The following is a 72,089-nucleotide window of genomic DNA, read 5'->3' as shown; positions in this document are numbered from 1 at the left end:
AAACTTAGAAAAAGAAAAAACTCTATCCTTAAAAAAAACAACCCAGGAGGTTAAAGAATACTACCGATTAGCAACACTGTTTATCTTATACAAATATTCATAATACATAGTGATAATGAATGACATATACTATAGAAAAATATATAATTTATATAATAAAAAAAAAATCAATTTAAAAAGCATACACCTGCAAGAATTTTGTTTCATTTTGAATGACGCAATTTTTATTGGGGATTGTACATGTAAATAGTGAACATTATCCTCATATGTTTTCTGATTTCAATACCAATCTCATGACGTCATGCCTCATAAAAAGTAGATCGAAGCAATAGAATAAAAGATACTTCTAAATTGATCATCCGTCTCAAGCGATGTTCGAATTTCGATTTCGAACTCCTCGATGGACAACAGGAGGATAGTTTATCCAAGAAAAACTACCAAATCTTTTAAGGGAGTAGAATGACCTCCTTCCTTAGGTATAATCGCGATCATTTGCCATGAGGAGTAAATTATTTTATTTCCAGTTGAGATATCTTAAAAAATACAAAAAACCTTGGAGATGCTATTTTTGTAAATATTTCTTTTGCAATATAATTCCAGATATCTTAAAATGCAGATATCGAAATACATCCAGAGTGTCTGTAGCAGCTTTTGCCCCGCATGGAGCTCACTATCAATTCTGAGTTCGGATTCATGGACTAAAACATCTTCTTTGGATTTCAATGATTCATTAATAGTTAATAAACGTGTTTCCTAATTCACCCAGGATTTTGCCATGGCCTTCTGTACTTTGTCTGTTAAAATTGGTAGATATTAACAGTTAGCCCTGTATTTATGCCAGAATAAAAATGTGTAATTATTCATTATTGTCATAGGAACATGCAATAATATAATTATTTCAAGATGACATCAGGAAAATAGAAATTGCATTGTTTTACTAGAAAGAAAATAATCCATTGCATAAGAAATTAAATTATATATAAAACAATGTAAATATTCACAATGGATTTAATGAAATAGTTTTTTGTGTATGTAGAAATATCATTTATTCATTAATCAAAGAAATATTATTTTAATAATGGGATTATTAAAATTTATATGATTCGTTTCTATGTAAATAATTTAATTATAAGAAATTCACGTATTTTTTAAAAAACACATTCTATGAGTAAATTTATTTTACTAAATTTCCTTTAATGTAATACAAATCTTATTTGTATCAAGTTTTTGAGCATTTTGAAATATTATTTGAATGGATTTTGATGTACGTATATGGGATGTAACAATAGAAACAATACAACAAGTTTGGTTGGGAAAAAAAAGTTTTATTTTTGTTTTTTAATGATAGCACTCATTTAAAACATAGTTTTACACTGCTTTGGAAGTCATAATCTATTTAATCATTGTCCATACACAAAATAAACCGAACTTCAATATTTTAATACCAGATGATTTATATACTTTTTTGTTTCTTTTTGAATATATTTTCATTGGGTATATTTAAAGGGAAAGCTATTTTATATAAAAAGATGCAACATTTAATTGACAATTTTTTTTTTAATGAATGAGGATGATTAAATAATTAGTGATTGATTATTTTTGAAAATGTATTTCAATGGTGTTCTTTCTGAAATAAATCCAATCCTATGATTTGATTTGTACGAATTACACCAAATCTGATATCAGGAATAATAAAGTTCTGCTATCATTATTTGTAAAGTTATTTGCGTTTACAGAATTGAGCAAATTTCAAATTATGAAAATGAATTGAAAAAGAAAAGAAAAAAGATTGTTATATTAGATGTGAGAGAATTTTTTTGACTTGTATGAATCACAGGTGTTAAATTGCAATTAGTTTAATTTTATAAACTAATATAGTAACCCATTTATTTGCAATATTTATTTTTAGCGGTAAACGCACGTTACTTACTACTCCAACTCTTCAAAGTGACGATCTGTATCTCCAAGAAGACAATAAAATCTTACCCTTACAATAAAAACACACTCACTCCACTACTACGTCTACAGCTTGATTGCACTAACTATAAATCAGGAGATTTACGATAATTCGTTGAATAATATATAGCACATGGGGTGAAAAAAATTCCGAGCTTCAAACATAGATGGCGCTATTTTCATTTAAATTAACTTCATTTTCAGTTAATACCAGACCTCAAAAAATATTTTTCGAAATACCATGTGAATAGGGTGTTTATTTTGTTAATTATTGTGCTATTTGTGACACAATTTTGTTCATTCCAAAACAATGTATCAAAAGCAAGTTCCTGTTTTCATTTTACACTAGTTTTGATAGAAAAAAATTCCTTTCAAGCTAAGTAACGGCTTGAAAAGTGTTATAGTAACTCCGCTCCATAAAAACAACAATTAAACGTTGGTTTGCTGACATCAGGCGTGGTCGTAGAGACGGAACGGTGCAGAACGCAGTGGATGTCCAAATGAGGCGAAAATCCTTTTGAATGATCCGAAAGTGAAGGTGTGTGAGTTAGGTGACCTCGTATAGATATCATAAGCATGCGTTTCCTTTATATTACATAAGCATTTGTCCATGATAAAGTTGTGTTGTAAGTTTTACTACGTTTGCTCACTATGACAAAGAAAACCAACATGTTTGGACTTGTTTGAAAGTATAAAACTAGAATTCTTCGGTCTGTATGTGACAATTGATGAAATATGCATCCATTATTTCACTCCAGCATCAAAAACATCATCATTTGGGTTGACAATAACTGGTAAACCTCGTCTAAAGCGCCCAAAAGCACAACAATTGCCTCGGTATTTTGGGATGCACATGGCATAATATGCATAGACTAACTTAAGAAAGGAATTGTCATCAAAAGTGAGCCTTATATGGTACTATTATAGCGAATTAAGTACGAAATTACGGAGAAATTACCCTATTTGAAGAAAAAGAAAGGGCTATTTCACCATGATAACGCACCATGTGACAAGTCAATCAAAACAATGACCTAACAAAATAAATTATAAAACATTTATAAAAGTGTCAGTGAAACGTTAGAGGAGTGCTTGATTGATAAAGTTGCTCCTGATGGAGATTACATTGATGAATGAATCTAATTTTGAAAGATTTTGTTTCTTTGTTAATCTCTGTAATTTTCAGCCCATGGCTTATGTTTTTTGGATTAGTGGAGGTAAATTGGCCAAGAAAATATCGTATTTAAAGCTAATTTGGGCTACGAGGTGGCAGGTTTCTGTCCAGGCTGCGGCTTTTAGGACAAAATATGATAATATATGCAATACAGCTAATACAATATGTATTCCATATCTTTTTTTTTTTTACGGTTTAAATGGTATTTCCGAGTATGTTGAGTCGTATTTTCTTTAGAATTCTCTAGTTCTTTCGTATGTTCTTTACTCGCGTGCTTGCGTACTGTGTATATATTTCTATTTTGTATGTGATAGTTATTGAAGCCTATTTTAAATTTCAATATTTCATTGATCCTGGTACATCCAACTATCAAAAAAAAAAAAAAATGATACCGAAGAAAATAAACATTTTAATGGTTATGAGGGTTTGCTATATTTGAACTTGTTCAGGCATTTTTGGAATTAGGGTATGTAACACTTAAAAATAATCAATAACCTTCTGCGTTAGATTATTTTTCAAAAGGTGTAAAATCGAGGTTGACGTCATCAATTATCTGTAAATGAATTATTTTACATTAGAAATTTGGGCCACAGGCTTGGAAAAATGAGATCTGGACGGCAGCTTTAATGCTTGGGCCTAGACCAAATTCACCTCTAATTCACAACTCAATTTTGAGAAAGATCTTTCAAGGTTATTTTAGTATTGACGAGCTCCAAATATTTTTATTATATGAACATGTAACTATTATTAAGATTAATAATCCCACTTTATGATTGAAAGGTTCATATTTACTTCACATTACATGAATGCAATCCTTTCAACTGCATATTGAGTCTCCTCTCCCCTGCTTTCCTTCTTTTAAGACACCCGAAGCTCGCTCATCTTGACAGTAATTGATGCATTATATATTTTTTTGTCATAATCAGTTCGTTACCCATTGATTTATTTGAGGAAAACTCTGAATAAATTGATTTCTGTTCTTAAGACCCTCTCTTCTCTTCCTTGCAAACGATTATTGATGCGAGATAATATACATAAATAAGCTTAAAGAAGGTCGTACTCATAACTCAGTTTGATTGACATTGAGTTATGATATATTAGGTTTTACATCTATAATTTTGCAGAAAACAATATATATATATTTTTAAATAAAGGTAACATGTGTAAATGCGTATGTAAAAAGGGATTGTAATGCAATGGCGTAAAAGGAACAGTATAACAAATCCGATTTGATACAATAATGTGTTTTTTTAACCCTGGGTTAGTGAACATCCTTTTTAGAACGCAGATAGTGAACGTGGTAGAAAAAAAAGCAAAAATTAACAATATCATTTCAACAAAATTATTACAATAAAAATTCCTATATCTCAGATCTCTTGATCATTAATATAGCAGACCTTAGTGGCAATGATGGCTTCCAGGCGTCGACCAAAGGTCCTGCACACACTGCAGATATATTCCCCTGTCATGACGTCACATTGCTGGCTGGCAATGGCTTTGAGGGCCTCCGTGTTTGGATAACAAACACTGCAAGCCTTTTGGGTGCATATCAAGGGCGTTGGCATCAGGACCATAGGGGGGGAGGGAAGTGTCAAAAAGGAGTTCAAAAGAACTTAAATGACTAATTTAAAAGAATTTTGCAGCAAAGGCCATGGGTTTCTTTTATTCCTTGTGTCAAAAGTGGCCTCTCCATCCTCACAAGCCTCTAACCACTCACTTTTTTGATAGGTCTATGGACAGTCTGGTGTGAAATCCCGAGATCTATGGCATGAACTCTCATGGACTTAGAGGGATTGCCCTGGGATGCTTTCGTTATCTTCTCAGGCTCTAGTTGTTTGAACTTTTTGACAGAACATTTCTTCCCTTCCAACGTTATGGACTTGTTGACGGCGTAGACGGTGGTACTGGAGACGCCCAATAACCTTCATGTTCGTGAATGGAAATTCGTAAATCCCACTCAAGTGTCATGTTTTATTTTTTCCGATAATTTTTAATATTAAATATTATCTTAGATACTTAATCTAAATATTGACCATTAAATTAGTGTAGGGTGTGTTGTTTTTCATTCATTTAACCTGTGTGATGCTGTTTATTTTCTCCCCCTGCAAAAGTGTATAGTAACTTTCTAAAATTTTATACTCCTAGGTTTCCAGTAACCACAAAGTTGTACAGGGTCGTTCAGGTAAATCCAGACCCCTTTTAACTGCATCCTGATCAATAAGGGAAGTAAGGAGAGGTTTAAAATTTTATTTAAAAAATTAAAAATAAAACATTGAATGTGTCCACCATATTCGCCAATCATTCGCTCGATACGAGGCCTAAAGAATTTGCAGGCCTTGACCGCGTCTACATGAGAAACTGATTTCTCAGTACTTGATGATGGAGGCATTCAAGAAGTTGATTCTGTTGTTTGAATCGGGAGATAACTTCCTCTCTAACTCTCACTAAAAAAAAGAAATGGATAGGATTCATATCGGGGGAGCTAGATGGCCAGTTCTAGGGGTCCCAAATTGGCACCCTCTATTCTTTCACTAAGTTTTGGACCTTGTGAGAGGTGGCTGAGACTTGTTGAAACAATAAGTCAACACCCTGGCCTTATCTTTCATCCAAGGTATCACTTGGTCAGATAGGAATTCATAGTACCTGTCAGGACCCGAAGCCTGTTTTGTCTCACAGAAGATATACATTAGCCATTTATGTGGCCATCCATCTGTCGTTTTTGGAAGTTTTTGTATCTCTAGACAGTTCATCGTTTCTCATCCAAATAAAAGATGATTCGCTAACCATTAGACTTAAAATTGTTCAGTAATTTTCTTCCTTGGCCAGCCCTAGTGTCCTTCATTTTGTCTGTAAGGATATGTCTTTTGTATCCTCTTATGAATTCATCCTCAGGACAGTATTTATTGCTCTTGAGACTGTTGCTTATTCACTTACCACTTCCAATAAATGTGAAAATTATTGTGGAGGACTAGGCTCCAAAATTTGTCCGTCTTGTCCAGTCCCATATTAAATTACAAGGACAAAGCCTAAAGCCGTCCTATAGAATCATCAGATATATCTACGATTGGCCTAATCACAAATCAACCAATTTCATAATATTAATTTAAACTTTAATTAGTATAAATGAAAATTAATGGCAAAATATTCATATGTGTTAACAATATATGTAATATTTTACTAGTTGAATAAACTTACTATGAACTAAAAAAAAGTTATTACATATAATTAAGAATGTTTATATGAATATATAAATCATGGCCCTTCTAATAGAATTTGTGTCATTTTATACTCTGTAATTGATACATATTTTTATAAAACTACCAATTTAATGTCAAATATATAAAAATTAATAACTATTCTCTAAATTATAGTTAACCGTTTGGGACGAGAGAAATACAAAATACCAACTACCATAGGTATTTTTCTTCAAATTTTTACTTTTTGACCATTGAGGCTTAGAGTAGAAGAAAAGCAATTCTTGCCGATAATTAGTATAATAACAGATTTATAGAGTAAATCTCTCTCTCCTTCTGATGACAGTATTTAAAACCTTTGTTTGGGTAAATACATTACCTACAGGAGTACACTGAAATAGCTATCCATTCTTTCATCACTCAATATCAAGCATAGATGTTTTACTGCATAATATGTATATGTTAAATTAGGGTCAACAAAGATACTTACAAAAAATAAAAACAAGAGAGTAAAAATACAATATAAATACGAAATAATTCTTTTTAAATAATGTACACAAAGAAGAAATTGTAATCAAAAAATGTAAAAATAGAACAAATACATAACTATATATATATGAATGAACTTTTTTTTTTACTTTACGTCTAAGAACCTCAAATATATAACTTTTTTCATATAATTATGTACGTAGTAAGAAAAAGTATAAAACTTTTTTCGCACTTCATTCGCAATTTTTTTCTTTTCTTTATTTGAATAAAGAAAAAATCAATTCCATTGAAAATAAATCTTATACAAGGAAAATTGCGATTGTTTTACATTTATGTTTATATACAAGGTGGAGACTTTAAATTTGGAACAAGTTTGTACCTTAATATCTTGGTACCCCTATAATCTATGTTTATGAATGTATGCTCATCAGTTTGAGCTGACGAAATTGTTTAACAAAAATACAAAAACCTTGAAATGTCGTCGAAATACGAACACTGTGTCGCAATTATAGTGTGCTTATGGACTGGACACAAGCCCAAGGACACAAATAACTCCATATATAATGATGTTAGAGAGATTAAATTAATATAAACAGATGCGGTGTCTTGCTAGAATGATATATTGGTGCAGTTTGTTGAAATCAGGTGATTTTTTCCGAAAAAATTAACATATTAAAACTTTTATATTTTGAGAAAAGGAAATTTGTTCTCCGATCTACCTGGAGCGGAACCCTTTTGGACTACTTTATGTGGGGTGTTTGGGAGTGGCAGTACAATAAACATGCAAATAATACAGTTGACTTCTTGCCACCGTCTATTTTCGAGACAGTGGCCAACAGATGGCAGGATTAGGCAAGATTGTACGTTTTTCAAAATAAAGCCATACAAATTCTGTCAAAAAAATGTTTTATACAAAAACTATGGTGGGTTATCCTACTCCTAAAGTAGTATCTACAACTTATGTTCAGAATACTGCTACAAGTTTGACAACAAAATTAAGCTTTTCCCGATTGTGTTCTCAATAATAAAAAAAGTTTAACAAAATCACTTTTCTTCTAATATGGTTATATATATAACTATATAGTTCTAGCGCCTCTTCAAATCAAAGTTGAAGGACACTTCAAAAACATATGTATGTACTCTGTCTAAATATAAAAACTATATTCATATATTTTATAATATATACTTCAATAAAAATACTGTTAATATAGTCAGATTATTCATATGGTAGGGGGATCACGAAATGTTTAATGACATTAAGTTTCGTACACTTTTGAAAAGTTTGATACCTGATTCTAGAAATATTTGATGTTTTAAGTAACACAAATCTATTTTCCATATTTCATCATTTCAGTGATTGAATGCATTATGTGAGAAAAAAGTTTATTTTTTGCCCGTCGACATAAAAGTAAGATGGAATTATTTTTTTGAAAAAGAGTGTGTATTAGATTTGTATTCGTTGAGGAATTACAAAATCTAATTTTGTGGTCCAAAAATTCTATTTTTGTTGGCAACATTTTATATAGATATTGAACAATCAATTTGTCCCGCGAAAATTATATTTTTTATACGTAATTTTTTCTCCAACCAGTTGTCAGAATAACAAATAACCCCAGATTATGAAAGCTTGATATATTTTAAGTTATTTTATTCCTTAAAATATTCTCCAGACTTAATTAGTCTCTATACGAGGCCAAAAGCGTGAGCAGGCCTTCGCCAATTGGTTCCTTGGCAAATAATGGAACTCCTTCTTGATCCAACTTATAAGTTTGTTTTGCTGCAGGAGTTCCGTTACGTTAATTTATCGTTGGATCACGTCCGACATACAAAAATCCACCAGATTCAGATGTGGGGAGTATGGGGGCCAAAAGTGTGAGGTGTGACAGGGATCTGAATTTCCTATATCACATGTAAGGGCTCCCATTGGATACCATGTTGAGATCTCAGGTAAATACTTGAGGATCATGTATACCTTTCCAAAATCCCCTTTAGAGGCCTCAAACTCCCTCCTAACGCAGCAAATTATCTTGTCACTGAGTCCCAGAGTTCGAACAATCGATATGTTGTCCCTTCTGGTGCAAATTCTAAAGAGTGCTCCGTGCCTTTTCCAAATATTTGTGGCAACAAGTCCGTTATTTGATTCTTTTTTTCCAACTCGTACTGGTGTGAACAACATATCAGGCCAAAGTGGAGTCATAGATAGCTTGCACATCTTGCATAATTAATAAACATTATGCAACAAATTCAGGTCTTAAAACGTCTGCCTTCTAAAATCCACATTCATTATTTTTATTGGAGGCATAAAATACAAAATTACCATTAAAATTTCCAATTGCTCTAGTTTTGTACATTAAAATCACGTTTTTTTGTGTATAGTTTTGATTCACAGATATATACTTTAAAATGAAATAAGTTTATAGATGAAAATTAAAGGTAATAACGATTGATAAAAAACATTTCGAAATATGTAATATTAACTTTATAAAGTTATCTCGAACAGGTTTCCCACAAAATTTCTCAAGTCATACAAACAAATCAAATAAAATAAAAGAACTTATTTTGAAATTAATATTTTCTGCATATTTTTTTTAATTGATATTATTACAGCTTAAAATGATTGGCCTTAAAAAAATTCAATTTTGATGAATCTTTTTTAGTTTAGCTTTTCATTTTTTTATGGAACATTTAAAAAATATACAATGTATGTTTGCGTAATAATGTTTCAAAATTAAATATAATTTAGTCAAATATTGGAATAATCGCAAGGTTAAAAGAAATACAAGGTTACACAATCATGTAATCGGCCTTGCTAGAATTTTCAATATGATGTATCGTAACAACTGCTGGGCAAGATAGGCAGATTTTGACAAAATACACAACCACTCATAGTCTATGACGTCCAAAGTGACCATCTATAGTCACCTTGATGACGTCACTATTGCTAAAATTTTCAATTTAATTTATCATATTCACTCTAGGGCAAGAAAAAAAGATTTTGATAAAGTACGCGATCACTAATACACTATGACGTCACTAATAAAAGCGGGGTGGAAATCAAACATCAGTGGTGCAGGCGTTATGGTATGGCCTTGTATTTTATTAACTTTGAATAGTAATTAATATTTTAGAGACAGGAAAAGCTCAAAAATTGAATATAAATAAATCAATTAAATATTAATGATATACGTTGGATACGAAAAAAGATTAAATTGGTGTTAATCTTCCTGGTTCCAAAAATATTCATACAACCTATAGATTATTATATATTATTGGGCATGTTATTGCGTTCCAGAAATTTGGGTATTTAAACGTTTGCAATTCTATCTGGTCTGATTCCATCCACCTATAAATCTGGTTTTAATACAAATCATACAAATGGAGAGTAAGTCCGGCACAAACTTTACTACGTCAGTGTCTCATTATGCTTACTTACAATAACATACCACGTTTGATTTTAGTCAGGAACAAATACGTTGTGCACTTTTGTATATTTTCTAAAATTTAAATAGTAAAATAGACAACACTTTCACTTGCAGTACTCCATTTGTCCAAAAATTCAGAAAACAAGTTCTACCAGAATAATGAGGACCCACTTCCAATGATATCTCTTAAGTGGGCAAAATTTCCGGAGTCCTAATTTGTTAAAAAAAATAAACGAAAAATTGAGAAGAATCCAGGAAAATTGATGATTGCAATCGCTGACAGTATCAACGTAGCGTCTTGTTCAACTGACCATCCTATCATTAATGAAGAACTCTGATAAGACAGTTATGCACGTTGAATGGTGCAGCTTTCCAAACCGTCGAACAGGGAGAATATATTTACCCTAACTAATGCTTTGATCAAATAGAATCCTCCTGTATCTGGTTCTTCTCAGATGATAATAAATTCTGTCCAACCCAGAATTATAATTCGAGGAATAATAAATGTCTTACACAAAAAGTGCTTAAGGCCAAGTACCCAAAGCAAGTTATGCTTCTTTCCGTTGTTACCAGAGAAAGTCAAGTTATAACACACTTCATCTTCCATTAAGACATGAAGGTCAACACCAAGGTCTACATTAGTTTTCTGCGCAATAAAGTCTTCCCTGTATCTGTATCTTTTTTCTTCTCGATGCTTCGTTACATGTAAATAACATTATTTGTATTTCACAAGTCAAATAAATGATTTTTTTCTTTAATTTTGTAATGGGTACACTCAATTATTCAAAATTACTTTTTTGCTTTTCTTTTAGGAAAGATTAGAGTATCAAACTGATTTCTATTGTATATAATTTTTCTAATCCAGTGAGCAAATGTCAAATAAATAAAAATCAAATAAGTATAATTTTGTTGAAACAAATATCTAAATATTATAAATTTCTACATAAAACCATTGTTCAAACAAAATACGTGCAATATTCTACCAGACAATTTTCTTAACTGGCAGATTTCTTCCATGGCAATTTTCTCCAGGGAAATCTTCCACGGGCAATTTTCTCCACGGCAGTTTTACACGCACGAAATATATCATATATATATGCAGATTTTGGTGTGGCTTTTGTATAATTTTATAAAATTCTAAATGACTCCTAATTAGAAAAAGTAAATTTTTGAAATAATTTAAACAAAACGAAGACCACATGATCAAAATATGAACATATTAGTGGTCTTTTTTCCACAAAGAGTGTTGAATAGTCAAAGATATATTTGCGAAGGGAAAAGTTTCATATGACATAACGGAAATAACAAAAAATTAAAAGGTGAAGTCATTTCTGATATCATAAAGTGCAAATAATAAGTGTACACATAACAAGCTATTTGAATAAATTCAAAATAAGTAGGGATATTTTATCCAAATATGCCTAATCCAACTTTTTCTAAAAGAATATGTTCTAAATAAATGTAAGAACATCTTGAGAACAAAACTTGAGAAAAAATTTATGTTTAGATTAATAAATCTAGAAAATTCATGGGATATAAATAAGCTTATTTAATGAATAGATTAATAACATTTCTTTTTTAATAGTGTATTTGATTAGAAAATATCCAGTTAGGAAAAATAGATTAATTAATTTGCATCATTGTAGAGGAAAAACTTAATAATTGATTAATTCAACAATGTTATTATTTATAAAGCAAACCTCGATACATTTTATGGACCTACAAACTCCGTTTTACCTACATTGACCCGCGTTAAACCCTCAAATCGTTTGTCAAAAACCGCCGGAGAAATGACTTTGCTCGTTTCGTAAATATGGGTGAAAAAAACTCAGTGCATCTGCTATACATTTTCCAATTCATTACTCACGTAAGGAATGCAGCTAATGCATTGGCCAAGATGCGTACATGATTTATCCAAAAAAATCCAATTGGTTGTTCGCCACCAATCCAAGGGCTTAGGATGGATCTAAAAACGAAACAATGACGTCCAAGACTCTTTAAAAAATGTATGGCGCAATGTCTGCTAGTCAGTTGTGCCTAGAGGCTTGGAAGAGCTTCTGAAGATGCACACAAGAATTTTTTGGTGTTTTTGACGTGTGAGAAGCAACGGTGTGCTTGGTATAATCGAGGATCAGATGAAGGAATTCCTCATCAATAAGCAGCATAGAACATTTAGAACTGGCTCAAGATCCTCTTTGGATCTACCAGTTTTTTATTTATTCCGTTCTGTGTTTTTTTTATTAACTTATTTTTTGATGAGTGGTGGTAATGATTAGCTGTAGTAAGTGATGGATAAATAATAATTAAATTAAATTTTTAGACAGTTGTTGTAATGAAATAAATAATATCATTATAAAAAACAGCTTTTACACTATAAATTGTTTATTATTCTGTTTTTATTGTCATTATCTAATATTGTTTCTACTAATTGTTGAAGTTGCTTAGTATTGTCTTGAATTGTGAATTGACAAACGTATTTTTTAAAGATTTCTTTCATACACGTAATATCATGATGAATCCTCTGATTTTCATTATTGCTTTTTAATTGAAAATAACAAGAATGTAAATAGGGGAATACCTATTACGTATTTACTTTTGTGAAAAGTTATATTATGTCCTATTAAATAAATGTTTTAGATTAAATAACAGGGTCAATATTGGAGTAGAGGTTAACTTATTTATTTTATAAATGTTGGGTTCTTAAGGTATCCAAATATTCCTTTCAGTCCAAAAATAACATTTACATACTTTAGTCTGTTTTGAAAAAAAAATTAGAGATAGCTCAATACCTCTATAGTTTTAAATATTTATCATTTCATCATTCATGAGAAGTAGGAATTTGAGGGTCTGATAATCGTTTCTGACATTTGGCTTATTAGAATAATTTAATTAATATTTTTCTTCTGGAATTGAAATGAAAACATTCATGATCTCTGACTATTTGTAAGAGGAATTGTAGTTGTAACTCATTCGATATTAGTAAATCATTATTGTCTTGAATGAGTCCCATTGTATTTTCTCCTTGATCATGAACAACTTTTAGCTGCTTAATATTTAGTTATCATGAGTCTATTTATATATATCTTTTTTACTATTCTATATGTCTGAATGGGGACAACAGTATTGCCACAAAATATTGCACTATTTGTTAAAGTTTCATTAACTTTTCCATCACAAATTATTACATATTTTTATTCTTTGTAATAGAGAGTATTAAACAACCTTTTTTTACGTTATTGATAAATAAATTTCATGCCCTTTAGTACAGGGCGTTAAAACCAAAACGGCACATGCGTACAACAACGGGTTCCTTATGACTTCATTTGAAAATAAATATGGCCCCTCCTTAGCTCAGATCTTAATCTGAGGGATTATTTTGTCTGGGGTTACGTTAAACCTAAAAAAAATCAAACATACCCTGCCATCAAGCACTCTTAGATTGCGTCCACAATGGATAAAATACCAAGGAAGTACCCCATCAATGCCTGTACATCCTTGTGGGACAAGATCCAGGGTGTGATTTATGCTAGATGCAAACACATTAAATGAGCTCTTTTTCCAATACTTTTATATTCTATTCAAACCATTTTTCAAGTAAATCTACCAAAAAATGTGGTCTCACAGACAGTTTAAAGATTTTTGAAAGATGTGCTGATTTAATCTAGAAAGACTCTGCATATATTTATTTGATTTACAGCTTATCAAATAGAAATAATCGGAAAAACTTTTCTGACAAGTACCATAAATGTTTATATAGTTTGTATGAAGATCACTTTAATATTATACAAACTAATATATTAATATTCAAATGTGTACTTTATTAATCATAAGTAAAGTTCATGAGATCCTGAGGCTCAATGCTTCCAGATATAAAATTACTTGGAAGTTATGAATGTCTTGCCATGCTCTACCATCTGCAACTGTCAGTTTGAATTGAGTTCTTTTTTATATGTTGTATCAATACATTACTTTTAATTGCATGTGTATTTTTTTGATTTAGAAAATAAATATAATTAATTTCTTTTATGTCATAAGCTCTCCTATATTTGATAATAAGCAGTAGTAAACAATATCCTAATATATTGCTGATTCTGTCGTTGCCCTTGGCCTGAAATGACATCAGAGGTCATTACTTTATAAAAATGACTCTTAATAAATTTTATTTTATTTAAAAAAATACTTGGTTTAACTTTTTAAATTTAATTAAATAAACGGGGATGATGTTTTAATATGGTACATATTTTATTTTTTTCAATTTTCAAAAATAAAATTTAAACAAAAGGTTTTGGGAGGGCATTTGTAATAAAATATATTCTGAAACTTGTACTTGGCAAAACTTTTATTCAATATGTGAGCCCTCAGCTCTAATAATTACCTCAATAAGAGACCTAAACCCCTTTCATAGCTTGACCATGTCAGTACTTGTTGATGGTAGCCTCTAGAAACTGGACACTCATTTGAGAAGTAGCAATCGTCTTCTACTCCAGACTAGGCTAGATAGATTAGTTCAAGGGGCTATCGTCTGAAGAGGAGGGTGTCCAAATTTTGAGGTTCCAAAAGTCCAGTAAATTGTTTTTAAGAACTGGGTCTTAACGATTGTCACCGAACTTTTCTCGGGACCAAGGTTATCCAGAAGTTCGATGCAAGCATTTGCATTGAACTGCTCCTTCCTTTCCACGAAAATGGGAGTTCAGACTCTTCAACGCCCTAGACCATGGTTTCTGGCTGGATCATTTGCTCTGAATACATGTTTCACTGAATCTGAGATATTGTCTGGATTTTCGGTTGTGATGTAGAGGCTATTTTGTTTATTCACAGCGGTATTAACAGTGAACTTTTTTTTCATCAGAAACGACCAAACTTTTCCTGAATTTTTGTTGCCCTTCATAAAATTTGGAATCTTTTTTGCTCTTTCCAACAGTCCCAGATTACTCTGTATAAAGATAAAATGTCTTTTGATTCACCTTAGTAATTTTGGACAAATGTAAATGTCTAAAATTAGTCTCCCCCCAATTGAAGTGATTTATAATGCATTTTTGCATTCAGTAGTGTAAAATGAGAGCATTTAATTCAATTTTAATATGTTTTAAAATAGAACATATCAAACGGTTCGAATTCATTATAATAAGAAACATCAATTATTTCATTTTAATTACTCAATGCCATAATTTCATAATTAGTTATAAAGGTATTCAAGTTGAAGTAAAGGAAGACCTTAAATTATATGGAGACCATACATTTATTCTATAATATATGTATGAGGGCGAAGCCTTTGCAGGCTGAAATTTCCCGTGGCGAAACTGCACAGGGCAGACTCCCCAGAGCGAAACTACACATTGCGTAACTTCCGGTAACAAAAATAATAAAACCATTACATAATACCAACCACATACATGTATTTTTCCTCCGATATAGGTAAAAAAAGGTCACCGAGGTATGTGTCATCAAAATTGGAACTTTTTAGTCTACTTAAGAAGTACATGCAAAATTTTGAAATGTATTGGTTGAGTCGTTTGCCTATGATACAAGAAATACCAAAGACAATGGCGAAAAACTGCAAATACTAAATTCTTATATTTCCGTTAGTGAACATTGTTTTTCATGGTTTGTGAACTGGGTAAACAAGAAACCCAAAAAAAAAAAAATGTACTAAGTAACAAGATAAACAATTATAATAATTAACATGTCCTTTAATTTTTGTATCATTTTTGTAATTATTCCATCCATTTACAGTCGTACATATCAATTAAAATGTTAAAAATACTTATATATATTTAAGAAAACGAACATATATAAATAAATCATTTTTTAATAATAACTTAAAAGCATAAGTTTTGACTTTTAATATAATATAATTTGTTATTCTTAAAGTAATAATACTTCAATTTATATTTTTGACAAAAAAATTTATAAAATATTCACTTGGGGTCGGATCTACTTCCATTACCCCACAAAAAAGTTAACTTACACCATTTGGGATAATTTACTCCCGTTTTCAGACTTTCCGCTTATATGAACTTTAGGAACCAAAAGAGTATCGATAAGTTTTTGATGAGGTTATGTGTATTTATATAATAATATCTACAATGTTATAATTTTGTATATACTAAAGATTGACTTTTAAGCAAACATTACAATAAATGTACTAAATATTGATTATAAATGTCTAAATATATGAAAAAACCTAAAAAAAGATACTATCAAGATAAATAAAGAATTGGTTAAGTTCCAATTTATTGTCTAAGGAGAATAAAAAGTAATCGTAATCAAATAAAGGTTCAAAATTAATAAGAAGCTTTCATTGATCTTGGGGTGTATAATATCTGAGTTTATTAACGGAGGCTGTATTATTTATTTAATATGTTTAATATCCATTTTATTTTACTTTTATTTATAAAAAGTCTTAACTCTCATAACTCTAGGCCACTTGACCTTCCATGAAATACTTTTCAAACCGAGTTAGAGTTAGCAAATGTTGGCGCTGGACCTCAAGACCCAAGAATGGTTCCGTGAAATCTGAACGCTGTCTAATAAAATAATTGATGAAGTTGGAATGATTTAAATTAATTCAAATTTCGAAATATTAAAGCATAAATAATTAGCTGGAAAGCAAAACAAATTTGAGCTCTCTAGCTTACGTACAAGTAAAGAAAATGACGTAAAAACACGTGATCAATAAATTTCCATCACGCATTACAGCCAGTTGGGCGTCTCTTATACCACCGTATACGCCGCTGGCATGACCTAAACATTGGAAAGGAAGAAGGACTCTATCAAAAAGGCCAAAATGAACCAAGAGTTGTTCCAGAAAACACAGCCTAGGACAATCCTATCTACTTTAAGAAGTCCCATGCATGAGATCTCAGGGTTTTACTTTAAATAAAACTATAAAAAGGGGGTTGACCGATTCTTTTGAGGCCGGAGAGGCGAATTTTGACACCAGCAATGAAAGAAACTCATCTCTTCTGTTACAAGATTCTTTTGAATGAGTATTTTAGTTCTTTTGGACTCTTTTTCATACTTTTAGCCCCCTATAGTCATCTTATCAATCCTCTCAACTACACCTTTTGTGTACACTCAAGAGGAATACCGGACGTTTCCATCATCCAAACACCGAGGACTTAAAGCCATTGTCAGACAGTACTAGGACGCAATGATGGAGGACTATATCTGCAGCAGGTACCAGACCTTTCGCCGCCACCTGGAATCCATCATTGACGCTTAGGGCGGCTACATTAATGATTAAGAGAGCTCAGACACATATCTATTTATAGTATTTACTTTGTTGAAATTCTATTGTTAATGAATAAATTATACCTTGTTGAAGTGTAAAAATTCAAAATGCTCAAACTTTAATGGACCGCTCGGTATATATAATATAATACCCCTTTATATAGATATAATTCAATGTAGTATCAAGAATCTTTTTGCACATTAATACATTTCTCTGTTTGAGAAAGATAAACTTTCATTGTTCATGCTGCATTAACAATGTTGTGAAAATTAGAAGTTATCACTTAGGTATATTTGCCTTTGTAATTTGGGCTCGTTGTCACTCAGATGATTCTAAAAAAGAGGCACAAGCACAACCCTGGGAATTTAGTTATCATTTTTAATTGTGATAAGTTTGAAATAGGTTTTGTTGTACATCATTGTTCTTTTTATTTATTTATTATACTCTACAAAAGTTAGATCCATATTCATTGTTATTCTATTTTTTTTTATCGAGGTCGCCTTAATGGGGAAACTACAAGACGTATAGTTTAGTCATGATTTCAACTGTCTTGCTCAGGTAGTAAATCAATATGCCCTATGTTCTCTACACACTGGTGTTATGTCGATCTTTATTTATTCCTTTTGAATTTAGTCTTAATATCGATCCTATTGGGCCTTGATGTCAATCCTTAGGACTGTCAGACTTTGTGAGATGTCCTTAAGTGTTAGTTTTTGGAATTTTTCGTACAAATATTAATGATCAATTAACTCAAATGCGATATATTCGATTTTTACGAAGAAAATTGCACTTGTGGAACAAAAAGTATTCCTTTTTTCGTTATAATCCAATTTGAAACGAACATATGATATATATAAGTACTGATTTGATTTACTCTATTCCACAACAAAGTAATTAAAAAATAGGAAAAACTCCATGAATTAAGTTACGACGGATATATTTTTCCTTCTTTAACGACCAAAAAGTAGTTGGTGGGATAGGACTGGACTGTGTTCCTAAATAAGGAAGTTTTTAAATCATCTTAAACCTAATTATATCAACTATAACCATTTGACCCATTTTCAAATATTTAATAATTTGTTCTACTCACACTTTTGGCTTAAGGAAAACCATTTTTTTCACATTTGTTTGTGGAGTTTTGTTTGTTTCTCTCTCCAAAGTTCCCTACAGAGGAAATTCTAGAGGCTTATAATCTGACGAGAAAGGGCCACATTTCTTTGCCTCTTTACGTTTCCGAGACACTTGTCCTTAATAAACTCTGTCCGAAGGTGAATTGAGGTCCAACTGCATTTAGAAAATGCCAAGTTGTCCTTCACAGCCCTCCTGATAGTCCTTTAAGCCACGAAGAAGTGGTTTGGGAGGCATTTCATCGATTTGGTGAGATTCTCCATGATTTTCTTATCTAAGCTGGACAAGAACTCTTGATCCCTATTTAAGTTATACCCTAAACTTCTTGCTTTTTCATCATTCGTCATCTAGACCACGTTGAAAACCAGGCTCTCTGAAAACTTCACAATATCCACAGCTTCATTATCTAGAAGATTTGAGATGTGCTATCCTTTTTTTTTTTTTTGTGCTCAATTATGATGACATAATATTTATTATAATGGTTTATGTAGAAAGGATAGCTGAACCGGAATGTCGAAAGATAATACCTAAGCCTTCATATATCAATAAGAAAAAATAACATTAATTAAAAGTCAACGTTTTGCAATCAACCCCTGTTGATGTCAAATTAAACACGGGCGTTTTATTTTCTCAGCCTACTATTTTATTTTACATACATAAAAACACAAAAACAAGGCATATTGTATCAATAGTTCCAATGGACCCATTAAAGGCTTATACGCTTATTTAAAATACTTAAAACTTATTTTTGGACAAATGTAATTTCATAAATATACAAAAATAAATGTAAACTAATTTAAACTTGTTCCAAATAAGCTGCAAAAGCTCATTTCAATATTGCTTCTTTAATAAGTAATTAGGCACCAACAACAACAACAAAAAATATGTTGCACTTTCTTTGTTCTTTTGGATTAAAATCGTCTATTCCATATACAGGGTGTGCAAGCTATTTGTGCTCCAAAAATAATCTTTTTCTTTAAACACAATTTTATTTCCAACCAGTTATCAGATTAAAAAATTAAACTAGATTCTGAGAGCTTTATATATACTGACTAATTTTCTACAATAAAATTACATCTAGTCTCAATTAGAGTATCGAAAAGCGCTAGCAGGCTTTCATGACTTGGCCCTTTGGCTTGGCGTTCTATAGCGATTCATCATATTCATATTTGCCGAGTTTGGAGGCTAGATAAAGTCTTGATAATCGATACTATGACTGACAAATACTACTAGTATTAGAATGATATGAATGATTCAACTCTAAAAATAATATGAAATGTATCAAATAATATGGAACTGCAAAATTGGTTTCCCGCATTTTATTTGTACGAGTATAAAAATGATATTTTATTTGCAAAATGGACGTGTACACTTTTTCCTTTTTCTGTATAAACTACATACCTGTAAGTGATATTCTCTTAAATGTGCAAGAAGGGTACAGCAATAAATATGTCACAATCTATTATATTTTGTTTTACATTCTTAACAAAAAAAAACAAATATTGCATTGATAAAATGCCACACAAAAGTCATTTGTCAAAATTTTAGATATAAGAAATAACAATAATATAAAGGCCTTTTAAAAAAAAGGAAATTTCACATTTCAAGACTAGAACGGATGCAGTTTATTGTTATTACTTTCGTAGAATATTATTTTTTGATATAATCATTTATCATAGGTTTTACAAAATATACAAAAAAAAAAAAAGATAAGAATTCCCCAATTTTCCTTATTATTTTGAAATTATTTAAAATTGACGTATATTTCTTCGTTAATTAACAAAGGATTCCTCCTTTTTTTCTTGAATGAGAAAAAATAAACTTTCTGTAATTGTCTAGGTAGATAATGTATATTAAGAATCTACTGTTTTTTGAATTGGACGAAAAATGTCATCAGAGTAAGATTCAAGGTTTGGTGCATTTACTCATCTTCATGGGAGTTACACCCCAACAGAGGAGGCAAGACGGACGAGAATGGCTCATAAGAGCATCTACAGTATTTAGAAGATTTTAGACCACAAAAAGACCATGGAGAGATAGGAGGGCCACCGGAAAAAGGCCATCTTTCATGTAGATACTCTCAAGGAAGCCCCTTATCTGGTCACCTGAGGATTTAAAGCTCACAGCAGCGAAATATATCGACTTTTTTAAGGTTAGCTGCTCCCCTGGGCCAGGCAGATTTTCACGATGGCAAAGTTGGGTTTCAGCAAGATCGGCCACAATATAGTCCCAATGTTAATCCCTTCTACTTTCATTTCCTGCCGCACATCGAATTAGAGCCTGTAGCAACTTTCACGTGAACGTTGAAGCAATGAATACCTCGGTGCATACTGAGTGAACTGCCATGACCCTAACTTCATTCGCAATACTTGCTACTCTTTTTGCAAGAGACTTGTTACAATCTGTATGGCCAATGGCAGCCAAATAGAATTAATAAATTTAAAATTGGCTATGCATCAGAAAAGGCAACGTAATGATTTTTGTTAAATGTTTAGTCAAAGAATGGCCGGATATTTTCTTTTTCCTTCCAAAGGTTATAAGTTTCCACCCGGTAGGCCTATAATGGACATAAATATATGTAATATCTAAGTATTGTGGTGCATCAGTATAAAACAATCTTTTTATAGTTATAATTTGGGGTTTTTATATCCTATTATACACTCATCATATTCCTTCTTTTTTCAAAATGAGTGTACTAATTTTAATCTATAGAGTAGAGAGCCATACGTGCAGTACCAATTAATTACAATTTTATCCCTGTCATTTTTAAATAACAGCAGAAATAAAAAATTACATGAATTACTATGTCCTTAAGTCTAAAAATGTATATACTACAATCAAAAAGACAACGTGTATACACTCTTTACCACGCTGTTGTCAGTAATACGAAGGATGTGGAGATCTCTGTCATCTCCTTTTGAATGCCTACGACATTCGTCCTCCTCCAGTCCTGACCTCAACCTCCGATCTTTGTAGTTGGTAGGGTGTCTGAGAGAAGAATGTTTGCCGCATCTCTCATTCAAAATTGGATTCACTCCGAGCTGTTATCATGTCAGTCTGGTACGTCATGGACACTACCTTCATCATCATGAGCTGTCAATCTGTTTGATGCAAGCGTTGACTTTGATTGTTTGTGAAGGAGGACATATTCAATAAAAAATATATCTTAATACAATATTTAAACACACCACACACCGGTCTTGAGCGGTCTCTTATTTATTTCATATATATTACGTTTTTCTTTATGTAATCATGCTTGCAAGTTTTGGGTGTCCACTCCGTCGGTTACTCGCACATGTTCATCGAAGTTATGATGATATTTAAGAAATAAATTATATTGGAAAAATATCATCGATAAAACATTTGTGTAGTTTAAAACATAAAAGTTTTTAGCTACCATCCAAGGCCCCTAATTATTTTTCCTTTTTTGATGTGTAATACCATGCAAAAAAAAAAAAAAATGCTACCTATAACAATGCGAAAAAGATGTTTAATCATCCTCTAGTTTTGCCTATTTTCAGCATTAAAATAGTTTTCCTTTGAATAATACAATATTGATAATAAAGTTTGTGAGTTAAATATTTATTTTTACACTAGATAGATAAGGCTATCACTTGTGATAATCATTGGGGATGTAACTAGATATTGTGAGAAACTTCTTCATTGTATTTGTTTATAAGTTCTTGAATGTACAAAATTCCTTTTAATAACCACAAAAACAAAATTAGTAATCGTTTCATTATTATAGTGAACACTACAGACATGTGTATCATATTTGATTTCCAATCATTTCAAATAATCACTTTGTTTTACAATTGTTCAGTCATGAATGAACAACTCTAAAATAGAATCATGTATCTTTATAGTATATATATAAACATAGATTTTGCTGAGCTAATCATTCTGCTTTCACCTTTTATTGTGCAAAGATATCCAAGAAAAAAATATACATTTAAAAAATTAGATTTATCCTGTTTTCACGCCGTACTTTGATTACAGAAGTAATGATTTGAATCTGAAAACAATGAAGAATATGTCAAGTCACCTCAATCTAGTTCCTCTGATTTTGATGACTATTCTTTTGTTTTTACAAGCCTGTCGGGTAATAAAGTATTTTGTTTAATACCGTAAATCTTTTTTCTGGATGCGATATTTATAACTATTTGGTATGTTTGACATTTAATCATTTTCATAACGTAGCATCATTAAAGATAAAATCAGCTTTTGAACCCTTGATCGATAATTCTATTATTCATATTTATTGTAAAATCTACAATAGTTTAGGTGTGTTCCAAAATTAAAGATTATGAATCTTTTTTTTTCTCAGTTTGTTGAATTTCCCCTTATTAATGTCAAATATTGAGGTCAAAAAAAAAAAAATATATATATATTATGCGAAAAAACTCAATAGAGATTGCTAATGGTTTAATTATAATCAGAAGATGTATTTTTGGAAAATGTTTGGATTTATGTGAGACACTTTACTGAACTTCAATAAAAGTATGGATGATATGTAATGATTATGAAGAGCATACAAAAAAAAAAGGATAATGTATAATGAAGCAGTCAGAGGTGTGGTGAAAGATGACTTACATGTCTAGTCAAATGTCACATCAAAAGTCCCTTTTAAGTTACTAAAATTTTTTTACAACATTTAAATTTAATTTACGGAGTCTCTAAAGGATTAATATTTTCATACAAAGGTGGTCTGATAAGTTTCTGACATCAAAGTGATGACGCACCTGTAAATATAAGCTAGTTACATCTATTTGGATATGTTAACAGTTACTCATTAAAGTTTTAAACAAAAACTTAAATGAAACATCCCGTAGTGAAAATGCTGAAAAATTACCCTCAGCAATACACCATCAAGCAAGAGTTAATCCAGGAAATCCATATAACATTTATAATTCGAGAATGTGGAGCTACCTTAAAAAGGAAGATTTTAAGTATAAGTTTGTGAAACCAATAAAAAAAAATGGTAGGGTTATTTACTATGTACATCAAGTACGTCTGGGATCCTATTCTTAGTCTAAGTCAGATGTATCTTAAATATAAAATTGCTTCTGGGGCGTTCTTTACAGGGAAACCCTTTAAAGACTCACTTTCTATTTGTGTGGAATGCAACGAAACAAAAACAATTCTACATGTACTCCGAGACTACAAGCTGTTGAATAAAATTATGGAAGTTATTGTGAATGGGATTTGGGAGAGGATTGAAAGGAGTTCCTCTTCCAATGTTGCATAAAAAGCTTAAGCATTAAATAACATTTTTAGGAAACATTTTAAACTTAAACGTAAATTTAGTAGCTTTCTCCGTATACTTTAAAGGACTTTTTTATAGCATTTTATGTTTTACGATCTCTCATAAAAGCATTTGCTATTAAGCCACTATTCTCCACACGGTGTAAATATATTGTAAATTTTATAAACATATCAAAAACCACTTACAAGATTTTGTATGGATCGATTTGAAATATGCTAATAAATTTAAAAGACTTTTATGTCCCGTACATTCATTCTTTTATTTATTTTTCGAACAGTCGCGATAAACAAAGCCTATAAAGTTTGACTTATTTTATAAAATATAAAAATTATCTTTCTCCATAATAGTGATGTATTTATAATACAAATATATAAGACAAAAACGTACAAAAACGTGACAGTGCAGAGAAAAAAACAAAACAAAAACAAGTGTCACACAAAAAGAGAATTAATTAAAAATCGTTTGAGGTCAGCCTCACTTCCTTGACGAAGGCGAAAAGGTATTGTGATCCATGGAATAATAGATCTGTAATATAAGTTATGTCAAAAAAGTTCCATCTTTGGTTTTTGTAGGTAGATGGTGTTTTGAGTGGAGAGTCTCGTGTTGTGGAACATATAGCCTTTATTTAGTATCAAGGTGGGGGGGATAAGTCAATGTTTTGCTTAAAATTCGGTGTAGTGTAATCATATCCTTAATTACATGTTTATGGGACAAAGGGATGTGGCTAAGTCAGTTGATTTTGCATTCGTTGTTCTCGTTATCTCCCAATGAAAGAAAAAACGACACAAACATGGCTTGCACCTTTTCTAAGGAATCCATCCAGTAGTTTCTTGTCGGATTCCCGATCTCACATTCGTACATTAAAATCGGAGGACATAAAGTTTATATAGTTTTAACATAAATAAAGGGTCACAAGTTTTGAAACTTCTTTTAATAATTCTCAGGTTTGGATTGGCTTTCTTTATAATGTGCTGTGTATGCCTCTTAAATTTCAAATCATGAGAGATGTAGATTCCCAAGTCCAAGTAATAATCTACCACCTTAAGACTTGGGTGGTGGATGAACTCTTTTTTGGAGAAAAAGAAGCAAGACACATTTATTAATATTTATAGGGATTCTCCAAGTTACACTCCAGTTAAAAACTTTCATTATTTCATATCGAACCTATTCCGTTGCTATCAGAACCTACTCTCTTCTTTTTTATCTATGAGTAAAGAGTTTTCATATTAGAGTGAGAAGGTTTTGATTGTAGCTCTATCTCATTTTTAATCCTATTTTGTCGAATTAGGGTGGACAACATTCTTCTCATTTTTTTTTTGTAGCAAAGTAGAATCTCGACATGGAAACCGTCTGATATAATCCCAAGAATGTCGTTTTAAAGAGACACGTCATTTAATCTCCTTTTCATTTTTATCATGATGATTAATCTTATGCAAGCGCCACGGGATTTTGCTACTAACAAGCTCAGTGCACGTATTTCTTACCAGTGGCCAGGGAGTCTAAACATTGTTTGGGTGGTGGAAAGTGTCCTTCATCAAGCACTGATCCGCTCAAAGCCACTCTAAGCCACTACTGTGATGCCATGACAGAGGAATACCCCTTTAAGGGGCCCAGGCCTTCCATTGCAGGCTGGGTGACATAATTGCACCTAAGGCCGTATATATTAATTATTAAAAGAGCTCAGAGGGCAAAATTTAAAGCCTTAAGATTTTAATGGACCACTTGGTAATCAATTGTTTTTTTCAAACTCTAAATTTTATACTCATTTTTTTATTATATTAGTACACATGTCCAAAAGGTATGCTAAAAATATTATACATTTGGCGTAGTTAATTTATTTTGACGTATAAAAAGGTTTGACATCTTTTGATGTGCTTTGCGATTTTCTACTCTTTGAAAAATGTAAAAAAAATCAATTCAGTGGAAAATTATTTTTAAACTTTTGTAAAAATTGTTTATTCTTCAAAATTGATCACTTTGTTAGAAATAACTATGTTGGACAAATAAACAATCTTTTAATAGTTTTTTAAGTTGTATTTCCAAAATTGATTATTTATTTCCCTTTTTTCCCCAATAGTAAAATACAATTAATCTTTCTATCTCTTAAAAACAAATACATTGTGAATATGTGTACCAGCATAATTATATATATACATTTTAGAAAAAAATGAAAACTGAATTCGGAATAAAAATTATGGGTTCCTTTTTTATCAAAGAATTACATATTATTGTGTTATTATGTTCTTTTCACCATACATTGACCATCATAATGTTCAATTTAATACCTCGAAAATTCAAATATATTTTATTGACAGCTGTTGATTTCTCCATTTTTTCCTTTTAACAGTGTTGTGAACTTTGATGGACTGGTCAACTCGAATAAGTTTTTGCTAGTATGTGAATATCCCTTTAAGTGATTGGGGTTTCAATATCAACATTGGCCACAAGATCAATTTTTGGAAGACTTGGTCTGTTTTTGGTCTCCAATTCTCATAGCTATAATTTTAATCGTGACACCTTCAATGTCTTAGTAAAATGAAATAATATTATTATTGTTAATTCTAAGTATAATGAAAAGTATGTAAGCATTAAGTTAATATTCAACAACAGCCTAGCGACAAATAATATAAACACCAATATTGGTTACTGATATGAGGGTCGTTTGAAAAATCCGAGAAATGGAACTACTGATCCTTATCAAAGTTATGTTTAGTTAGTAGCATCTATTACAATAAAAAACACTCACTTTGAGCCAGATAAGTATGTTTATTTTGGTTTGGCATTCGTTTGAATCGAGGAAATAGAGGGGTTTTCAAACAATTGAAGATTTTTTTTTTCGTGTGTTAACTAAAAATTACTTTATGAAGGGTGAATCGCCTCGGGGGACTAAAAAAAAAGTTTAAGAAACATTATGGGAACATTGCATCTTGGATTATAACAGTTTATAAGATGTTTCAAAATTTTCAGAGTGGCCATTTTGGCAAAATTAACCACTGAACATTCTGGACTCCCTGTTAATATTACTACTCACGAAATCATTGATAAAATCCATGATATGGCGATGGATGATAGAAGAGTGAATGTACATGATGTGGGCATCTCGAGGAGGAATTCTATTTCCTTTTTTTTTTTTTAATGTTTCTTTAATTGGTTAGATGGAGTTGCTCGGGTAAAGTATAAGATAAGTGAGCATTGTATTACAATTAGTCCATCCAACCTAGAAATCTTATTGTGAAATACATATACATACATTAAATCTATCTTTCCCTAAGAATCCCCTGGGATAGAACACACATTGATTTCAAGAGAATAATAACTCCCGAGCGTGTTGCAAATATTAAGTGATGCATAATATGTGTTCGACTCGTATGTAAAAATTAAAAAAAAAGAGAAAATTAACGTGTCTGTACTGATAATTTGAAGAATGTTTCAGAGAAGATCAGCTGAGCTGTCATGCCGTTTTATTAGAGCACCTAGAAGCATCTCTGAGGGGAAATAAATAAAAACAAATTACTCCAGTGTCGAATCTTAATTCCACTCAAATTCCAACAGACACTGACTCATATAACTCCTTTGCAAAACCTCATTATTAATCTTCGTCTTTCATGAACACACGCACTAGTTATCTCTGTCAATATGAAATAGAGTTTGTGTGTGTGTCCTTTATGCATGCCATCACCTTTGATGCTAGAATACTGAAATTTTGCATGGGTACCTTTTCTCCGAACCTGTTCAGACTAAGACGAGGTGCCGATTTTTGGGGGATCAAAATAGGGGGGTTTATCCTATACCCAATACAGAAAACTCGTTTTTTGAGCTCAAGGAAACTAGAGAACTACGTTTTTTAAATTGATTCTATATCAAAAAAGTTATAGGCAAAAATAGAAATCGGTGAACATTTCAATTAGTTTTTTCAAGTGCAAAAAAATATCTTTGAATGAAATATTGTATTCGTAAATACAATAAATTTTCTTGATATTTGTTTGCATATAAATTTGACGAATAAAAATTGATGTTTAACTGAAATATTGGGAAAACAAAAATCATGTTAGGTTGTAACTACAACTAGTTAAGGTTCTTAGTATTGACGTAGTCCAAATTCCTTACTGTTTTGGCTTCCTAACCATCCATGATTTTCCTTGCGTAAATCTACCGTCTGCAGAAAACTGCCTTGGAGGAAAATTGCCACTCACGTTCAAGTGAGTGTAATATTATTGCAACATATGAGAGGGAAAGAGGGGATGTATAGCTTAGTGTCTCTTAAAATTTGGTTGAATTCTCTTCACTCTCGGATTGGCCTGTGTCCTGGGGATAGTGTGGGGTTGTTACAAGGTACTGACAATTCATCCAATACATCCAAGGAACACCTCTAAAAAAAAAAAAATAGTTCCAAGTACTTGGGTGGCGCGGGATATTTGAAGATACCCCTGGATCCTTCAAAACCACCCCCAAAGTATCACATACATACAAGGAACCCTTATGGGGTTTCAAGGGTTTGAAGCCCTCAGGATGAATTGGTGTTGGTATATAGTAATACCACATTACCCCGGACCAATCCGAGGGTGGAGGGTATTCAACCATATTTTAAGAGGCCCTAAGCCATTTATTCCTTCCTCCATACCAATCCTCTCGGTAAATTTCTTAGAAGATTGGATTGAATTTAAAATTTGCTAGGAAACTGTAGTTCAATAATATTATTCACACTTGAATGTACTCACTTGTGGAATGGAAAAAAAAATATATGTTTGCATATTTGTCCTAAATAGTACAAAACAAATTTATAAGTTTTTATTATTCATCATGAAGTTTGAAAAAAATTTGGGGAATTTTCACCAAGACAATTTCCTTCCGGGAATTTTCCTAACTGGCAATTTCCCTCCATGGAAATTTTCCCCAAGGCAGTTTTCCTAGTAACTATTTCTAAATATACATAACTTCCTAAAATTCAAGATGGCACTTCACTACTTAAAAGTTTTTGAGTTATTAACTTAGTCCTGAAGATAATTAACGAGGCTTCAAAGAATATTTTTAGATGGTTTCTTATTATGAACGAGGCTTCAAAGAATATTTTATATAGTTTCTTATTATTTATTTACCTCAACGATAAACATGAAGAAGATAGATGGAAAGGGAGTGAAAGCTGTCATATTCTTAATAGAAAATGTCATGTTTATTAATAAATTATTAATTTAGGAATAATTTATCCAGTTCCTTAACCGTCTTATAAAAAGGATTTTCACTAATGGAAGGCTAAGGAAATTGTAAAAATTTATATAGATATATAATTTACATTGGATAAATTAAAAGATTAAAAACTTATTTGTGTGCTATTCAAGCTAAAAATTAAATGCATCCCAAGGGGTATATGTACCCAAGTTTGGAAAACAATGTCTCAAAAAATTGATAGAATGACTTACTTGACACAAAATTGGACCTTGTTTACTTCTTTTTTTTTTGAAGGAAAAGGTATATAGATGCATTTTGGATTGTTATTAACATATAGATAAAGAAACCAGAAAAACAACAACAGTTGACTTTGCTCTTTTTTATTATTCTTTCTTCTTTTTTGAATAAAAGATTTCCGTAAATGAGTAATCAAGTTCCTACTCTCTCCTTGAACTTTATATCACTCTAGCACTAATAAAAAAATGAAGAAATAAAAGATTTATCAATTCTTTTTTCAAACTTTATTTTCATGTTCTATTTGTCCTAGGTCCTAGTAATATGAATCATATGAAACAGGTTTATTTGCATTATATATGAGTTTTACGGAGGTTGATTGTAATTCCATAGTTTTTATGAATAAAGTTTTTGATTTATAGAGATATAAAAATGAATAATAAATAAGGAAATGAAGATGTTAAATTATGAAAAGGTATTATTTTGTCTATTGGGTCATGAGAAGCCGTCACATATCTGTTTATAAACGTCCTTGAGATATTCGAATAAGTCATTATGGGCATATGCATTTTGGCAAAGGTATATATAATAAATTATAGCATCTAGGCTGTGTTTCAATAACTCAATTATTCGAAATAAAGCCTCAGGTAAGTTTCTAAAAGAAAATTTATATAAACTAAATGAGTAATTAAAAAAAGAGTTTTTTTTATCGTCAAACTTATCTTCTAGAATGAAGTAAAAATCCTAAAAAGGAACCTTCTTTTTATATTAAGCAAAAATGCTCTACTTTTGATGTCAAAGGGGATATGGTTTCGTCATTGGGATTTAATTGTATCCATATCTTTTGGCTTTCTTTGATATCCTGATTAATTTGAAGTAAGACTAAAAACTATCAATATTTTGAAAGAAGTTTTATTTATTAAAGTTATAAACCTTATGATATTAGGATCTTTTAGGAACCAAATCTATGTATAATAATGATTAAAAAATGAATTTAAGTAAGATAAAAGTTAATTGCAGAATGCAGATCACTTGTTTTTTTTTTTTGCAAAGTCTTTGACATATCACGGCGTTACTTAATTAATACAAAAGTGTACAGAGTATTTTGCTGTTAGTTGTGGATTTAGATGCGTTTTTAATCAATTACAATAGTTCTTGGTTTGCTAAAAAGGATATTCATCAATTATAGAATAATAATTCCATCGTTAATAAAGAATGGTCAAACTACCAGCTGATTTTGCACATATTTTTTTGCTTCTCTTGATGGAAAATTTTCTAGATACTACAGGGTGTCCACGATAAATTGGAACTATCTTAAAATTCAACCTGCTTGATAAAAAGGGAATTTGGAGTGTATTTGTTAATACGAAAAAGTTAGAAATGATATTAAACAATAACTTTATTCAACATGTCCTCCCCCAGCGGCCACTATCTTCTCCATCCTGCCCCTAAAGGATTTGCATGCCCTGATGACTTCCGTGGAATCGACAGCATTCCACTCCCTCGTAATGGAGCCCTTCAGGGCCGCGATGCTCTTGTGGCTGATCTTGCACACCTCCCTCTCCAACTTCCCCTACCAATAGTAATCACATGGATTGAGGTCGGGTGAGTAGGAGGGTCAGGTGTTGCGATCCTAGAAAGTGATGTCGTGGGAGTTGAAGAGGTTAGTGGTCATCATGGCGTTGGGTGCAGGCGCTGAGTCTGGTTGGAATATGAACTCCCTCCCAGCGGCCGTATCCTTCATCCAGGGGATGACGAACTCCTCCATGGCTTCGCAGTACCTTGTTGCGTTAAACTTTTCCTTGGGATTGAAGAAGGAAGGAGGCATCACCTCAACGGTGCTGCAGATGTCACCCAATCATCACGGAGGCCGGAAACTTTGTGGTGAAGACCGCAGGGGCCTCTTCTCTCTCCTTGGCAAACCACCTGTCCTTCTGGACGTTGTACCTTCTGTCGACAGTCCAGTTCTTCTCGTCGGAGAAGAAGATGATTCTTCTTCCATGGCTCTTCAGGTCATTGTGGAGACGCTTACCGTTGGTGAGCCTGGTGGCCTTCATGGATGCTGTGAGGATGTGTTGTTTGACCATTCGGTATGACCTGTACCCAAGGACCTCATTCACAGTCTTGGAGACCAGCTGCTTACTCACTCCATGGTTCTTGGCCAACCTGGACAAGGAAGTCCCCGGCGAAGCCTTGATGGACTTTGGAGGCCTTCAAGAAAGCGGGGAGTGCGGATTCGGTCACTTCTCATGTTGGGTGCCTTGCGGCAGACCTTCCCCTCAACCTCCCAGGCATTGAAGAACCGGTATACCGTGGTCTTGGGGTAGTTAAGAAGCTTGTAGATAGCAGAGGGCTTGTGTCCCGCACGAGCCAAATCGAGGATGGCATCTCTCCTTTCTTGTTCCATGATGACTATTGTTTGTTGTCAAAACAATTGTGGTGGAAGCTATAGTGTATTGTTCATGCAACCTTTTATATTTGTATGATTTAACCCCGAATATCCACATTATGGATCTGGATGAAGTTTAAAGTAATTCCAATTTATCGTGGACACCCTGTATATAGTTAACAAAGTTAATAGTGCACTGAGTTTCAAAATCAGATGTAAATATCTTTGATATATGATTTAGTGAGAGTAGAAATTAATTATATTATTTCACAAAAGGATAAAATTTGCTCCCAGTCAAAGTCTTTGTAAATATAAATATAGAAAAGCTTTTATATGAAGAAAAAAAGAACCTTGATAATAATATAATTTAAAAGACACTACCTATTAACATAATTAGTGTGATCAAGTGAGAACCAAGACAGGTTCAAAGCAAATTATCCAACCAAAAAATGAAACCATTAAATACACTTTAATCATACTTAAGATTGATACTGTTAAAAATATTTTTGATAATTATTGCTTCACTATAAGGAAAAAGGATTTTAAAACTAACAATTTGTCACTCCTAACAATAAACACTTTATAAGCTAAGACTTCTTTTTTTCACATGAATGCTAAATCATATTTCTTGTTCAGCTCCTTTCAAATACTAAATATGATCTTAATAAAGAGGTATGCCAATAAGTTTTTTTTACTTTTAATATAAAGTTTTATCAATAAATCACATTTTTTGGGCCGCAGTAAATGCTAAATTATAAATATCATTTAAAAATGTATGTATATTTCAAAAATCTATTTCTAAAATAACACAAAATAGAGAGTTTTCAATGATGTATTAGACATAATTATATCATAATTGAAAGCGGCAATATCTTGGAAGGGCACTTTGATATTTTAACTAAATACTGAGTTCTCCATTAAAATTTGTACACTTTGAATATTAAATTTTACAAGATATAATATATTAACAAACAGTAGAATTTCAACAAAATTAATGCTATAAACAGATGTGCGGCTCAGCTCTCTTTACCATTAATGCAGCCACCCTGAGCGGCAAAAATGACTTTCATACAAATTCAAAATGAGGCTTGTAACGGAGGAGATGGGCTTTTATAATTACTGGTGTCAAAAATGGTCTCTCCACCCTCACAAGACTCTTTGAAGACTGGCTTGAACCCCCAAGATTTCTTGCATGGGGCCTCATGGACTTGATTTGATTGGAGTAGGGAGTTTTCTTTAGCTCCTTCAGGTCCAGTTTGACCTTTTTGACAGAGCTCTTCTTCCTCACCAGCATTTGGGACTTGCTGATAGTGAATGTTTTGGAAACACCCCACTGCTTGTAGTGGGGGAATGGAAATTCTTCGTCACGTTCAAGTATCATTTTCTCGACTTGTACGTACGCCAAAGAGTTCAGGTATGTTCTGTTTTTTTTTGTAACTTATTGTTTATACTTTAATATATCGAGATATGAATTAGTTTCAATCACTCACCTTCTATTATTTATTCAATTAGTAAGTGCTCAGATTTCAATGGATCACCCGCTAAAATAAATACATTATCAATAAAATACATTAAACTTCATTAAATGGCTCGAAGGATAAAAATAGTCTGAACTTTATAATTCTTAATGCAAAGGATTAACTCCAATATTATAATTAAATCAAAGTATTAGTTGTTGAAAATCCCTATATAATGCTTAAATTTTTACAAATAATGTTTAATAGTATTACGGGTAGTTACGTGAAAAGTAGGATAATTATATAAAAATATCTTATATTTTCCATGGTAATAGTTAATTTTTAACTACATTATAGAAATAAGATTGTATAACGTTGTAATAAAATATTTGTAATACTTTTTAGTCTCTGATACATAATATAATAAAAAAAAGCATTAGAGGGATAGTTCTCTTTAATGAAGAGTAAAGGTCTAAATCTATTTATTTGTTTGTCCATTTTGACATAGTAATACACAGCAATAATTCATGATTTCCCTTAATATTAAGATTTTCTTCTAGGGCGCAACATTTTTTTCACAACGGGGCTCGAAGATGAAATCCACACCCTTCATTGGTGGCACTGGAACCAAATTTATTCTTCATAGCAATGAAATCCTCCGTAATATACAGAAAAAATACATTCATTCAGTCAAATTTAATCACAAAGGAAGAATTATACGCGAAGCTTTTGGAGATTCAGTTCAAAAATGAGATATGATGTTTAATTAATAATGCAGGACAATTGAGCAACTGAGACATCTGTAACACCCCCGGGCTGATCATAAATTACATTTAAGTAACCAGGAAGAAACTGGCAGCCTAACATATGTCCAACAAGTATATTTTCTAACTTAAAGATAATTGTTACAACCTCATGACCAAGGACAAGTGGCCCCCAATAACCCCGATGGATCATTGTGCCTCAAGTTACCTTGAGACACATACTAATAAACGTCCCCACGCAACTAATACAAGTCTGGCGGCCGCCATGAAGAAGTATTTCGAATACGTACAAAGAGACCCCGTCATCAAGGCCTATTTCCACTTCAGAGGCAGTATCGAGGCTGTGATCGAGGATGAGGGCCATTATATTGCGTGATTCTCAAGACGAGTAAACAAAATTGACTTTTTGTTTAAATAACAGATTTTATGCTGCTTTTTATATTCAATAGAGTGTGCGGCTTTAATCTTCGAGCCCATGTATAACGAATATATCCTTTCAATCAGTGGTCCTCAATCTGTGGTACATGATCTAGCGGTATGTAAATAAATGCCATAAATAGGTTATGACTCAGCTTGTTCATAATATTAGTGTAAAGATATTTTGATATTATCAACAAATCAGTCCAAAAAATTTTATAGTCCAATCCACTTGTCTCAAATTTGAAGGGCGCGTCCGAATTGAACGTAAACGCAGTCTTATGGAGACATCTTTTTGGCTAATGAATTCCTCATATATTTCTACGAGTAAATTTATCAAAAATATATATTTAATAATTTTGGGAAGCCTAAATTAATTAAAAATTGCAAATATTGTCGTGTTTAAAGATTCTTAAAGTTTTACCAAGCTAATTCAAATAGTTAACTAAATTACTATCCAATATTAATCAAAATCATACATTACATAATGTGAAGGGCGTTTTTTTAAGCTGTGATTAGAGAGGCGGGACCGATTTTAAATAGTATTTTCGGAAATACCTTCATACTAGTTTCAATTCTAAGTAAAACTGACGTTATAATTTATCTTGCCAGATGCCATCAGTTTCCAATATATATAGAATTAGAATGGGTTCCATAGTATATTACAAAAACTTTGCTTAAAATCAAATTGATTTTATGTATCTTAATTTCTTCCAAAGTTATTGCCAAATATGCATTTTTAACGTTATATGTTACCTCCAACTTTGATTTTGACATCTCGAAATTGACTGGGGTCTATATATATATAATCTTCGTAAAAAATTTGATCAAAATGGATTTGTAACTTTTACCATAATCCTGGTGACTAACATATAAAAAACAGTAGCAAAAACATAATGTCTGTTCAACTTTGTTGCAAAAGTAAAAAGTTCAATTTTTGCTAATCAAAATAATATTAGAAAACGCAAACAGATGTTTTTAGAGAACTTTTTTTTCAGTAGTGTATAGTAATTATTTTCATAAATTATAATTCTTGATTGTGAGCATTACTAATTAAAATTAATAATCATTTGGACTAACATAAAAAAAAATGATTAAAATTGATAACACTTTTTATTAAATTTCTTAAGATATAAATCAACTATATAAACTATTTGTCCATTGAACTTTTTAATTTGTGTTGTTAGTCTTTTTCTGTCAGACTAAACGACCAGTTGTTAAGTGTTAAGGTTATGTGGCGCCTCATATGGCTTTGTACCTAGTGTTGTGCAGTTTATTTGCAGCCCCGTGGAAATCAGTTAACGCTTATTAAGTTTGGTGGTCGATGACGTCACTCAACTTTATATCTTATTTTTTGAATCAGTATGACTACTGACATTCCGAATGACCGACGGTCTTAAGTAGCGGTCCAAGAGACACAAAGATCTTTCTTAATACTAAACTAGACTAAACTGAATAAATAAGGATTGGCACAACACTAATTACACATCTGGCAGGGGCATCCACAGTGGGTGAGCTGGAGGGGCTATAAATTCCATTTTTCTCTTAATTGATGTGTCTAAAAGATGGCAGAAGAAAAAATGATAAGGGAAAAAATAGAAAAACTCTTTTAAACTGATATAATACTTATCACCTATATAAAATATATTAAGATAAAAGAAGAAAAAAAATATGACAGCGGTTCGAATGGAAGAACTGATAATAACTTAAATCTCCATTATCAATTATAATATCATTAGACGTGATGGATTATTAATATTGGACAACACTCATGGATTGACGAACCATCATTAACATAATATATTGAGAAACATAAGGGACCTGAAATTTTGCAGGGTCTCTGCCATAGAGGTAGCCCCAATCATATGCACCACAATTATCTAAATTAGATAATTACATGATTGACAAGTAATTTTTTTAGAGCCATTTCCGTCTACATTGAGTTTGTAGATAAATAAATTTATTCAATAAATAAATAAATTGATGGAATTAAACATAGAAAAAATAATTTCCATTAATATTTATTTAACAAGTTAATGAAGTTGTAGCCGGAGTATCATTCTAAATTGAAATGAATGAATATACAGAGTTGCAATACCTATTTAATCAATCTTTGATAAATATAACTGAAAACCATAACTTCAAACGTTGTTAAATATTCAATCGTCATTGTATCATTCTTGAAAAATAAAAATAAAAATTCGTTGAAAGAGCCTATTATTCATTTGGTATGATTCTCAAAACTTGGCTTGATATTCATTGGAAGTCTGAATTCACAGTCCTTGATATAAACGTCGAGGATTTGAGTCCTTTGTGTAGCTAAGTAATGGAGCCTGTTTCATTTTTTGGGGGCAAGAAAAAAGGTTTATGAAGAGACACAGACCATTGTTCAATTGCAATTTCAAATATCTCCAACTGTTCTAAGCTTTAGAGTAGTTTTCTTCGTGTTCTTCAACGATCCGACCTTTGACTGTCTCCCCGAATCGTCTCAGTTGAATGTTATGCCACAAACAGAAACCCTCTTCTTCTGACAAATTCTGGATCACAATTAATTGGAAATCACTGATATTATGATATTGCTTGCTCATTAATACGTGATCCCAGTACAATATGAATCTTACCTATTCATATTCTTATTAAGTGATTACTTTCATTCGAACCACCATCGGGGTTTTTATTACTCATTTATCTAGCTATGATATCAGTTTTAAATAATTTTGGCATTTTTTCCACTTAGTCACTTTTCTTTTTTTTCCCTTGCCATTTATTCCTTAATTGTCTAGTAGATATACCAATCATTTGTTTTGAACGATTTCCTGCCATTTCATTATTTTCAACACTTTTTTAAAGAGTTTTCAGTTAATTTTTTTCATTTTTTATCCAAAAATCACTTATATTCTTAGATGACTCAATTATGTTAGAAGTTTTTTATAGGTTTGTTTCTGGTATGGATTAATGGGGAAGAGCGCCTATTGAAAATACCGTTAAATGTGTAAAAGAAGTTCTCTTTATTTGTACCACTCAAAGGGCATCAAAAAGTTAAGAAAAGTTTTTTTTTTTTTTTCAATAAAAGGTGTTTTAAAATTATCCTAATTACTTTTAGATGTATTTAGAATGGAAGTTGAAAGGAAAAAATAGGACATATAGAGAGAGAGGAAAAACGAAAAAGTGGAGGAGAATAGAGAAAATTTATAAAAAGTCAATCCATTTGTTGCTTTCTTTTCTTTTCTATTTTTTTTTTGTTGTTGTTATTTCTGCTTTCCCTCTCTATCTCTTATCTTCGTCTTCTTTTCCCTCATCATTGTCTTTCTTTAATTTTATTCACTTTTTACGAGCTTAAAGAGAGATTTAATATAAAAATAAACATAATATACTTATTAGGTGCCTATAATTTATATATATTTAGTATTAAAAGAAGAAAAAGGATTCAGGGTCTGAGGCTTTTTTATAGCCAAATAAAAAATATAACTATTGGCCATTAATTTAACACTGTTAACCTTGAGTTTATCTTAACAAAACGTAATATAACTTTTATGGAGGGAAGCAAGTTTTACAATCTATGTCACAAAAGCAAGCCAGAATAATTTTTAATATGGACAACATTAGTATTTTTGAGAAATTATCGTTAATTTCTATCAACAAATTATTCTTATACAACCTTCGGATATGTTGCAAATTACACTTCAAATAATCAAATATGATCGTCACAAAAAAAAAGAATAATATTTTATTAAAAGGACCATAGTGGGGCTCATACAACTATCGAAAAGTCTCTAATTGTCTCAATAAGTCTATGAAACTTTCCCCTGTTTGTATATATTAAGTAAGTATAAAAAAGTTGATATTGTTCTCTTTTTCTTGCATTTGGTTCAAGATTATTTTATGTTGATGAACAACATGTATTGATTGTAATTAATTTTGTCCGAAATGTACTAATTATTTTCCAACATTATGGATTGATAAATAAAGTATTATAATAGAAAAAACACGTGTTGGAAAACGTGATGTCATCAATATTGTGTATTTCTAACTTTTAATTCGAAAAAGAGAAATCAAAAGCGGATTCTAAATTAACCCATTACAGGAAATAATTATTCTTTGGACAGTTTTATACACTTCTATCATATAGTGTATCTATATATAAATATGACTCAAATAAGATACTTATAAAAATATCTTAAATGATCCCTGGGACCTCGACTGAAGGCGGTTGATTAATTAAGTATCAGTGGCATTTAGATTTGGAGACATTTTTAATATTAAATTATTGGATTAAATGTTGAAAAATTAGATCAACTTATTCAGATTAGTTCATTTTGTTTTAAATAAACAAAATTACAAGAAAATTATAATTAGACTAGTATAATTGCTATTATTTGTGATAGTTATAAAAGCAATGTGCATATTGCATCTGAAATACAAAAATTAAAATAAGATTCTCTTCACTAAGAGATTGCTGATGTTCTTACAACACTATTAATTTTACATAATGTATTAAAAATCAAAATCAATTACAAAATGTTCCCTAAATAAAATTTCACCAAGCATTTATACTACATAATTTTAAATCATCACATTCCATCTAAGGTCAAAATGACTAGACTATGAAATATGGGGTTTCACTTAGAACAAGGCCTGCAACACTTCCTATTGCAATGTTGATTAACTCAAAATCTCTGTACGAAGAAGGTGGCTCATAAGTCTAACGACTACGTCATCCATGTGTACAAGGCCTTCAGTCTTAGACTGTAAGACATGGTGGCTGCAGAATGAGGACATTTTGATGTATAATTGTTGATATGATATGGTAAAAAACTATATTTAACTAAAGACTTGATACTATGTACATGTTGCTCATGATTAAGTTGATTTTAATCTTACAAATATACAGGGATGACATGTTGGACGGAGATGCTGTCTAGAAATTGTTCATTCTTACTTTTATCTTTTCTTTGTCTGTCCATATGATAATGTTTTCAGTGGGGGGCTCTTTAAAAATATATTTTATTTTCTTATATTTCAAAAAAGAAGGGCCATTTTCACTTTTGCTTCTTTTTGAACTTTTTCCATTGCCTTGTCTGTACAATATTTTCACTTGATGGATAATACTTAAAAGGGCTTTAAAAAGTTTTATATCTCCTTATATTACTAAGACTAAGAACCATAACATTTGACCCTGAATATTTCTTGTAGCATCTTGAAATTACATAAACTTTTGGGGGAAACATTTTTCTCTGTATATTTATGGAAAAAAGTTGTAATATTCTATAAATTTTAATCTAATGTACTCGCAGCATTATTATTCGTAATAGCAAAGTGTTCGTTACTTCGAATGTTATGAAATGAGATAACTGCAAATAAAATGGATTTATTTAAATTAAAAAGATCAATTTGTCCTTTATCTATGTAATCAAAAGAAATTAAAATTTTTAATCGAATCACTGTTCAAGTCTAAAGGTTAATTAACTATTTGGAAAAGTGGCAATTAGTATCTGGATCTTATACCTCTTTTGTCAGCTGCTTTTTTTTGTACTTCTCTTCCCTTCATTAGTTTTCTGAAGGTTGCTATTTTAGATATAATTATATCGAATCAGACTGATAATATTTATACCCTCAATGAGGAATTGTTTCAAAGTAAGGACCGGTTGCCTAACTAACAACTGACTTTAGTTCTTTTTTTCTCTTTTCTAAGTAAAAGTTCGGATATACGATTGAGAAAAGAACGGTTTTTTTAAAAAGAATAATTGAGCCTATGAAAATGATGAATATAATATTGTCTTGACTTTGACTAAAAAAACAGTCAAGTATATTTCTATATCTAAATATATACTATGTCACAATCTATCCTCAAACAAGATAAAAAAGTAAGATATAGACACTAGACAGTCGTGTGACTCAGTTTAACTGAACGACTATTATTTATTTTATGCAAACAATATTCAAAGCCCAACTAGATTTATTTTAAGGTCTATAAATCAAAGTACAGAACACTTTAAAAAAAGGAGCTGCTGGTCTACAACTGACATAAATATATGGAAGTTTTAGATCATTTATTGCATCAACAATTAGACACGCTTTTTTTAATGTCCTCATTTACATCAATGAGATCTTATAATTTGTTTAAAGCTGAGGGGTCTTAAAGATAATTATGTTATATTATTATATTCATAATCAAAAAACTAAATCGATAAAGAATGCTATACTAAATGTTTAGGGTTACATAGCAATGAATATAAGTAATGGGGAACCCATGGCTACGGGGGATATTCGTACAATTATAATTTTGCTGTTTGCAAGATAGAAATAGGCCCTCTGATATTATTAGATAGCATCCATCAAAGTCATTTAAACATTTTTGGGCATTACAAAAAATAATAATTTTTTTTAGAAAGGGCTTAAGAAATAAGTAAGTTGCTAGCCTAAAAACAATATTGTTATTACCACGACGTATGTATACTTAAGTGAATTTAGTGGCTTGTTTGTTATTCATTTATTTCAATAATGACAGAATTGATGATAAATTTGATGAATGTTCTATTGTTTTATTTTATTAATCTTTATTCAGGTAATATTTTTTGCATATTTTCTTGATAAGGATACCATAAGAAATAGGTTTGGGAGTTTTGGAGTTTATTTCGGAACGTTAAAACTTATTTTATGTATGCTGACGATATCACTTTGATATTGGAGGCAAAGTCAGAAAAACAATCAAAATGAGGATTGAAGTTTTCATGGAATACTTCAAGAAATATAAAAAGAGGTCTGGTTTGAATATTAACAACAAAAAGACAGGAATTATCATCCTGAATCCCTTTCAAGGACTTATAACAGCTGATTGCTCCATGAAAAAGAGTGTCGATATTTTAGGTAGTGGGAAAGTAAAAGAGCCTTGTATACAAAGTGGACTGTTCTAATTTTTTTTTATCAATTCTTCGAGTAACAAACGGATAATTTAATCTCCAAAAAAAGAATTGACATCTACGACTACGAAATTTTTCCTGCAACTCTTAATAAGGTAATGTCTATTCCATGGTTTGCCAAAAAGGTCGTTACGATGGAAACTGTGGCTCAATAAGTTTTTTCATCGAAGCTACATAGATTCCATAAAAAGACCCAAAGATCAATTTGAAGGAGAATGATTTTTGCTCTCTAGAATTATTCAGAAAATTTACCATAAGATTATAATTGACCTTTCAAGAAACTCAGAGTCTGAGTGGCGTGCATCTATTTCGTCCATTCCAGCCTACAATTGGTTAATACTAGGAACTAATTTTATTAATAACAAAATCAATTAATTTTCTCATTCTTGGGGAGCTGTCCAGAGGATCATTTGGAAAGGGGCACCAGTCTTTTTATCCTCTTATACTATTTATTGTGCGTCAGAATAGTCATAAAAAGTTATACTTTAAAACCCTCATAGACCGAAAAAAGTTGCCACTTACGGATGTATGTTCCCTCCTACTCTGAAAAAAAAGCAGATAAAATCTGTGATGGATACTCAAATAGTTTGAATTTACCTAAAACCTGGAAGAAGAGGATCACGAGTTGCATATTTAAAATCAGGTATGGAAAGCGATTTAATGACCAATTTCAAATATCCTCTGGTTGTCTATTTTTTAATATTCTTTATAAGTACCGTGGCAAAATGTTCAACACAGTAATGGATGCGTCCGCAAGTTTCCCGGCACTCCAGATTTTGAGAGATTTTATCACACTGAAAATTCCTGGAATTACAGATGATTATATAACGCCTTTAATTTTATTTTGTCTTTCCTTAAAAATTCAAAGTCGACCAACAAAACAAAAGCTATGGAGTTTCCCTGATTAAGATGTAAGAGTATGATTGTAAAGAAGTTGGCAGTATTGGAGCCTATCAGTGTCTAAAAAATCAGAGCTATTCTGATTGCAGTCTCAGACCGACATTCCACATCAGTCTTTATGGAACTATGCTGAGGACATATTATACAACTAACACTAATTGTCAGATAAAAAAGTAAAATTCTCCCCCGTTTAATGTACAACTATAAAAAATTTAAAAGCTATTCTGGATCTATTGAATAATTTTTATTTTATCCTTTTATTTAAATATTATGTAACTATTGTTCATTCTTTTATTAAATTTTTAGCCAACTTGTATCTTTGTTTAGTTTATTTATTTACTGTCAAATTTTATAGAAGGAACTTCTTGATGAAAATGGATCGATAAATAACAAGATATAAAATATTTTTCAGGATGGTTGACTTTGGTTTAGGGAATTAATTGTAAACTAGAATGTTTAAATATATATACTTTTTTGTATGGTAATTTTCTAAATAAATAAGGCCATTAAAAAAATGTATTTACACAGCGGCGTTTCGTCAACATAAACATTTACTTTACATCTTTTATCAAAGAGGGACATTTTTGTAATTTCTTCAAAAAATAAGTAATTTCCCAAACTTTGATAACTTTTGAGTAACTTCAAATCAGAATAGCTAGGCATGATTAATGTGGCATTTTAGAAAAAGTGCAATTGTTTACTGGAGAACATGTCTATATAAATTATGTTTTTGCAACGTTGGCGATTATATATTTTTTTAATACTTGCTGGGGTATCAATTGATGACATGATATGATTATTTGATTAATAAAAGTGAAACTAAAAGGTTGCAGATATATGTTTATATAATAAGATTAATCTGTTATTTTAAAAGTTTTTAGATATCAAAATTTCTAAATATAACAAGGGCATGAGAGCCTCCCATGCAGGTAGAATTAGATGAAGAAAAAGGTGGTGGCTTATAGTTTACTGGTGAGTAGTGTTTCTGCTGTTGATATATGGCCTCTCAGAAAAATAAGAACAAATGTATCTCTGCCTAATTTCTTATTCATCCGAACCAGTCTCCCTTTATTTTAGAGAGGAGCATCTATCAAAAGGTCCTTGAGGCAACAATGACATTCAACTTATCATATCTAACTCTATGTTAAAACGTTGTAAAACTATATCTACATTGATTCCATAATTATCGTAAATAATAGCAACTATATTATTGTTTACGATATTGTTTTTTATAAAAGTTTTGTTTATGTAAATACAAAAGGAACATATTTAAGTATTTTTCATGACTGAATCCAATATTTTAATAATAAATATGTCTCAAAATCATATATATATGATTTGGAGGCATAGATCGGACACTGAAGGACTCTTATCAATGATAGTTTTCTTAGAGTACGTGACGAATCAGAGTTAACTTAGGGAGGAATTGACTCAATAATTTCATTGAAGGAGCTGTAGATAGAGGATTATAAATCTGATGATTCACAAGATTAAAAGTTACTATCAGAGATCTTGATGTGAAGGGACATCTGCCCAATATACGATCTCTCCATTAAAGGAGACGATATCTAGGATACCAGGATGACTAGGATATCCAAAAAGAATAGTATTAATTCTTAGAAAAGAAAACGATGGGGGAATGGACGTCGAGTATAACCGAATGTGTCGTAGGAAAGATCCATCTTACATCTAACTTCGTTTGTTGATTTTTCTTTCAATGTTAGGAATACAACGGCAATTTTGATAAATTCAAACGGATTATATTGACATTTTCTAGCTAAAATTGGAACAAGGGCCAAGGAAAAAGAAAACTTCAGAAGATAAACTAAATTAACCATAAATTAGAATATTTTGACTAGATTTTGGAAATTAAGTAACGTGAAATAGATATAACTATAGTTTAGGACATCAATATTGCATTAGAGTATTGATTTATGCATGAAAGTCAACATTAATATTGAAAATTTTGATGGCGCTGAAAAGACCTATGTGGAAAAGAAGCCCGCTGAAGAGAAGTTCTCTAGTAAAGAGTGCCCCCAAAAGAGCCCTGCTGAAAAGAATCACGAAGAAATGTATGAAGAAGATTTTAATCGAAGATGGTGATCGAAAAAAAGCAACCAGCATAAGCGAATAGGAGACAAAAAGACATTATCAAGACAACACCAGGACACACAAATCATTGATTACAAATTTGATGGTACACATTTAGAAACGATCTAGTGGTTAGTTAGCATTTCTGGTATTTCGATTCTTCAATATTTTTTTCCTTTTTCCTATTGTTGAGATTGAGTTGCATCGATTAGATTTACGTATACATTTTAGAGGTTCTGTAACACATTGTCAGAAGCCTTGTTCTTGATGGAACCCTTGGACAAACGATCACTTTGTCAACAGGACAAATGTATTTAATTATGATTTAAGCTACAATAATAATTAACAACTCCGATGTCGATCTTCAATTCTAATCTCATTACAAAGAGGACTTACAATTATAATTCTGGAACAAATCCTCAGGGTTACGCTCCGTCTTTTATTAGCACACTCGAACGTTCAAACAAGTTTCGAACATAATTGAATCTATATATGAAAGGATGTTCATTACTTAGGAATTAAATAATAATGACAACTGCGAAGGAAAATAAAATTCCTTGTTTATAATAACAATTAGAAATTAATGGGCAATCTAAAAAACACACCGGATTTACATCATTCTTCATTTATAATCAATTATAGATACACTATCTTCCGGAACATTTTCCATCTCTCCTAAATAATTATTACCTATAGTGGATTAATGAAGGATTTGTTTAATTTTTTCAAATGAAATATAATATTCCAAGGGGGAGGGGATTTTAAACCCAGGATAAGTTTATACATCAGTATCTTGCCAAACCTGACATCTATGTTTTTTCTTTTCAAATTCAACTGACAAAACTGTATAGAAAAATACAAAATCCATGAAATGTCCTCCGAGTAAAAACTCCGAAAGACCATTATTATGTGCTTCCGTTATAGGCGCACGCACATTGACGCAAGTTTTACAATGATGTAAAAGAGCTTAAATTTCTTTTAAAAGATCAATTTTAATTCTAGAATTTTAAATTTGTGGGATTTGTCTAAGGTGTGTAATTGGAACTGGATTTTTTCCGTAAAAACCAACATTTATAAGACCTTTATGTTTTGAGCAAAAGAAATGGAACTCCTATAGGACCAGATCTGAATCCCTCTGACTATTATGCGTAGGGCATGTTCGAGAGCTAAACCAATTAATGTGCACATAACTTTGTTGACTCCTTGTGGGTTTCCATTCTCGAGGGAGTGGCCAACATGGTCAAGGAGCTCCTTATAAAGACCTGTGTTAGGTTCAAAGCCAGGTTGGAGTCTGTGGTTGAAGCTGGAAATATTTGGTTTGAGTGGTTGACTTCACTATGGACCCTGTCATGTAAGAGCAAAAGATTTGCAAATTGCTGAATTAATTTTGGGAAATAAAATGTAATATAAATTATACTTAAATTTTCCGGATTTAAAATCAATATTCTGTTTACACAAGATGCAGAATTATAACTTCTTTATTTATATATTGTAATATACAAGATAAATAAATTGTCCAGATTTAAAATCCTCACTTTATGTATTTTTTGTTATTTATGGAGACTACAAAAAATTATCTCAATGTATTCTATAAGTGTTAACAATTATTTTCGAAAGGGTGGAATAATTCACTAAATACCGTCTAATTTCCAAGGGTATTTTTTTTTCCGAAAAAAAGGTTGTGTGATAAAATAATAACTTGCCCTCTCTAAAGTGTAATTGCACGGGATTGAGGAGCAAAACGTTGACCGTTAATTAATGTTAATTTTATCATTAATATACATAGGAACGTTTAGTCATTATTTTATGACATTTGTGTTAAGCTTAGCATTCTAAATACACAAACTAAATATAAGATTTCGTCATCATGAGTCATCAAAAAGCAAAAGGCAGCACATATCAGATCTCCTAGATGCTCAAATTAAGGTGGAGAGGAGTATGGACACTATCAAAGTACACCAAGACCTAGTAGTTTTCAAAGTGGGCAAGATGACTTCATTAGGAACGCAGGAAGTGGAGTGCACGATCTAAAAAGAGATCTGAAGTTCCTGTTGAGAAGATGATCTTGGAGGATCCTACCGAATTTATTAGGATTCTCTTCATTTTGTTATGATTGAAATTAGAAAAATATTTAAGTATATCTAAAGCTACTTTTCATGTCCATATTTTGCTACCCAACCCGTAGCATGGTGAACGCATTGTGGCCTGATCAATGTTGAAGGGCAGCCCACTAATCATTATCATTTCAAGTAGTATTTTTTAGCAAAATTGTAACATTATCACCAAAAGGCATGGAACGCGCATAAGTCGTACAATTAATGAAATATATTTATCAAATAAAGGAACTTTGATAAGTTATCACTGAGGGGATTTTTTTTAAATAAGGAAACCATTTTTATTAAGAATTTATTTCCTAAAAGTGGTCATTCTGTCAAATTATGCTGTGGAGTAATAATTTCAACCTAAAAAAACTTCAAAATAACTAAACCCCCCCAAAATATAATACAGCAGATGAACAAAATGAACAGGTGCGCCTTGACAAATTAGATTTGGCCTAAACTTTATATAAATATGTCTTTACTAGTTTTGTTTGATGAAACCATTTTTCATCAAACTTAATGTTTTACTTAATGGTTTACCGCTCAATTTAAATATTTCGTGTGGGAATGAGTCCAATTATTTTAAAAGGTTGGATATCCCTGTCCTAAACTATGCAAAACACATTTGGAAAAAAATATTTATATAATCTTAGGTATTACCGTATATTATACATATTAATTTGGCACTTTTCCTAAGAAATACATACTTTAATAGCTGTATGTATATCGTTGAAATGCGTAGCAAATATACACTGCGTCTTTAGGAAGTTCTAAAAATAAACAATCTACCTGTAAAATGAGGAAGTAAAATGATTATGTAAAAAGAAATACAAAAAATTGAAGTAGCAACATCATTTTTTTTTTTTGTCTCACACAGCAAGTGGTTATTTTGTTTTATTTTTGGTTATTGGTATATAATACCTGGATTTTTACATGCTTACAAATATAGGTATATATAGATTATGAGTTATACAGTTGAAGCGAAAATAAATTATAAGGGAAATAGAATATTCTAGAAGAAAAGGAGATACAATAATACTATATAAAGATATCCATTTTTTTTTTTTTTCAACAACATAAAAACAAACAAAGAATATTATAGAAATACAAAATTTTAATAATCTATTTTCTATTAGATTTATTAAATAAAAAAGGAAGCTGTAGGCAAAAATATACATAAGAGCAAATAGTTGATTTTGAACTTAATATTTACTCATTTGAGTAATAAAAGGGCGTCTGCAGGGGTTCGGCTGGAGGAACTGTAGATCCCCTCCCAAAAAGGAATTTGTACATATAATATTTGAATTTTTTTTCATAAAATTTAATATTTGAATTTTTTTTGCAAAAAAATTTAATCTTGGAAATTTAAAATGTCAAATTTTTACATAAATAATTTAATTTTGTATAAATCACTGGACTTTTGAATTTTTTTCTCAAAAAATTTTACATTTAAAATTGATTGTTAATAGCTGTGGATTTTTGAAAAAAATTTAATTTTTTGTGAATAAGACTGATTGCTTGATTTTTTTTTTCCAAAAAAAATAATAGATTAAGTTTAATTTTTGAATTTTTTTATCAAAAATTGAATTTTTGTAATTTCTTTATCAAAAATTGAATATTTGTAATTTTTTTTCAAAAAAATTTAATTCTTAAAATTCCAAAATCAATACATTTAAAAAAAAATCCTACGGCCGCCCCAGCAATATATAGTAGTATTTTGTTGGGTCCAATTTATTTGGGTATAATTTTTGTAAGCCCTAAGACTTTTTTTATCAATGATTTTATGTCAATAATTTTCTTTCGACACTTATTAAATGACATTCTTTTGAACAAAATACATAATAATCCGCTACTTAACATTTTTTCTTCATACAGCAATACTTGACGCATAGAATGATCGAGATGACTACCCACAAGCTCTTGACACTATAAATAATGAGAGCTTGTAGATAATAATATATCAAAACTGGCTAAAATTTCCGATCCTACGCCAGGAACAAGGACTATACAACGAGTTGATCTTTGAGTTTTTTTGTAGACAAAACACAGGTTCTCTTTTGGCAATCACACTGAAGTGTCTTTTTATCGACTTATAAGTAAGCTATGGAGTTCAAATTTGTAACTAAATATTTATACACTATTATATCGAAATATTAATTAATTTCAATGACTCAACCTTCATTTAATATTGAATTAGTAATTTTGATATTTCAATGGACCATCCAGTATAACAATGAGTTAATTTATTACTAGTATTATGATTATTTTGTATAATTAACACTTGAATATCTAAGAAAGAAAAATTAGATTGTTTCCTGGATGTATATGTTTTTTTTTATCATTAATTTGTTTATTTTAAATACAGTACATTCAAAAAATAACTTAGTTATGTTATAATAAGTCTTTGTTGTATGAAGAAAAAAAAGTGTCTACGCAGTTACGATTATTTTTTAGGTTAATTTTTACTTCACGTGAAAAAAAATAATTATAATTGTTCAATAATTATATAGCCAGACAAGTAATAAATATATTTAGATACAGAAAAATCGGATTTTAGAAAGATAAAATTTGTAGTCTTGAAGTAACATAGACTCTACGCAATTATTTAATTCAATATTCGAGGTTTTGTTGACTGTAACTACCATAGAATCTACGCAGTTATATATATATATATATTCCACTTTCCAGAGAGTGGCTCATATGAATTAATTTTTAATTTGTTTCATATAAAAGGTTGTACTCGTGGGATGTAACTCTTCTTGCCGATTATATGAGGGTTTCATTTACACAATACACTTGCTGCATTTCACTAACACTCCCTATGACCTCTGACACACTCTTTTTTTCTTACAACCACATTCACTGTTTCACAATTCACAAGAAACCTTCACTTTCTATTAAAAAAAGAGGATATAAACACTTGGAAAAAACAAAGATACACTCATACAAAAACTCAGAGTTAAATAATACGTTTATGTTATAAAAATATATTAAGTATCTTCGTCCACACCTATTACGAAACTGAAATCAGGGCGTAAACGATCACTCCTTTAATTGGATAGTGTATGGACCCACGCCTTATGTAAAAATTTGTTTTTTTTTCAACATCTACTCCATTTAAGAATGACAAGGGTGTCTTGCCTTAGTGCCTATGTATGGTTACTTTTGCCATTAAAATATAAAAACGTGTTTTTATTTATTTATATAACTTAAAAATATTGATTAAATCAATTATATCATTCAAATACGTCGCCCCCCCATTCTCTATATGATGACAGTATATAGTCACTTGGTGCTTGGTCCAAACTGTCGGATGGATGCATTAAATTTTCCCATCCAAGCTCCCGGAGCTTCGGGTGCGGCATCAAAGATGTGTGTGGCCTAGTGTTGTCTTGATAATGTATTTTTGTCTCCTATTTACTCATATTGGCCGCTTTTTTTGGATCACCATCTTCAAAAGGTAGAGTTGTTCACACTAGAGAGGAGAATTGAGCGAGACAAAATTGTTCGAAACATTGTTTTGCAACAGGAACCGAAAGATTATCGGTCCCGTGTAGATTGCAAATTTTCCTCACTTTTGACAACTTTTTCCATTTCAAGAAGTAAAATTGTTGAATATGGCAAATTTCTTAGTTTGAGACTTCCATATTCGACGCACGATAATTCACAACTGAGCTGGAAAAGCGTTTGTTGTATACACGATTACCTTTACAACAACTTATCGTATTGTCCAATGGCATCAATAAAACACAAATAATACTTAATTTAAAAAAAGGAGCGGGGAAATACGAAATTACTTTTTCCCCAACCTAATATATGAAAATGTGTTTGCTTCTATTATGTGAAACCTTGTGTTACAGGTAAATATTTATGTATGTATATGTGGATGCATTTCGATAGTATCTCAATATGCTTATATGTGGATGCATTACGTTACTATCTCAATATGCTTAATGCAAAATGTTGTAACATACTTGCATGAATTATATTTTTGAATGATTAATGAATTGAAATATAAACAGAGACTAACTTTAATTCCAGGGCAAAGGGGCAGTTACATTGTTTACTTACATATAATAGTTTGTGAACAAAGTAGGAGAGAGTGGCACCATTTTGAGGCAAAATAATACAACTACTCCCTGTATGATAATATTATTTTATATAAAATATATGTACATGTTACTTACGCACATCGTTCCAGCGAGTGTATCACGCAACCTTTCTTCTAAAAAGCATCCGAAAATGTCCCAAAATCAATTGGTATTTATATGCCTTCTTACAATCAATGTTACTTTGCCAAAATATTTTAATAAGTATTATATATATATATTTATGTAATTATAATAAAATATTATAATTGTACTAGGATGTACCCCCGTATTATAGACTTTATTTCGAATGATTTATTGATACATACTGCACTAAACTCACTAATCCTCTATTTAATACCCTTGTTTCATTCGTGTTTAATATATGAATGTACGTTCTCCCTTTTAATTTTTTGGGCTTTTAATTTTCTTGGTGATTTTCGAATTTACTACTTATTAACGAAAAAACAAACTTACCTTCCAGGACACAGAAATTTTGTTTGATTAGAATTTAACAGGGTCTTTACACCGTAAATCAGAATTCTGCATAACTTTTTTTTTATACTTTCTGATCTAAGATTTTATTTGCCTCTCTATGTGAAATAAATACCCTGGTTATGCGTTGTTATAAGAGAACAGACAAACAAACACCAACTACATTATTATAGTATGATAGATGTTTGTCCCCTAATGAAAACGCATAGGCAGGGCTTTGATTTAAAAATAGGAGGCAGATACAGACTTTAAACATAAAATAAAAGTTTTTGACAATCCTGAGTTACGTACCTAAATCTATGTTTAATTTTGATTGGACCAGATTCCTGAGCTCTGGAAGGGAAGTTTATTTTCTTGCTAATAAGTTGATTTTTTTAAATAAACCACGATCTATTCCCATGCCCCAAATTTTTTTTAAGATATGGGATGTAGATTTGAAAATGCATCAAAAATATTAAAAATCCAAAAACCGAATTACTGTATTTCCAAAAAAAAAAAAAAAAAAATACCAATTAAAAAACGGAATTATTAGATTAGCAAGTTTGTCTTAGTATATATCTTTATTATGGTTGAAGTAGCTACATATTTCTAATTATTCTAATTATATTGGCGAAGGGGCGGGTATGTTACAAAATGTCGACTGACGAAAAAACTTATAGAGGCTGTACGTAGAAGCTTACAAGTGTTTTGTGGATCCCTATAGAAATGCTGGATTTTTAAAACTAAAATAAGGTTTATCCACGTGATTTTTTTTTAAAGTCAACTCAATATAGTATTGATAAATATACAAAATAACACCTATTAAATTTTTGATTTAATCCATGACCCATTATCTTTTTTTAAGACTATATAGTATCTGTAAAAATCTTTATTAATTTGTTGATGCGAATTACAGAAAAAAAAAATTAACCCGACATCAGCACTTTCAATCTTTATTACGGCGCAATATGAAAATACTTTGTTTATTTATTCTTCCTATTTTTATTTTTTTTTTTAATAGCAATGATTTACATGCAATATTTATTGCAAAATACTGCATTCTGTAATTCCTCAAACTTTCATTAATTTCTCTTGATGTGTGAGAAAATTGTGTTTTTTTAATTCAAATATCATATTAGATGACACAATTTGGTGTAGGTTATAACAAGTACGCAGTAGGAAAAAATGCCTGAAGGTCTGTTAATAAATTGGTCATCACTTCCTTAATATCAAAACAAAAACAAGATTTTATTATTAAAAAACTTCTTTTAACCATTATTTAATAGTTAAAGCAGTTTTCAATTAAAATATTGCGTTTGTTTTTTCTTTTAACAAACCTAAAAAGGGACGTAAGAACTTCGAATGTTGCTATTAACAAGTTTTATAAAGTTCTGGAATGATTTAAGTCAATAATAAAATATATAATACGAGTACGTGAGGTTTTAATAATATTATAATCCTATTTAGTATTTTATTTCATACTGTATTATATATTACTTTGTTATATTTTATCAAAAGGAGAAGGAAATTTTCACAATTGAACCATTTGCCTTGATGTATTTGAGGATTTTCTTAAACTTCTCGAGTCTCTGGACTTTTGTGGCCTGAGTCAGAAGATGCCACGGGATCATTGTGAAAAAACTAATCCCAAGTTGTGCTCGATAGCTATCCTGATGTTATTGGGAGCCACAGAGAAGTCGTTGGCTAGCCGATTTCTTTACTTATTGGGATCCTAATTTATATTCTTCTCCGAACATAACAAGCAATTCGTACCCCTTTTTAAATTATGGCCTTCCTTTCTTGACATTCTGGAGAGGCCTTCTCCATTATTTTCATCTTGGCCATATTAAGAACCAGGCTCCTAGAAAAAAAAACAATGTTTTTAATCTTCATCACATCAATTCCAGCATCTAGGAGATCTGAGATGCACTCCCTTTGAAACTTTTTGATCACTTATGATAATAAAACGACTAAATGATTAGTATAGTTTGTTTATGTAAAAAGGATGATGGAAACCGAATATCATAAAATAATCACAAAACCTTTTCATGGTAATGAGAAAATAAACATTAGTTAATAGTTCTCGCTTTGCTGCACTAGCCTGTATTTACGAAGGATGAACGAGAAATTGTGTTCCTGTCCTTTCAGAAACGGAATACGGTAATGGTAGAACATATAGTAATGATGGTAAAACTATCAGATTTGGGAAGCACACCATTTTTTTAAATTCCCTATCTGTACCTCCATAATAATTGGAGGTATATTTGTTAACCGTCCTTTCTTTCAGTGATGTATTGCGGGCCAACTTAGCTCGTGGAGCTACTCTACGAGTTTCACAAAATAAAAATCATATACTCAAGGTAAAAAAATATATAACGTATTACTGATTTTTTTCCGGAAGGTTTTGAGAGACTACATAATATATATATGAGGAGTTAAATTTGAAAGATTACATCTTTCAAATTTGTATATTTCATACGTACCTAATGTCATTTTAGTCTGTTGCGCGTATCCATATACTTTTTTTACAGATAGTTCCTTATACTATGTTGGTTCCGTATTGATACGTAGTTACGATTGTGATATTTTGATACGGAACTGCCAGCCCTGATAACTATGACGCATTTTCTGAAATCCTCTTGATTTTTTTTTTTTCATCCGGGTGTAAAATAAATAAGCCATAAGTTTTGAAAATGTAGCTGAGAAAAGTCAAATCAAATATCTCTTTCGAAAAAAATAAAAATTATTATGAAATGTCCCGAAAGCAACAAACTGTCACACCACCTTGCGAAGATATTTCGACTCGGAAAATAATGTGAAATTTATTATTATTTATAATGATTTTGCACATTAACCATCTTTTTCAGTTATAATGCACAAAGCCTAGTTATTATGCACTTTAAAGGTCCCTAGTTCAGTTATTATGCACCTTAACTAGTTATTAGCTGCATATTAACGAATTTCTTACTTTAACTGCAACATATGTACATATATAAATATTATTATGCATTTTTAAATCAATTTAAACAAAAGAATCGTAAAAGTTCTAGTTTTAGAGGGATATACCCTACAAATTCTTATACTATGAACAAAAGAGAAGAAAAAGGCAGGCATGAACCGCTTCTCACTTTTAATCGATGAACTTAGTTTGTTTTTTTCACATTTTTCTTTGCCCATAAGAGAGCCGCTGAACAATGATAATCATGATTAATGTCTTTCCATTTTAGGTAATAGTTCAAAATAAGATATTTAAATGAATTATATCTTCATAAATATATTTTAATATATGACAAAAATTAATATTTTCACTCAATATATCCTCTATTGTTTGGACAAGTAACATCTAACCTCTGCCGAATGTCTTATCAGACAACCAATATATAGTCTCGGACATCATTATTGCTCATTGACTTTGTTTTTCATGGTCTTAATGATAAACTAGCAAAGTCTACAGGCTTTCTTCTCAATTTTTAGCAAGACGAAATACTCTAGAAGATTGAGATACGAGATGTAGTAAGTCCAATCTACTTCTTTTTAATGCACTAATATGACAAATTGTCCTTCAAAAATTTGTGGGCCCCTTTTGTGGTGTTAGCTAAAAGATTAACCTTCTCGAAGACCTTTTGCCTTTTTTGCTATGAATCTGATTCTCATTGTCATCCTGGAAATAATGAAGTTTTCTTCAGGGACATTCATAATCTTCAATGAGGTGGCATCCTTTTTCACAATTTGGTGTCCAATTTAGGCTTATTAACGGACCCATGTTGCTGATAGATGTTGTTCTCGGAGTTCATATTCCTTTAAACATTGTAATAGGTCACCATAGTTTTTTATAATTGTTTTGCAATATCTGGAGAAGTACTTCCCACGTTAAAAAATGTATCATTACATTTTGTTTTATTGTGTTCTGAATGCACTTCTGATCAGACAATGTAAAAACAAAAAAAAATATAATAGGTGATTATATGATTTATCTTTCATTATATTCCCAAAGTTTAAAAAAAAATAGTAAACTTTGTAAAAAATATTTTTCAGAGAGAATGTTTTTTTTTACTCTGTACAGTGATGATATAAAGTGAATATGATTGTTTTTTTAATTTGTGAGTACCTCGTTCCAGTAAAGTCTGATCCTATTCCATCCAGTCCCATCCTACTTGTTGGTCCTTAAAGAAGGTAAAATCGATCCCTCGTGACCTCATTAAGGTTGTCTCCTTTTCTTAATTATTTCGTAATAAAATGAAATAAATTATGTACCTTAGAAACAATTTAATATGTCCTTATAATATTGCACTACAATGAAAAAAATATTTTATTTGCAAGATATGATCAATAATCTATCTATATATATACCGGATGATCTATTAAGATCTGAACTCTTTGAATTTGAAAACTTCAACAAGATATTATATATAATTTAACAATAGACTTTAAACAAAATTAATAATATAAATAGATGTACATCTCAGCTTTCTTAATCATTACTGTAGCTGCCCCAAAAATGGGGGCGGTGGAAGGTCTGGGAGTCACTGCAGAAGTAGTTTTCTGTCATAGGTTCCCAGTACTAGATGATATTTGATTCCTGTGACTTGGTGTTTGTATAACAGACACTGCAGGCCTTCCCTCTCATGCATCCAAAAGGAGGAAGTTGACACCAGGGCGGTAAGGACCCTTAAAATAGCAAAAAATAGACGGACGCAATGAATTTCTTTAATTGATGTTATCAAAAGGACTTATCCACCCTCATAATGCTCTTTCCACCCCCTTATTTGATACCTCTCTGTTGAGTCTGGTGTGAAAGACAGAGATATGTAGCATGGGCCCTGATGTACTTGAGGAGATTGGCCAGTGCTGCTTTTTACCAACTTTGGGTTCAGTTTGACCTTTTTGACAATGTCCTTATTCCTCACCAATGTTTTGAAATTGCTGACAGCGTATATGGGGATCCTGGAGATACTCAACTAGAAGGAGACTTCTATTAAGTATTAAGTATTTTTTCCATCGTCCAGGAGTGTACAAATGAAAATTCGTCGATCGTATTCATGTTTAATTTTCTCGACTTCCGATCTGTACTTTAGACCTGGTATATCATATATCTTACTTGCCTTAGTAAACCACCAAAAAATCGTAGGAAAAAATGCAAGCACCGACAGTTAAGAAACGGTAACAAGGACTTACAGTCCTTGCTGCTGGTTCTAAGACTGGGCTGGACCGAATGAATTAAGATGATGCAAAAGTACTCCAACTCCATTGACATTAATATGTTTCAGTGAAGATTCCGATACATTTTTTAATCTTCTGTAGCTATTTATTTAAAATTAAAGAATAACAACAAAATGACGTTCTTATGAATAACTTGTTACTCTATTAACAGAAGCCTTTAACCGGAAATGTGTCAACCTAGAATATGTGATAATAATTTAGTATTTTAATAATAAACCCTTTCCCACCATCTTGAACGTGAAGAATCAAAACAAAAATAACAATTTGTCCATTATTCCCCTGAATCATTTATGGTACTTCCATACGTACGCGTACATAAAAAAGGTAGTATTATTTGAACCATATGTTAGAGTGGCTTAAAGTTTTATTGCTATGAACAAAGGCCAAAGTATGTACATAATATATAATTCCCCTTTTTTGTTCTTTCTTCCCATAAAAAAATAAAAAATAAGAATTGGTCAAAGTTCTTCAAGACTCATTTTATTTTGTGCTTAGGAAAACAACTTTATCATAGCATTTCAGTTGAATGATTTATCAAGTCAAATATGTACAAAAAAGACCTAAAGTTGGTGTTAGTAAATTGTTCAGTGCCAATTATACCTCTATAAAGTCATCATTACTTTCAATCGATGTTTGGTTATAAAGAATATTTTTTTCAGCTTTCATACGCTGTATTACTGATTGCAATACGTCAACAAACAAGGTAAATGTAAACAAAAAAGCCAACCGATTGGAGATTTTCTCCGTGTCCATTTGTCCGTCAAGGAGGTTGCAGAAATGGTGAATTACTCTAATGATTTTGTCCGTCAGATAAGGAGACTAATTCACAGCGGCGAGAGCAAACAATGTCAAAATTAAAAAGCTTTACCCAACCTTTATTTGTTCAACCCATAGCTCGAAATGGCACGATCAATATATACTTGATTGCTCTTGCTATTTCCATTATAAGATCCATCGTCATAGTCATTAGAATTTGTAGCAGCATAAGCAATTTGAGCAGCTACAGCATCAGCAATCTCAGGATAGGGGATTGGAACATCCTTTGGGAGATGTGGAGCAGAGGGATGATAGCCAGTCTCATCTGCATACCAATCCACAACATATGTTTGTGCATCAGGACCCACATATTCATAAGATCCCTTCATCACAACGACTTCAGTGTCTCCCACGACCTTTGTTTTCCCTACTGCCTGTTGACGAATACCATTCTCTGACTGAAAAGCATAGTCAAAGTTACTTGAGCCTTCCAGAGTCCCTGGTGCGTTGTAATTACTGCTTAAGATCTTGATGTTGGGTCGGTTGCTTTGTACGAAATTAGATAGAGCATTGTTGTTGGAATAGGAACCGCTGGCGGATCCGATCCCGTATGAATTAAGAGGAATGTCACGCTTCTTGACGTCCTCTGCAGGAGCAGCAAGGGTTGCAATGGCATACCCAAGGAGAATGAGAGAGGATGATACCTAAAGGCGTAAATAAGTGTGAAGCGTTTTGTAAAAAATACTTCTTATATTAAATTCAATTACTTTCAAGTTCATTTTGTATTGATGTAGTGAGTTCTACTTGTTCTTTCTTTGGGATTCAATGATGAATGATGCTTATCTAGAGGAGAAGAGTTTATATATATTTTCATTGTGTGTTAGTTTTATCCTTCAACTCGTACAAATGTAGTACGCTAAAATGAGGGTGTTGTTATTTTCTTAGTGGTTGCAAAGAAATTAATTACATACTATATAATATCCAACATATAAACACTTAATGTACATACATCTATACTTATGTATAATTTATGTTTAATTTTGACGGATGAATATCCTTGTTGTATGATACAGAAAAAAAGTAACAGAAGTATCCATGTTAAGGGTTGTCCAAATAATTTGAGGCATCCATATGTAAGGTTTCTATCATTGCTTGTTTACCATGATTTAGAATGGCAGCAATAATATATGTATTCCTTAAATCCGGGATTCTAAACATCTTTTTAGTGATGTACCCTTTCTAATATATTTTTTCTACCAAGTATTCCTGACGATACCAAGTATTTTTAGTTGAACAAAAGACGTAAAGCACTCTCTCAACTTAGAACTAGAATTTTCTCTAGCTCAAATGGTATAAAACTACTTCAAATTCGTTTTAATTGCCGAAAATTTTAGAATGCTTCTTGGTTATGTAACTTTTAATTGTACACAAAATAATATTTTTTAAATTATTCTATTTTCAATATTTTTTTTTTTACCTTTCCTCTTTTGCAAGGAGAAGGTTCGAACGACTTAACATTAGCTATGGCATGAAACATGCAGATCCAAACATCTTTTGGAAGAATCCATTCACTGATAAACGTCAAAAATGGTTGAAGTAAAGATTAGGATCTTCCTGTATTTACCAAACACGTCAAAGGAAGACCCTAAAGAGATAGATTGCTTTTTTTTAACATAAGAAGTTGGAGACCCCATTTCATCTATTCTTTGAATGTGAAAAATTACTTCGATCCTTAAGATGGTGGCAAAAGATATCTGGAAGAACTTGAGGCTAGACTGTGTGCCTCAGATTGGCGCATTCTAACTTACTCTTGATATTAGAATAGGTGGAAGATTGAGTAGCTCATCTCCAAAGTACACAACATAATATACGCTCATAATATACGTATCATTCCATAATGATGTCTCTAAGGCAAAAAAAATCTGCAACTCCCTCTCAATCGATGGTAAATGTTATTACACAATCTTTAGAATGTTAACTAAAAATTATTTATAATCTAACTTGCTCAAGATTTACTCATCAGATCTATGGATTTACCGATTTTCCTTTTCCTGTTTTCATACTTGTGTCGTTTACCTAATATTAATTAAGCATGCAAGTGTTGCTTTTTATTTTTTTTAAACCAGAACATGATATTTATGGATCCTTATTTTTATTCATGTATTGTTTAGAATGAATAGATATATAGTCCATATCCTGAGCATTTTATGTGTTTAGCTATAAACTTTATTGAATTTGAATACATGTAGATAAAAAATAATACTTTATTACTGAGTGTTCATTAGGAACAGTTTTGAAATTGATGAATTTGTTCGCTTTTAGATCATTCATTCTCTATTTTCATATTGTTCAATTTAATATATATGTATTTCTACTAATGTAATATCAGTTGTCAATATTTACATATATCACAATTACCTCATCAAAATTAAAAAAGTAAATTATTTATACCTAAACATTGTTAAATATTTTGTTAGAGGAGTTTGATCAAAAATGAGATTATATTGATTCAAGTATAATTATGATCACAATTAATATTTTGATAAGATCCTAAACTAATATTGTTGAGATAAATTTTTCTAAAAATCAAGTGTTTTTTCTGCTTGTCTTGAACTCAAGCAAATATGTATATTTAGAACATAAATTAATATCTTTGAGTGCAAAATAAATTAAATATTAAGGAAAATATAACATATTTATACAATTTAATTTTGAGTCCATTTTCGACTTTGTATAAGCTTATAAAATAAACTCAAAATTTGGTGTAACTGCAGTTAAATAAATAAGAAAAAAGTATAATTTTCACTAATATTTTACTTATTTAATATTTTTTTTATGTGTCTTAACTTTCTTTTTCTCAATAGATGGCAGGAAAGTCAGATCCTAGATCTTTGGCTAAGTACACTTTTAAATTAATGTTAACATATATAGTTATTTAAATCTCAAGTTCCCACATTTGATTACCACTGTCGTAAATGACCAAGTTTAAAAATACAATAAAAACTCGATATTTGCTTATGAAATGTGATTTCATTAATATATATACTAAATATAATATGAATTAAAAAACCACCAATCCTAATAGTAAAGGTAATTATAGCCTTTTATTGTGGCATTACTATTAAAAATAAAAAAAACTAGTTTTTTTGTCCGATTAGATCTTAAGTTTCCAGGTACTTCAGTGGTACAGGGTAACTAACTTATTTCAAATAGTACAGCACAGTAATGCTATTGAAACTGATACTTATAATTAACAATTTGGCATAAGAAATTCTAATATAATGCAAGATTGAAAATTTTGTGACGCTATCAAATTTATATATACAACCGAAATCCTGCAGACGCCTCTGTGAGTTCATGTTAATTGTCCTTAAACACATTTTGTTAGATATTTTTACTCCAAAAAAGTATTTAAAATTATTAATTTTAGTTTCAAAAACAGTACGGAAATATTGGTATCATGATAGCATTAATCTAATACCTTAACTAGTTTTGTTGTCCAAATTTTTAAGGTAAACTTTTTTTGCAAATTACCTCATTACAAGTAATAGGTATTATTATTAAGCTTGAAAATCTTAAGCATTAATTAACGTGCAAGTTTTTTTGTCGTTGGCAACCTCAAAAGTATTTTATTTTCTAAAGAAGCTATTATAACTAGCTCATATTTGAGAATAAAACATCTGTGTAAAGTTAAATAAATTATAAACATAAACTCCAACAAGATGTGAGAACATATAAACACAAAGAGTCTTCGTGTGTATTTGTTCATGAATAGGGATATTAATATGGTCTAAATTGCAGTGAGCCTGAGAGAATGTTATAAAAGATATGGTAACTTTGAGATGCGACATATCTGTTGACAAAGATCCGTATAAACTATTGTAGTCCTGACAAAATAAGTAGGAATAATAAATATGTACATTCATAACATCAATAATTTATCGAACGACAAAGTTTATATTAAGAAAGTTGATATCGACAAGAGGCGTTAGCTGCTGTCAAGATGTTTATCCTATAATAGTCTATACAAAAACTTCCTCATTTTTTTTAATGATTTTGAAAGAAAATACAAGTATACATAGTCGTTACCCAAAACTTGCAGTAGATTTTGTATTATGATTTTATTCTCTTGATTATCTTTATTAAAATATTTCCTTACGCAATTAAATGAGTCCTAAAACAAAATTTAGAAAAAAAAAGAAATTTCCTACGGAGTACTCCATTAAAATCTAGTCACTGATTTTAAACTTTCGACGAGATATAATATATTTATTAACAATCAAATTTCAACAAAATTAATACAATACATTGATGTGTATCTGTGCTCTCTTAATCATTAATATAGCAGCCCTTAGAGGCAATGATGAGTTCCAGGCGGTGAAAGGCCTGGGAGTCAATCCGAATGTATTCCTCTGTTATGGTGTCGCAGTGCTGGCTAACAGTGGCTTTGATGGCCTCAGTTTGTGGACGACAAACACCGCAGGCCTTTCCCTCGACATGTATCTAAAAGTTGCTGGTATTAAAGTATCAAAAAGTTTTTAAGAGAACTCAAAAGACTCATTCAAAAGAGTCTTGAAACAGAGGAGATGGTTTTTTTTAATTGATAATTTCAGAAGTGGCCTTTCCACTCTCACAAGGTCATTTCCAATCACATTTTTAATAACTTTCTGGAGATTTTGGTGTGAAAACCTGAGAACTCTTGTATGTAACCTCATGGACTTGATGGTATTCTCGTGGTCTGTTTTCTGTAACTCTTCCTCAATTCAGTTTGGCCTTTTTGACGTAACTCTACTTTCTCTTCTTCAACGTTTCGGACTTGATGATGGGATATACAGTGTTCTTGGAGACGCCCTACTGCTTATAGTACGCAAATGGAAATGTTGGGGGGGTATTTGTAGAATACTTTCAAGTGTTGATTTCTCGACTTGTCCGTATGGTAGAAAGCTTAGGTTTATTTTGTTTTGTGACTAATTTTTATGCTTTAATATATCGAAATATGAATAAATATCAATACCTCAATCTATAAGTGTCTCCGAGCTGCCATGAATGCAGCGTGGTACGCCATGGGCATGGCCTTCATCCTCATTAGCTGACCCTCTATTTGCTAACATTTCAAGGATGTTATTGCTTCTAAAGGAGGACATAATGAATAAAAAATGTTGATGTTTTTAGCTTGATCCTCTGTTTCAGAGTTCTAATTATAAGTTCTGGTTAAACTCTTAGTAAATTTGAGGATTGATATCGAAGTAATTCTTGCCAATGTCTTTGTTTATTTTCAGCTAATTATAGCGATATAATGAAACATCATGACACTATTTTTTCAGGTTTATCATGTTGAATTTTGGTTGTTCTTTCTTTAATGCACCCAAATCCAAACAATTTTTATCAAAAGTAATTAATGTCTGTCTTAACTAAATAAGGAGTGGTATTTGTGTTAATTTGGTTTAACTCATGACTGCTTATAGTACATATAAGGAACCGTCACGACAGAAATTTGTTGTTCTTTCCCACAGGGTCCTTATAGATATTTTAACAAAACTTTATGACAGACAAGCTCTTTTCTTCTAAAAAAATATTTATTTTTTGTTATGTTTATCATATTTTTTTTGGGAATGTTCCTTTTGTTAAACATTCCCAAAATACTTAACAATTTATTTTATCTCATAGTTGCTTATAACTATGCATATAAAACGTCATTATAGCTAAACTATTTTCCTTTAATACACTCTTCAAACTATCAGGGTCACCAAGTCCATTTTGGGTTTCTTTTTTATGCCAAAAAGTCTTATGATTTACATTTCTAAATATTATATGGTACATGCATAGTAGAATCATACGTTTAGTTAGTTAGTAGAAAGAGGGGGGAGGGCTATTTATACACACAAAAGTTGAATTGATGGCTCTCATCAACTCTATATTATTATAATATTTGAGCAAACCCTTTTTCTCTTCACTTATATTAGATATATACATTCATATATTATCAATCTTTTCATTTTGTTGTTTGCAGAGAGCAAACAATTCAATATTTGATAACTTTGTTTTTCTTCTTTTATGTGATGGAAGGAAATAATAAAATAAATAGTTGGGTTGCTTTTTTTTAGAAAATAAAATTGTAGTTAAATATATAAGTCCAATTTAACGGTTTTTTAACCATCCATAAACCACATAGAAACCACAACAAACAAAAACACTTTTATCATAATTTCACGCTCCATTACATCCCTTGGGTATTTATTCATTCAAGGAGCCTGAATATCCTTGTAATATCTTGTGTGTACCATATTTTTGATTTACCTGATACAGGATATGAACTCTATTTAAAAACCCAAACGAATTTTAAAAAAAATAGATTTTTTTTTATACTAATCATCTGATTTTTATAAAAAAGCAATGCCACAAAAAAACTGAATCATTTTTTTATTATTATTTTGGGGGGCCTAAGTTCTTGTATTTTTTTTCAAGAATTAAGTTCAACTAACTAACTAAGTTTGAAGAATTAAATTTAATTGAAAAAGTTATTATATTGCAAAAATAAAATTTTTAGTAAAAAATGTAAAAATCTGTAGTACAGTTCACAGAATATTAAAATTTTTAGAAAAAAAAATCAAAAAATTAAATTAAACTTAAGATATTAAAAAGCAAGAAATCCATCATTTGGGAAGGTGCTACAGCGGACACTCCTTTGGCTTTGATAACAGCCTCTACTTGACTTCAGAATGGGTAGCAGATCTTAATGACAGTTTACTTTTAAAGATTCTGGAATTCTTCCAAGATACTGGACATCCACTCAGATTTTCTATTACAGTTAGTGTATCTTTCAACTTTGTCTCAAAAATAGAGTTCATGATGTCCGCGTAGCTTGTTGCCCAATCACTAGGTCCAATCCAATCAAATAAAAATAATGACAAAAAGGTCAACGTTTTCTTTTCAGTACACGCTTTGTTTTTGATTTATAATCCCTTCTAGACTCTAATAGTTATTTCCTGACTCTTCAGACAAAGGAATTGTTCAAGTTTAATAAGTTTGCAATCTCACCATTCTCGTTTCCGGCACAGATTGCAACAAGGACACTTTGCTTTTTCGACGATTGTGGAATAAATACGTTGTTAATCGATGCCATCATTTAATAAGAGGATAGAAAAAAATAAAATAAAGTTGCAGATTCAGATAGAAAATCCAGTGTAAAATGGCCATGTTAAAAAAAACCGCTCTGTCTTTAATGAGGATATTTGAATGTTCTATTAGGTTTTGAATATGATTAAATCTATTTAGAAAAGGATGTTTCACTACTCAGGAATTAAATAATATTGACCAATGTTCAGGAAATGATAATTTAATCTTCAGATTAGTAATTCAATACAAAAATGAACCAGCTAAAAAATTCACCGGATTTTTATCACGGATTATTATTCTTTTACTTTTGTAAACCCACCATCGCTTTTCTTTCGTCAAAACACAAAACACTGTTTATTGCATCTGCATTACCTCTTCTAGACAGTTAAGTATAGCCGCCAAAACAACACACAAACTTCCTTCCTGTGCATGAACTCAAAGTTCGTAGTTAAACAACAGCTGCACGTTGTATGTAAATGACTACTCATAAGTTTCTGAATTATTAACTAATTCTTGAAATTAATTATCGAGGCTCCAAAGAAATTTTTGTAAGGTCTTTTAATTATTTATCAATCCCAACGATGAATTTGAAAGAAGTAAATGGAAAGGGAGTAGAATATTTAATATTCTTTAGTTCGAAATGTCATGTTGGTTAATAAATTATTAATTTAGAAATAATCTTTTTCAAAAACTTTTTTATATTTCATTTAACTATTATTTTCGATTATTAAATTCACAGCTATAAAAATAAGTTAAAAAGAGTTTTTAATTTGTTCAATGATGTTTCTACTAAGAGAAAATAAAGTTTTTATATTACTAAAATATCCATTTTAATATTGGGGGGGGCCCTAAACACTCCAGGAAATTAATCACTTGAGTATTTAAGAGAAGTAACGTAGAGTTAATGAAAAAAAATTACAGTTCAACGGATATGTCAAACAATATAGCTTTTTAAACTGCTAAAAAAACCCATATAAACCAAGTTAAAATAGTTATTTCTTAATGACCACTTATATAATAAAAAATAAATAATCCCTTATCAAAAAAAACTGTTACGGTTATATATATGCATTGTGAGTATTGATTTTAAATCCAGAATAAGTTATAACTTCAATATCTGAGGTCTATATTAATGAAAGGGTACTTGTCAGATAAAGCTGACAAATTTGTATAAGAAAAAATAAAAAGTAATTATATCTTTTATTTTTTACTTCCTAATATCACAAGTACGTCTCTCAGGTTGTACAAGCTGAAGTACTGGACCGAAATAAAGTTTAAACTCTACTGTCAAAGAAAATTTATAATATGATATAATAAACCACCACCCACGGGGTGTGTCAATGAGCTGGTGGTAACTGAGGCAGGTCAGATTCTTCCATTGCCCTTCCCTGAGCATCAAAGAACCCTTTTAATATTCAAAATACACAACAACCTTCAGTTTTTCCAAAAAATTTATTTGTCTTTTATGTTTGTGTATATCTATGAATTTTTGAATTTTATCTCTAAAATATTTAATATTTGATTTTTTCTAAAAAAGGTTTAATATTTGAAGCATAATTTTTGAAATTTTTTTGTCAACAGCAGTAGATTTCTGAAAAAAAATTCAAAAAATTTAATTTTTTGAGAATAACCACGTATTTTTGAAATGGTTGTCCGAAATATTTAATTTTTGAAATTTTTTTCCAAAAACTTAATTATTAAAAAAAATTTCTAAAATATTTTATTTTTGTAAATAATTTGAAATGGCTTAAATTCTTTTATACAAAACTTTGAAAAATTTAAGTAATTTTTCGAAATTTTACTCTTAAACAATTAAATTTTTGTAAGCAACTGTGAATTTTTAGTTTTTCTTCCGAAAAAAATAATTTTTGTGGATAGTTGTGGATTTTTAAAAATTAAATGTCAAATATTTTAATTTTTCAATTTATTTTCAAATAAATTAATTTTTTGGATTTCTTTTTCTCAAAAAATTTCGTAAAGAAAGTGAGGAACCCCATATTTAGTACTTATATAGTTGATAAAAATATAATTTACACAATTTCGAGTTATAAGAGTTAAAAGGAGTGTGCTAATTACCATGGAACAACCTGTATACCTCTTACAAGTAGCAATATAAAAAACATGGACTATAGAAGGACACACTATTACATATAAAAAAATTGTATTTCCAATTTTTATTTTTACATATCTAGCTCGTTTAGAGTCATCCATCCTTGCTACATTACTTATTGTATTCAAATAAGTTCTTTTGTGTGTGCGTTATGTATAGGAACCCTTTAGAGTAGAGAGTATGTTGTAAGTGTACATATGAGGGAAGAGCTAAAATAAATAATGAATATGTATGTAGCAATAGTTACGTATATTTATATAGTCCCTACACTTCCAAACATTAAATACTTACTCTTCAAGGGGAAATAGATAGAAAAAAAAATGGATTCACAACTTTTCAAAGGAATTATAATATAAAACAGAAGTCATCTAGGATTTTTTTTTAAAATAAGGATTTTATGTTACATATTGATTATTGAATAAAGTTTTTGTCTTCAATGCAGTGAGGAGAAACAGTACTTATTTGTTATGTATGGAAATGAGGTTTTTGTAAGAGCACAAGAGGCAGGCGGGAGCAAGACTTATAGTATTACTGAATAAATACTTTTGTTAGTATCAGCTGTGTTTTATATGATTTTGGAGGGGGTTTATGAATTACTGCTATAAAAAAAATACACTTTCATATTTAAAATAGCACCAGAGACTGGAAAATAGTATATTTATATTTAAATCCAAATGTATTTATTTAAAATGCATTTTTAAATCAATTTACATCAAAGATAAGAAATATTTCTTCTTTTAAAGCCACTTGTTAATACCCCCACGACTTATTAAATAATGAAGAAAAAAAAAAGAGTGTTAAGTTTTTTCTTGAGACAAGTTCGTTCATTAGTTATGCAAAAATATGATATAACTAGTTTATTAAAATAAAAGAAACGGAAAATTAAAATGGTAACCCTAAAATTAAAATTTTTTTTTTTTTTGGGAGAAAATGAGTTTAAGAGTCATGAAGTTTTATAAGATCAGCTGTGAGAAGCCGTAAGAAGAAGCAAGTAAACATAAATCTGTGTGTGGCAAGGAGGTATAGCATAGAATGATTCCCATCTTGATTCTCAATTCTTCTCCGACTCCAACCAGGACTTACACTTAAATTCTCCGGCAAAACCTCAATGTTAGTTTTGTGTCTGTCATTATTTAGGAGTGAAGACTACAGTTCCTTTTAAGTGTCAGTCAAGTAGAGTTAAGCCCTGAATATTTGTGTTATACCTTATGAAGTTAATAACGCCATTCAACTTCATTTTTTTTATTCGTTTTCACGTACTGACAATCCGTAGACTTGCGGTTTTAAGGACTTATATGAGTGTACTGAACACATCACTTATCATTGTCCTCTTCCAGCCTTTCGTGGTTGTTCTTTACCAACGCTGTTATCAGTATTATTTCATTCTTGAAGACAAAGAGTAACACTGATGATCACTTTTTTTGTTATTTTAATTGGTAGGAAGGAGTTCCAATTATTATAGTATTACAATTATTATAATAAAAATGTTTCTGTGTTATTTAAACTCTGTTGGGGATATCTATAAAAATCTATAACAAGAAGTTACTTGGAGAATGTCTAGAAATGTTAATAAATATGTCTTATTTCCTATCTGCAAATACAGTTCATCCACACTAGTCTTAGACAAAGTAATTTACGTGTCTTGTGATATGAGAAGTAAGAGGCACAAACATCACATTTTAAGAAAGCCAATCGAAACCTTGAAATTATTAAAAGAAGCTTCAAAACTCATGACCTTTCCTTAATGGTAAAACTTTATATACTTTACGTACTCCAAATTTTATATATATACCGATATGAGATCTGGAATCCTTCCAGAAAGTACTTGATTAAGTCCATAGAAAAGATGCAAAACAGGTTTTTGTCGTTTTTTCCTTCCTTGAGAGATAATGAATGCAAAATCAAAGTAATTGTCCTCATCACTTTGTCTCTTAGACGAGCTATTAAAGAGCTATTAAAGAGCTATTAACCTCCACCGAATTTTAAACTAAACATAAACATGTATCCCCCATCCTAGAAATTAAATGAAGGTTTTTTGTATTGCTGCTGGTCGAAATAAATAAATAAATAGGGTAAATAATAACGGTTGACCAGTATTTAAAAACTACTAAAAATATACCTTTTTTTGTTTTAAAAAATCATTTTTTTCGAAAAGGACTTTTGGCCAATGATCTATGATCAGAAATTTATACATTTATTTGTGAATTTTGTTTGTTATTTTTTTTTTACAAACGCGCATTTATTTATTTATTTTGAAGCTTTCTATCAAAAAGTATGTAATAACTCTTACGTTTATATATTTACAATAAAAAACCATTCAAAATAAAGTAAATAACATTCAATACCTATAGAGAATATATCAAAGTCGTCTAAACTCTATGTTGAGAAAAACAAAAATTCTTACACGTACAATTTTCCACCATGTTATTTAAATTAATAAAACAAAGTGTGTCTGTTTATTTATATATCTGCTGTAAAATTATTTTTGAATGTGTTCTTCAAAGGCTTTTAAAAGTCCGTGCAAAAGTGGAAACTGCTTAATTGTTTGGGTTAATTTTTTAATAAAGTCTCCTTTTGGGAAAGTTATACGTCACTTGTGCCCAAATGGACACTTTGAACATTTTGAACCCATTTAGTAATATTTTCTCCAGTTCTCAATGAATTTGAGTCTAAAGATGATATGAACTGCAATCCCCTTATCAATTGTGGGGACTATTTAAGCCCGACAATGACATAGAGGTAATAGTTGGACAGAAGAGATGGTATGCTCACTAAAAGGGAAGCCATAATAAAGCTGTTGATGTTACTGAAGACTAAATCCTATGTGTTTATGCTGTGTTGTTACTCTCAGGTTATTGAAATGCTCCGAACAAAAAAATGTATTGTGAAGATTCTTGGGGCTGCAACGATTCTATAATTTCTGAAAACATCAGGCATAATACATTTAAAATTGGCCTGTCTCTGAGTCATTTTTTGGATAATAGCGTAGAGTCTGAAATTAGGTTATTCAAAGTCTGTCTTATATTTCCAAATATGAACACTTCAAGTATGAAGTACATGTCTGTGTCCTATTCCTTAAGCGTGGATGAGATAATGATACCGTTCTATGGATCACACAGAGACAAGTAATATGTTCATGACAGACCAGATAAGTAAATTTATGTGTATTACTTTTGATTTTTATAAGATGTTCTTACTACTTCTAGATTTGGTTGCAAGTCAGGGCACTTTGCAGTAGTTCTGGTGATATTGTGTTCGTTGAGCCTATTGTGGTAGATGCACACACGTTGAAAAAGTAATGGATTGTCAGGGTCCAGTTGTGGCGATGGCAGTTGGCTATAAGGCGAAAGTGTCATCGGGTAGCCAAGTTTTCCTTCATAATTTATTTAATTATATTCCTCTTTTGAAGTTCTAAAAGGAAAATTTTCATTAAACATTAAAGATTGCTTTGAGATAGTTGTAAAATGATTTATTAATATGCAGATTATAAACATGATGAAAATAAATATACTGAAGTATTGATTTAATAGTTTGTAAATAATTCATTCTATATGCCTAATATCTTTTTGTTATTTATGCAAGTATTTGTGGAACTGGGACACTGCATTAAAACATACTGTCTCCCATTCCTTTGACTAGCAAGAAAATGGTCGAGAAGGAATTTGAGAGGGGATATCAAGAGACTAAATTACATTCAGATATTGCTATAGTTGTATGAAAAGATAATAAGGTAGGTTACTTAGCCAGCTACAGCGAAAAAGATATTCCTTTTTCCAATACAAGAAGGTGGAATAGAGTAAAAAAGAAATATGCAAATTTGATACTTCCTGATAGTGTCACAACACAACATAATTATGAACATGTTATAAAATAACAAATATATACAGGATGCAACCTTTATTTAACAACCAACACAATTATATTTTAAATGGATTTTCCCCTCAACTAATAATCCGACTTTGATAAAAACCAATGTTAAATGAAAACTGATTAAAAATAAAGTAGTAGTACATAAAGTCCAAGAATATAGCATAACCAATTTTTAGCAGTTGTGGGACAAACAAATTTGCTTTCGCTCGTTAACTGAGCTTTCACCTTTAAAGGGAATCCAATGGAGTTTCCAAACTCAACAAAGAATCTTTAAGGACAGCTGTGGAGGTATTAAGAGCAAAATAATCAAGAAGACGTTGTCCAAAAAGTCGAAAAATGATAAAAGGGAGAGGTTCTGCTCTTTCCACAAGGATCGTATACAGTCCTTCTTCCATCTTTTCTATGAATGGGATAGAGTCAGACTTGTAAGAAAATCATAGAAAAGAAAAATCGGGATGTTTGGAGTAGAGTTCAAAAAAGAAGATTGTTTGTGGCTTTGCATCGTCTCGGGCTCACCTTAAATCTAATGCAGTCATCCATAAATTTATCTTCACATACATTTTATACTATAATGTATGTATACAAACAATTATTTATCTGAACTGGCTCGAGATCCAGTCTTTTTGGTTATCTTTACTCACATATTTACTTACTTATAAGATTTTTAGTCGGGTCTTCCGGTTATTTTTATTCACTTGCCTTATTTTTTATTTCGTATTGTCTTGTTCTTTAATTTTTTTTTACACAGAGTAAAATCTTTTCATAATTGTGTATTATATTAAAATTCATTTCCTTCGTGAATTTAATTTAATTCATTTGTTCTTCTTATTATTTAAACAAAGACATGCTTTCAGCTTTGTAAACAATTGTAACTGGGTAAAATGTGATTTTTTTTTTTTGTTATAATTCTTTATTAAAACTTAATTAGAGTATATATTAGGCTTATTAAAACTTAGAATATTAATTTATGGTGAAATCTCTCGTAGATATAAGACCGCGTCACTTATGGAAGATTCTTTTATTGGATAGCTTTGACATCAGAATGGGAAGTATGTTTAAAATATAGGACTTGAACAGTCTGGTCTTTAAAAATTTGGAACCGGTCCATCCTTGACATACAACAAAACGTGGACTGTTATTTTTTTTTCTTTTTCTCAACTAGGTCTTTATTTATTCAGACACCCAGAAAAAAAATTAAAATATGTACACATTTGTAAAATTAATGACCATCCTTTGTACATAAACAGACTTTACTAAACGTCAATATAGGCGTGCAACAGCAAATAGGCAGCGTAGAGTGGAGTAGATGCGATGAATATTACGGAAATTGTTAAGTGTTCTAGGAGTCTGGCTTTTCAGTTTGCAAAGATTAAAAAAATAGAAAAGACCTCTCCAGGATGTCAGGAAGTGGAGGCCATAATTTAAAGAGGGATACAAAAAGTCTTGTTAAGTTTTGAAAATATTATAAAAAAGGATCTCATCAATTTATGGAATTATCTCTCTGTGGCACTTTTCCAATGACTCTCTCAAATCAAGTCAAGTACATAAGTTTTTTCTTCTTCTTGTCTGTATGGGCTGACATATACTTTTTGATGTTATAGGTAGTCCAAATAGAAATGCCAGTGGTCTCTGAACTCGTCACTGACACCAGAGTGGAAAAGATTGAATGCGCCTGACCTTTTTTGTTGTAACTCCAACATTTTCAGAGTCAAAGACATGGGATAAAAACAAAACTTTTTTATTTTTGCTTCAGCTGTCGTTTAATAGCTGAAAAAAATCGCCTGTTTCAAAGCACTTGGGACAAAAGTGTAATGAAATCTTATTGAAAGTCATGGGTCGCCACTTTGTATTTCAATCTCAAATTATGTCTCAGCCAAAATAAGTTGAAGTCAAGAAATAAAAAAAAACCAATTCAGTCCATGTCACGTATCCCCATGTATGATTACAATTAATATATTTCTATTTTATGAAGTAGAAGATTCAGAGTGTTTTATAATTGTCAGAAAGCTTAGGAATTCCTAAGGAATAAATGTGGCTTTTGACGTTTAAAAAGAGGATAATTTGGCTTTAATAGTCATACTAAGATAATTAAATGCATAAATTAATATTTCAATGTCAAAATACATACAAATTACTTTGAGATATGTACCTCATAATC

The 72,089-nt window shown here is 30.8% G+C and overlaps 1 protein-coding gene and 1 long non-coding RNA gene across 2 annotated transcripts; both read right to left on the bottom strand.

Annotated features, from left to right (window-relative positions):
- Positions 1-48,740: 48,740 nt before the first annotated feature.
- Positions 48,741-49,346, bottom strand: LOC121130233 (uncharacterized). Its single transcript, XR_005868638.2, has 2 exons — positions 49,245-49,346; positions 48,741-49,191 (listed from the first exon to the last, which is right to left on the bottom strand). It is a non-coding gene; the product is annotated as an uncharacterized lncRNA (long non-coding RNA).
- A 7,584-nt stretch (positions 49,347-56,930) lies between these two features.
- LOC121130283 (larval cuticle protein LCP-14) lies at positions 56,931-57,653 on the bottom strand. The gene is made up of 2 exons (XM_040726043.2): positions 57,603-57,653; positions 56,931-57,539 (listed from the first exon to the last, which is right to left on the bottom strand). The coding sequence occupies exons 1-2, from the start codon at positions 57,612-57,614 to the stop codon at positions 56,955-56,957; spliced, it is 597 nt and encodes a 198-aa protein (XP_040581977.1). The 5' UTR covers positions 57,615-57,653; the 3' UTR covers positions 56,931-56,954.
- Positions 57,654-72,089: the final 14,436 nt, after the last annotated feature.

The sequence above is a fragment of the Lepeophtheirus salmonis genome, chromosome Z (genome assembly GCF_016086655.4).
Source record: "Lepeophtheirus salmonis chromosome Z, UVic_Lsal_1.4, whole genome shotgun sequence".
Classification (NCBI taxonomy): domain Eukaryota; kingdom Metazoa; phylum Arthropoda; class Copepoda; order Siphonostomatoida; family Caligidae; genus Lepeophtheirus; species Lepeophtheirus salmonis.
The sequence above is the reverse complement of the archived record's forward strand: the minus strand, read 5'-3'. Positions and strand labels throughout refer to the sequence as shown.